The 72,089-nt window shown below is 41.6% G+C and overlaps 2 protein-coding genes across 2 annotated transcripts; both read right to left on the reverse strand.

Moving 5' to 3' along the window:
- Nucleotides 1-2,350: 2,350 nt before the first annotated feature.
- Nucleotides 2,351-12,333, reverse strand: LOC306703645 (organic cation/carnitine transporter 2-like; the record flags this gene model as incomplete). Its single annotated transcript, XM_079169659.1, has 11 exons — nucleotides 2,351-2,453; nucleotides 3,077-3,212; nucleotides 3,780-3,962; nucleotides 5,304-5,515; nucleotides 5,714-5,814; nucleotides 5,894-6,020; nucleotides 7,018-7,189; nucleotides 7,421-7,575; nucleotides 8,857-8,960; nucleotides 10,140-10,346; nucleotides 12,124-12,333. 11 exons carry the CDS (start codon nucleotides 12,331-12,333, stop codon nucleotides 2,351-2,353), a joined length of 1,710 nt encoding a protein of 569 aa, XP_079025785.1.
- An 8,482-nt stretch (nucleotides 12,334-20,815) lies between these two features.
- znf385b (zinc finger protein 385B) lies at nucleotides 20,816-57,968 on the reverse strand (the record flags this gene model as incomplete). Its single annotated transcript, XM_079169646.1, has 10 exons — nucleotides 20,816-21,082; nucleotides 21,432-21,527; nucleotides 22,553-22,737; nucleotides 23,049-23,432; nucleotides 23,533-23,704; nucleotides 26,870-26,980; nucleotides 27,309-27,445; nucleotides 46,842-46,958; nucleotides 47,657-47,800; nucleotides 57,833-57,968. 10 exons carry the CDS (start codon nucleotides 57,966-57,968, stop codon nucleotides 20,816-20,818), a joined length of 1,749 nt encoding a protein of 582 aa, XP_079025772.1.
- Between the last annotated feature and the right edge of the window lie 14,121 nt (nucleotides 57,969-72,089).

Below are 72,089 nucleotides of genomic sequence, written 5' to 3' on the forward strand. Positions count from 1 at the left end.
CCAAATAAAAGCCGCAGAGGAGCCGCAGAGGAACACGTTTTTAATAGAGAAGCTGGAGGACTGAATATCATGCATAATATCTAATGGGAGTTTTCAATTACATGTCTTATCCATATTTATATTTGTTCACAATTTGTTCGATTTCGTCTTGAATGATTTTTTTTTCTTCTTGTATATATTTATTATTATTTATTTCAATCCACAATGTTTGGTAAACCATTTTTAAAACGGTAACATTTTAAGTGAATGCATTAAGATGTTCTATGTTTGAGCTTGTGGACCAATACAATGTATTTTATTGTGGTTTTGCTTCTATTGTGCCAGATGTATGTGTTATATAATGTATATGCTTCTCTTTTGCGTGTGTCAATTAGTGTCTATGCAGTACTCATTTAGTCTGTATTTCGATTAACATTAATATCTCCCATTCTATTGCTTTGTGTGTCTCGCATTTGTCTTTTAACTAAATTACATGTTCTCTTTTATTTTTTACCTCAGAATATACCATAGTATATTCCTTTAGTTCATTTGTAAACATGCAGAATAAGGAAAAGAGAACACCAATATCAGAAAAAAAATAGCATGAAGGAGCATTGGCCTACTATTTTAAACATTTATTATAGTGACTCATAAGAGACATTCAAAGCAATGAAATGGGGGATATTAACTTACTTGTATAGGGCTGCGGAATCTCTGCAAATCTGTAATATCCAGTAGTGCAATATGTCAGCTATCCTACTGTTTTTAGGCCACAGCAAATATATATTTTCTATTTATAATATATATTTTTGTACTATATATTTTTTATTACTGTGTGGTGTGTGAATACACACATGGTGTCTGTTTAATAAACAAATAAATAAACAAACCAAGAATAAACAGTCACACTATAGCGGGCCTGTGTGGCTGCAGGGGTCTTTGAAAAGAAAGTCAAACTGTTGGACAAACCACAGTTTTGTTAAGATGTAGTTATTGACCTATTATGGCACCTGAAGAAAAGTAAAAATACCTTTAGGAACATATAAACAAATGTACTGCTAATGTTGTCTACCCTAATTCTTTACAGTATGTTAAAATATATACATTCTTTTTTCTATATATACATTCTTTTTTATTTTGTGTGCCTATTTACCTGGTTTCCGGTGTAACACCGTAGTTTAATGAAGCTGGAACCACATATCCGGGGCGGAGCCACAGCCAGACAGGCCACGCCCTATCCCGTTCAGACCACTGAGAAGTTCAGGTGCCCTCAGAAACTGCACTATCCGATCTATAGTATCCGATTTATGTTCAAATTAAAACAATAAACCCTATATATGAAAACATCAAGTCAACAAACATTACATTAATATAATAATTAATATAAAGGTTTTGAATGACTCTATTCATCACATTAAATACATATCCATATATTTCTTCATTGCAGCAATAGAAACCAAACAATACATTCTTTATATACAAAACTAAAATTTCAAGTTCATATTATATCTGAATGTTCTAATGTGGCATTGCTACTGCTGACACCACTGTGACTGCTGCTACAGGAGCAACATAGGCCTACTACTGACGAGCTCTAATCTGTTCAGATTACACATTCAAATTTCATGTTAAATTCAGTTTATGATCTATATTACTTTCCAGCTTCGTATCTATGCTGAGATTGATTGTCACATTCATGTCATGTCTATCATCTCAAGTGCCCCAATGTTTCAAACCATCAGTAGAAACATAGTAAACTAGGTCTAAAGCAAATGAAGCCAACAGCTATGTCAATTTTAAAGTCCATTTTAATGTTCTGCTGACTTAAAGGAACTGTGTGTACGCTTTGGGGGGTTTATGGGAAGAAATGTAATATAATATTCATAACTATGCTTTTATATATTTTTATTTTTCGTGTATTATGACCTGAAACTAAGAATTGCTGTGTTTTTTCGCTTAAAATGAACTGTTTATATCTTCACAGAGAGTGGGTCCTCTGCACCGAGTGTGCCATGTTGCACTGCCATGTGCCAACAGTAGCAGAGAAAAGACAAACCAAACGCTGGCTCTAGAAAGCCAGCGTTTGGTTACGTTACCCGAAGATCACCATATTCTCCGACATGCTGGAAAAGGGAGGGGTGAGCGGAGGAGTGTTGAGTTGGATGCAATCTGCAACTTCACCATTAGATGCCACACTGCACAGCAACATGTCCTTACTGTATGTGAACACAATAAACTGTTCATAAGGTGTAAGTGAATGTATCACTCCAAATGTTCACAAGTCTAAAATGCAGTTCATTAAATCTAACAGGTTTGGGTGGTTTTAGTTTCATCCATAGCTCTGTTTTTCTATCCATTTGTGTCCGGAGTCTTATAGGCGAGTTGTGCAGATGATCTCAGGTGCAGTAGTCGGGTCTTTAGCTGATTTCCCATCATCCTTTGGAGGAGGCGTGGAGGCCCATGGCCACTTGAACCTGTATGAGGAGAGCTACATTATTCAATCTGTTTTTTTTTTTTAAATTGCACATATTTTGTTTTAGATTTCTTTACACATTTTTATATTGGATTCGATATGGTAGATCTTCCTTTCACATGTATATCTTCTCTTTTTGGTTCTTCATGGCCAGCTGCTGTTTCTTATTGTGCCCATGCTATTTTGTTGTTGCATCCATTAAAAACTCAAACCTGCTGTTTCATTTTTTAATGCTGTTTTTGGAGAACTGAGCTGCAAAGATCTAAGCCACGCCAGCACAGTGTGAGTGTTCTTCTAAAAAGCAGCACTGTGGAGTAAAAGGTGTGGATGACCTGTTGGTGGTGTGGCTGTTTCTGCATGTATTATTGCTTCCTACAATCAAAACTGACCAGAATAAGCCCATATGTACATTTTTCTGTTTTACATTATGTCTTTTGATTTTTGTAATGTGTTTTTTGATAAACACCAAATCATCAAGACTCATCAATCCTATTTTTCTGATTTGTTGTTGTTTAGACTAGTATTCCGATAGTTTCAGTCACTTAATTTCAAAGATTCAGTCAGATTCGCAGACTATCATTTTTCCTATGATGATTGCATCACCACTCAAATGTGCAGACTGACCGCTGTGTGACCGGCATCTGCTGGATGGTGTCGGGCAGCGGCTGTCTGAAGGTCTCCGGCAGGAAGACGCAGATCACAACACTGAGCACCGATAGAGAACCCACAATGATCCACGGCAGGAACTGATTGAAAGCAGCTGGAGACAAAACCAGACCACATCAGTGAGTTCATACTATGCCCAATAAGGTCCTTTATTCAAATCTTTACCACATCTGTATCCCCAGATCAAACCGAGGGCAACTGAAAAAAAATCTTTTTTGTCATTTGGGTGAACTCACCCTTTAAAAACCAGAAGTGAATGCATCACAAGAGCAGCCTCACACCTACTATAGATGGATTACTGAACGGGCCGACAGGACACAGGCCCAGGGACCCAACAGGTTAGGGGGCCAGAGCTTCAGTTTGAAGCTACTGCTAACATTTCTTGTTGGGAAGTCACAAAGAGAAGCAAAACTAACACAGAAATGACGCCAAATGACTACAAAGGGATGTAAAACAACCCAAAATATGTCTCTTTGAATCTGTGGCTCTTGTTCTTATGGTGGAAGGGTGAGGCCCTTTACTGTGACCAGGGGCCCATTGTCTCTTAATCCGTCCATGGCTACTACTTGAGCTGGTACTGGCGGTACCACTACGACAACACATATTTTGTTGTAATAAGTTATTGTATATACTCTATAAACTCCACAGGATAATGTCTCACCCAGCTCCAGCAGGTATGGGGAAACAGAGGATCCCACTCTGGAGAACATGGCACAGGTAGACATTGCTGTGTTCCTGATGACTGTGGGAGACAGCTCACCGGTGTATATGTACAACATCCCCATGCCGCCCAGAATGCCAAATTTACCCACCAGCACCAGGATCAGGGTGAGAACTGGTTGACCTGCAGGAAGGAGGAGGAATGTAAGTAATTGATTGGGGGATACCAAACATTTCTGAAGCACTCCCCAAGACATGGGGATCGTACCATGACTAGGCACGGCAGGCCGGCCAAGCTTTGTATTTCTCAACAGGTGTGATACACATGGGGCTGTAATGAGAGAGGTATTTTGTGTATAAAGTGGTTGAAAGGTGACGTCTTGTTTTTTAGACTTTCCAAAACCACCAGAGCAAAATTGCAAGGAATAGTTTAAACCCTGTTTTTATCTACTCTAACATGAGTCGTTAACATGCGAGGCCACTAAGCTTACTGCATAATTTACAGTAGTCCCAAAGCCAAAGAGTAAAAGCTAACTACATTATTTTGTGGGATTATAGGTTACATTAGAAACATCCCTAATTACACTTTGGCCGGGGATAGACAACTTCTGTCCCAGTGTGTTAGCATTATATCATGTATGCAGCCTTCAAGTGCACATTTAAAGGTTCAACTTGATCCTTAGCAGAGCTATGGAGCTCTTACCTAACATTTGTTTTGCTGCGTAATCTCGTCCCCAAAAATAAGTCGTGCCGAGTGACTTCACAAAAATAGACAATTTGTGTCCCAGTACACAAAAAACAATAAACCAGTAATGGCAGTGAAGTAGACAAGCATGTAAACTATGCTGATTTAAAATACTTAAAAAATTTTACAATTCTTCCATGAACTGAAAACACACGGTGAAAGGGTTAAAGTTGTAAAACCAAAATACAGATGAATCCCAGAACGGACAATGCCGTGTTAGCAACCTGCCAATCACAAGGGAGCCTGCTTTACCCTGCGTTATCTTCCATTTTGCTTTTAATGGACCATAATTTACTAAATGAATATCATGCTGTATTGAAGAAGACTTGAAACTAGCAATTTAGACCATAAAGTAATGTTTACAATGTTTACTGAGGTACTAAATCAAGAGAGAAGTAGAGTCATTTTCTCACAAACTTCTATGCATTAAATTTTCTTTTTGCAACCAGAGGAGTCTCCACCTGATGGCCATTAGAAAGAATGCAAGATTAAGGCACTTTCAGATTGGCTGCACTTTTCAGAAGCCAATGCCGCCTGGTCCTGTCTCATTCTCAACCTCAGTCACATGAATGGCAGAAGTAAAACATCTCTGGATTCAGCTATTAGTGCATTTACAACTTTTAGGAGGTAATTGTTTAAACAAGGGTTATTCAAGTGTTACTCGCGTTGATTAACCAAAAACGCATCCCGAGAAGGACACGGAATTTGTAGCTACAGGGCTTGGCAACTATGTCAAATGTTTTTCAAAGTGCTGCACTCTTCCTGGCAGCTTTGTCTTACTTAGAGTGATCTGGATGAGCAGCAGCGCTAGCCCCCCCAGCAGTGTGAAGAAGATATATGACGGGCGGCGAGGAAGACTGCGTGCCGCCAGCCAGCTAGCAGTGTACGCTGGGAGCTCAACAGCCGACAACAGGAAGTAGTTCAGGAAGGGGTTGCCATAAAGACCAGACATGTTGAATGACAATCCAAAGTAACATACACTGATAGAAAACCTGCAGACAACAAGAGAACAACACTTTATCACAGTAAAAGTTGTGGAAAAGAACAAGTTGTTGAGATACTGTATCTTGCTCTGGATGGAAAAACAAAACAGCCTTACTATTGGTAGCGCTAGTAAAGGCTAGCAAAGAAAGAGGAAATATTCCAGATTTTCAGGTAAATTCTGGTGATGGAAAAGGGTCTTAACTCACCATATGAACCACAGAATAAGTGACATATGTCGAATGTTTGATGTCCTCAGCAGGTCCAGAATGCTGAGGGACTCTGCCTTCTCACTGGTTGCTTTTTCAACCTATGGAAAGACAGAAACTGCAGTACAAAGTCCATCGTCCTTAAGTTCTCGAAAAAAGGCTGAGGTTTGAGGTTCTTACATTGGCTGAGAGGAAGATGACATCTGGAGCTTCCACTCGGTTCTCCAGAGCCGCTGACCTCAGCAGGAGTTCTGCTTCCTGAATACGGCCACGAGACACCAACCAGCGCGGAGACTCTGGAATCAGCCTTTTGGACAGAAAATTGCAAATGTTTTGGTGAGAATTGGAGATGGAATCTAGATCACCCTGGTTCATCCATCTGTGTGCAATGCAGTCCATCAATGATCTGAGATTCATGGCGAAAAGTTACAAGACACTGGCTTAAATGTATTTTCTGAACAGGTGCAGGCGGTATGCTCAAGCTAAAACAGGGCGTGAAGTTGCACTTTCACAACACTTTCCAACCCCAACTCGTCACATATTGACGCTTTTTCAGGAGTAACTCAACAACACTTTGGGACATGAACACGGGCCTCGTATCCCGGCCTGGTTGAAAGTCCTGTATTTGTTTGACCCACCTGCCCAATGTTGGTATTTAGTTCTTAAAATACGTCATCACTCTCCCAGGGCATTTTCTCCGTGCGTCTAATAATGACACAGATTGTTATCGGATACTGAAGGGCGGAAAAAGCGTCAGTATTTGACTCCCAGGGAATGAAAATGGGCTAAATTTAAACATGCAGTAGGGAGTTCATTAAGTGGGGTGTTCCCAAGTGGCTGTGTGGACGGGGAAGGCCAGTTTGAGTGATGAATCCATGAGTCTTAAGCTTATCACTTAACACTGAACTGCAACCCTTCATGACACAATGATACAGGATTTTAGAACAGTGATACGTTATCACGACGACAATTCTTTTATCGTTTGGTAGAACATGGATATATATGGTGATCATGTAACAAAGTAATATACCATGGAATGTTCACATGCATGTATTTGACCGGGACAATGATGCATTACGTTGCAGCAAACACTGAGCCACTGCGCGTTTCTTACAGAAGCCCAACCTCAACAAGTGGTCCCATTCAGATGAAAGAAAGGCTTTCGGCTTTTCACGCAGTTCTTTTATCCGTCTGAACGTGGCATGAAGAAGTCTTTGACATTACAGAAAAAATAATCTGAAAACGAATGAATTGAATAGTAGCAAATGCAGATTGATCTTCATAGTGTACTGAGGTCATCTTACCACCAGAGAGGGATACAGGCCAGGCCTGGCACAGCCATCGCCAGAGACAGGTGTCTCCAGCTCCTGACCAGGTATGCAGTGCCAGGCAGCATCAATACACCTAACACGTAGGCCCAAGGCATGCACAGGCTGGAGAAGAGAACTCTGGTTGAACCCATCAGGATCTCTGAGCCTGTGAAGGAAACATTTTTTAAAAAGTGTCATGCAAAGCATCGGCTTTGAAAGTATACAAGGTCAAAACATACAGAAGAAGATTTCAAATGGTCCTCATCGGTATCAACATGGTCTCATTCTGTCCTCCAGTGAGACTCCATCGAGATCAACAACAATAACACAAGAGCACGCAACCGTGGAGTGAAGGACAAATGTCAGCAGTCACAGTATCGAAATGAAAAAGCCATACCCAGTACAAACAAAACTACGTAGCAGGTGAGCTGACCCAGGCCCATCATGAAGAAGAGCACGATGAAGACAGGCCAGGATGTAGCAAAGGCCAACGCGCTGCTGAAGATGCTCAGGGAGATGATGGCACCAAACATCACCGGCTTCCTGCCAAACCTGAAGTATAAACACAACAGAGTGGTATCAGCCACAACTGCAGCACAGATTTTCCTCTATTCAGATATTAATTAGAAAAATAGGATGGTATTGTTGGAAGATACCATGACGGTCGTCCAAGTCCGGGCAAACCATGTTTTTGAATGTTCAGGTTGAACATTAAGTATCTTTCAGCTAACCTGTGGCTACGGCTCGGGAGAGAGAGGGATCGTCCACCAATCGTACAATCAGCTGTGCGATCCCTAGCCCCTGCAGTCTACATGTCAAAGTGTCCTTGGGCAAGATACGGAACTCCAAATTGCTCGATTTATCCCTCCTTGGTAGCAGTTGGTACCTTGAATGGTAGCTTATGCACCAGTGTATGAACAGTGAACGCTGGCTTGTGTTGTAAAGAGCTTTGAGTCGTCGCTAAGACTAGAAGAGTGCAATATAGATACAGTCCGTCTAACGAAACCTCAAACATATGCTGTATGTCTAAGCTTAAGTTTTTACCATACACTTCCTTTTTTACATGACGTGTGGCATGTGTTTAGTCAATGCTTGGTTCGCTCACAGCTAACTACCAGACAGAGATGGGCAAAAATACATCAAAATGTATTTTGATACAAAATACAAAATACCCCCAAATAAATGTATAACAACAAAATACAAAATACTGGTGCCAGAAAATCTAACAAAATACATGTATTTTGTATTTAAAATATAGGAAATACTTTTTTCTGGATTTTCCGTTTTCTCACAATTTGGTATAGCAGAGCATTCAGGTTTATATAATGTACACAAAGCTCTGGTGAACCCCACAAAAAGGAAGAACAGTCACAGAATGTCAGTGTAACTAAGCAAAGCTATTGAAAGACAACAACTTGATTGATTAATGTATATATATATTTTTATTAATGGGACTTAACAGCCCATAACTGTTGGCTTTGTATCAAAAAGAAAATATTCATCACATATGAAATACAAGCTCCCAATCTCCCTCTTCCTATAGCTAGCTACTCGACTGATAAGTTAACTTGCTAAACACTGGCTATGCACTAGCCTAGACAGCATGCTAGCGTCATTAGCATGTTAGCATCGATCGCTTGATATTATAACCATCACCATGTATATAGCCAGACCCAGACATAAGTTATACATCAAGCTAGTTGACATCTGTCACACTCAGATACAATATTTAACTTGACCTGAAAATACGTATTTCAAATACAAGTAATAGAAATACTGCCCATCTCTGCTACCAGACATGCTTTGGCAAAACATTCTACATCTGAAAAGTACCGGTCAGAGATCTGTCCAGAGACGAAGCATCCGAACAATCCCCCCAGGAAGTAGACGAGGGAGGTCAGCGGCTGTTTCCATTGGTCGCTGCACACCAGGTTGAACTTAAAGACAAGGCACATGTGGGAATTCTGCAGCAGACATAAAAACTATAAAGTGGAATAATACTACGGACATAACACTGTATTGTATTGTATTGTATAACACTGGAATACAAAGCAAACATGGGAATGGAGGATTAACACAATAAACAGACATTAAAAGCATGAAGTGGTCACCAGCAGTCAGTCTTTTGACCAGCTGTGCTTGTTTTGCTGTTCTTCCTGTTCCTGTACTTCTTTATCCTGAGTCTAAATGCCCTGAGTCTCTTTTCATCTCATGCTTTTGCCCAAGTTTCTCAATCCCTGTTTTCTGCTTAAACCCACTGGTTCTTCCTCTGATCACGGTCCTCCAGCAACCAACTCCTTTGAGTCTGGTCTGCAGTGTTCAGCTTCTCATATTCTGGTCCTTCAGTATTCATATTCTTAGAAACTGTCTTCAATTATATTCTTTGTTAATCTCACAGTCTATCTCTTAAGTAAGTCTCAGTGAGCCTAAATATTTATTGTGTCAAACTCACAACAGAAAAAAGGACAAACAAACTGCAATACCTCTACAAACATGGAAACAAAAACTAGATCTGTATTCAAAATCCCTCTCTATATGTCATCAATAAACTATAAAGTATACTATTTAGTTACCGGCACTGTTTTGGCAGTTAAAAGATATACAGACGATGCTTTATTCATCCTCTTGGGGAAATTCAGGTGTCCAGTTTTCCTCAGTGAACTCAGAAGTCAAAACCCAGTCAGAAGTAGTTTGTAGTGTGTAAATGGGACGCAGGTTAGATTAGCGCAACAGAAATTGAAATACAGCTGCTCTTTTTTGTATTTGCACATAAAATAATCTGACTAAAAGTTCAATCCAGATTCAATAACAAACACAAACATAGGTTTAGTAGCTGCAGCTGTTGTGCAACAGAAGTTGTGGCATTACATCACACAGGTAGAGGAATTATGCGAGAGACACCAATCCAGTCATTTCAGTGTAATCACCTATAAGGCAACGAGTGGTGACCAGTGAGAGAAGTCATGAGCCCTTCAGACCAAGGTTTAAACAGGAATGAACAATAGATGGATGAAGGTTGTGGGTGACAAATGGAAACAGTAAAAATAAAATGTAGTGTATTAGTACTCGCAGAAGTAAATTCCATAGTAGCAACAGTAGCAGCAGTTGCTCAGTACCTCACTGACTACAGTAGACTGGTAGTGCTCAGTACTGTAGGTCCATCCATCTTTACAGTCCTCCTGTGTCAGGCTGGAGAGGAGGACCTCTGGACTTGACAGATTGTGGAGCAGATCCTGGCTGGGTCTGGTTCCCATGGCAGACAGGTTCTGCACCAGGTCCAGCTCGTACCGGCTACAACTGCTCCTCTCTGGCCGCCCGGCCACCTGCTGATCAGGAAAAACAACATCATCATTATTCAACTTGTGCTGCAACAACAGGAGGTAGACTGAAACCAAACAGACCGTATCCGATCAAACTAGACCAGTTCTAACCTGCACGAGGCTCGCTTCCTGGATCAGAGATGCGTAGTGAATTATTAGCTGACTGGATTTCACAGTATTTGAAAACCCATCAGCTGTGTGGTTTCTCAGTATTCATCCAGATGGATAGAAAAACATTCTATTTGGAAATGATTTACTGTATTACTGTCCTGTACACCGTAACATGAGCATTTGATGAAATATACAGTATGTAGTCTCTTTCTATACCTTGCTAGTTTGTATGATAAGCTTGAACAGAATTAACATGACCTGAAAATCACATTACTGGAAATGAACTTTACTTTCTGCTTTACACTTATATACTTGCTTTATACATTATTCTTATATATTACTCCTCTACAAGTCAGAAGTAAGTATTGCAGTACATCTATTTGACACCTATCATTACTCTTCTACTAATTTTTCATATCCATTTCTTGTAACAAGACAATAAAATATGATCAATTCTTATAGATTGAACTACCCAGTAGTTGTTAAAATGAGCTCAACCTAACCTTGAACAGTAAAATGCTTCTTACATTTGTATGCATCAGTACAGGTGATGAAATCATTTCAGATATAGTAATATAACACTGGCAGCAGCCATTTAGCAGCACAACAAGCACTTTCAATACTTAAAGTACATTTGACTGATTCTGTGCTTTTCTTGTTTAATAGTCTGAATGCATGTTGTACTGACTTTAACAATATCCAGTTGATCTTAGAGCCACTGGGGGGGCGAACGGGAGAACATGTTCGGACTCCAGTGAGTCTTTCTTTCGATCCGTTGATCCATTTAATCCATTTGCACATTGACACCATAACAGAACACCACAGTATACTTGACAGGATAATATAAGACATTGAATCTCTAAACTGACATGATGGCTGACACGACACGGTCAAAAATTGTCAGCCTCCCGTCCACACACACCTGATCCTCATTACCCTTACCTATATGCACTTTCTGCCAATGTGCCACCCTGTGTTCAATGTCCGAACTGCATATATAAATCCACCTTGTGTTACCCTCAAAGACAAAAGAAAACAACAAAACCACATTATGGCTCCAACACGTTAGTTTTTACTTGAGTATTTTTTGTATTGCTGTTTTTCTACTTTTAGTAAAAGGTCTGAATACTTCTGCAAAAATATAATTTTCAAAGCTTTGTGCACCACAAACAATATTGAATTCACCTCCATTGTAATGAGATGGGTGTTCAGGTGGCAGAACATAAAACTTGTTACGCAGCGGGGAGATAAATAATCCTAAAACTGTTAGGTCAAACCACGGACAAAGGAAAAGTGAGTGGGATTTCATACTTTCGGATTTAGGTGAGTTGACCTTTTCAATGTGAGTCATCAACTTTAATAGAAGTATTTTTGATGAAGTTCAATATTCACTCTCTTTTAACTCTGTTTTGGTCCCTACCAACTCCTGAGGGAAACATCTGGCTCTTTATCTGCCTAACGCTTCACTCGGTTCACCAGCTGGTTGCTAACTCTGTCTGTCTGCTGTTTGGTGGGGAGTAGGTAGTGTAGTGGGCTTGTGGATTAAAAAAAAGCTGCCCGCTACGACCGAAAATAACGATGAAATATCAGTGATGGTAAAACACTCCGTAGAGCCGAGGAGATTTTGTGGATCACTTGTGGAAGGCACAGACACAGGCGCAGTTCTGACCTGTACTGGGATGCTGGCCTGGATCCAGTCCTGGCTCAGGTTGCTGTGGTGGGGGATGGAGCAGTGGTGGGGGGGCGTAGCCAGCAGCAAGATGACGGACAGCAGGTTGTATCCACCTGGGATGGCGGTGAGACAGAGCAGGAAGAAGACTCTCTTCTGGAACGGGCCCCAGGTCCCCAAAAAAGACAGGGACTCCTCGTAGTCCTGCATTTTGCTGGACTGTACTTATACTCTATTCTGTTCGACTCTGTTGTTTGTCTGTTTTTGTACTGTGCACCTGCAGTCTATAATTTAATTCATTAAGAACTACTATAACCACTAAAGTAATTGACAATCAGGCTGACTATAAATGCTCAACAAATAGATACTTTTAGACGACAGTTAGAAATGTTACTCTGACAGGTGCAAAAACAATATGTAGGCTAGGCAATATACCAACAAGAAGAACAAATACAATTCTCCTAATAAAATATAAAAAATGATAAAAAAAAATTCTCTCTGAATAAAAATACTGCTAATGCACCTGTTGCAGCAGTTGTCAGCTTCTCAGTGAGGCTTCACACCTAGACAAGACACAAGAACTACACCTCTCCTCCTCCTCCTCTTTTCAAAAGGCTGTGCTCATAGCTCCACTACTTATGCAACTTCTCATGTTGGGAAGAAATCCCCACTCCATATCGGAAATAGGCAGAGAGAGAGAGAGAGAGAGAGAGAGAGAGAGAGAGAGAGAGAGAGAGAGAGAGAGGCAGGGATAAACATTGTGTCCCGATTGTGGTGTTGTTGTGACTAAATGACAAGATAAGGGAGCGAGTCAAGAGTCTGAAGACGTACAGTTTGATTAAATAAAGTTGAGACTATATGTTTTTATTGCTGTTGTTTTGTGCAAAAGTGTTTATTGAAATGTCTTTCATTTTCTATTTTTGATTCTTGACATTTGTTTTTTCAATGCTTGAAGTGTAAAACATAAAATGCCGATACACTACTGTTGTAGTGTATCGGCCGCTACCAGCAATCTCATGCTACTTATTTCTATTCATGGATTATTTCTTTAAGCATGTTATACTGTGTCAGTCACAATGAGTTGTAATCTTATTGTTATAATAATACACTTGGGCTATGCATCTTCTATAGTGGGCCTATAATACTCCAGCTGACACATTGTGGGGTGAAGGTGGTGGGTTTGTACATTTACCCATAGTGTAAATATTTAAAGTTCTTTCCTGCTTAATTTGTAGCCTATAGTATCACTCTATAATATATTCAGCACTCATATTACATATTATGCAGCAGTATAAAGAGGTATGGTCAGCAGCATAGTCGATGCCTTGTCTGTTCACAGTTCTAACTCTTGGACATGTCGGGCACCTTTTGCTCTCTGGAACGACACAGGACGGGTGAAAAAGGTGGGTGTGTGTCGGTTGTGTCGCACTGACTGTGCACAACAATCCTATTGTCATGCGAGATGAAGGCCCCTGAGGTGAGTCCTGAAGTCCTCGTCATCTTTTAACTTGACCGATCATTCATTTCCACAGGCCAGGAGATACTGGATGTAAATGATAAAACCAGTGTAGCCAGTCCAATCCAGTCGTCTCTCTCTATGACACTCCTGCCTGTCCTCAGTAATACCAGTTTGTTCAGCTACGTTAAGACTGACTCAGCGCTTTTTCTTTCTTTCTGCATTCAAAGACTTTTGGTGGTCAAACCTGCCACATTAAAATCATTTTGAGTTTCTTCGAGGCTGCACACATTGAATCTGGAGTCCTGAAATGAGATTAAGACCAAAACCAACAACACAGACTCTGTTACAAATGATCCTTTGACTGTCATTATCATAAACACAGCCTGCAGGCTCAACGTGATGCGTCGGTTCAGTGAAAAAGTTACTGTGTTTATTACAAATATGTCAGGGAGTTTTTTCTTTCTATTGAGGAGTAAAAAGTCAGAATCTGTAGTTTCCAGTTTGTTGGCCATTTTTGCTGCAGCTGTTACAATTTCTGCAGCTCTTTCCTGACATTGACTTCACACCGTCCGTGTTTCAGAGTCAAACCAGCGAGAGTAGCAGTTTTCTTATTAATGTCATTCATGAGTCAACATGCCCCTTCACGTGGACGTGGGTCATGTGCCCTCTAGTGGATATAGATATGACTTATTCTAGTAACATTGGAATCCTATTTCCAGCAGTTGTGGAAAAAGTAGTCAGATCACTTACTTAAGAAAAATTAGCAATAAAGTCCTGCATTTAAAACCTATATATGTAAGTATATATGTATTAGCAATAATGCAGAATGGCCCATTTCAGAATAATTTATTATATCACTGGATTGTAATAGATGATGCATTAAAGGTGCAATGTGGATTTGGGGATATCTAGTGGTGAGGTTTCAGATTGCAACCAACTGAAACTCCCATATGCCAATGGTGTAGAACAGGGGTCACCAATAGGTGGACTGCGGTCCGAGTCCAGACCCAGACGCCGTTGTATCTGGACCCTGGACCTAAAACCAATAGATCATTGAGAATTAAAGTCCCTGTACACAAACTTCTCTTATTAGAAGATGACAAGAATATAATATGTTTTCTTTTGGTTGACATCACTTCACACCTGAATGAACTGAATTTAAAGCTGCAGGGCAGTTCAGTTCAATACTTTATTTTAAGATGCTTTCTGTTATGTAATGTATTCTTAAATGCATCCCTTATTAATATTATGTTCCATTTCTGCCAATAGATCAAAATCAAATCATCTAATAGCTTTATTTAAAAAGAATGCAGGACGAATGTATGTTAAGCATTTTTTTAATGAAAACAAATAAAACAAAGTTACATAAATAAAATGGTAAGGAGAGAAATGTTACATATGCTCAACCTGACAAGTTTGCATTGCATATTTGCATTATAATCATCATAAAAAAACAAGCTCTGAAAATAAATACTGTACATATGAAGTGGACGGAGGTTCTCTGAAGCAGGAAGTGTCACATTTTAGGACGTATGAGTATGATTGAACGCTGCTGATCTGAGCCAAAGTCCAAAAGAAATATCAGTCTATTTTTAACTCTGAACTTTTTCTTGTTTCATTGTCAACATCTTGATGATTCAATTCAAGCAATTCACCTGTTTCTATTCAAAATAATATCTGAAAGGTTTAAAGGGTGAAGATGGGTTGAATTGAATCTTTGACTTTCCTTTTTATTATTGCGTCTCGAAAAAATGAACTTGATGTGTCAACACAGTTCAGACATATTAATAAAAAGTCTGTATGAATATTATTCTTTTTAAATACCGTAAGTGAAAAATGTCAAAAGAAAAAAAAATGGATTTACTGATTTAGGATCAAATTCAATAACCACTGGTGCAAATAGCTGTTCAACTAAACAATGTTACAGATGTGTTAAACACAACTCCTGTCTGACTCAGAGTGGAGCCCTGTCTGTAGCATTTTGGGTGAACTGCTCCTTTAAACACTTCAATTATTCACTGTTTGCACTTCCTCTTGGGTTAATAGAAAATGAGCTTTGGAAGTGATTAAATCCGATGGTTCATTCCAAGCACGGAGAGAATACACACAGTTGCTTTCCCATGACTTTTGTGGACATTTCATTGACTTGCATTCATTTCCTGGAGACTTACCCTAACCATAACCTAACCTAACCTAATCCTAACCTTTACCTTTACTAAACCTAAACCTAAACCAAACTTCAAACCAAGTCTTCACCCTAAAATGTAAAGATTTACAATATGGGGAAGTGCATTTTGTCCCCAAAAGGAAGGTGAGTCCCCACAATGTGACCGTGTGATCAAAACACGTCCCCACAAAGACAGGTAAAACACGCCCTCACACACACACACAAAGACAGACATTCATACATACTCAGGCAAAAACATTTCAATAGTTTAAACAGAAATGAAAAGTTTATATCCTGTCAACTCGGAAACAAATCAAACAGTGCAACCCTGTTTGTTTCATTTCAGTATTACAACCCCAGTATCAAGACTCTGGCTAGTATCAAGACTCTGGCTAGTATCAAGACTCGTACCAGTATCAAGACTCGGGCTAGTATCAAGACTCGTACCAGTATCAAGACTCGGGCTAGTATCAAGACTCAGGCCACTATCAAGACTCTCAGGCCTCCGTATTGCTGATAAAGAAGCGGAGCGAATAGAAAAGCAGCAGCTGATCTGTACATTATTGCATCTTGATGACATCATCGGACAGAGGAGGAAGTTTAGTTGACGAGTTCAGAGGTTCGTTTTACAAGCATCATCAACATTTGATTTGACACTTTGTCTTCTTTTTACAGTTTGCATGTTGATGAGATTGATTAACGTTACTGCCCCATGAGACCAAAATACTGCATAGATAAACACACACACACACACACACACACACACACACACACACACACACACACACACACACACACACACACACACACACACACACACACACATATTGTCCTTAAACCTGTTTGTTCATTATTGGAAGACTGAGATGCTTCAAGTTCTTCAGGAGGAGGCAGGAAGACAGACAGAAAACATCAACCATTTGAAACCATAGATAATAATCGCCACTCAATCCTAATGGATTGTTCTTATTCTGACAAGTTTGGCTGGTTTCAAACCCAAAATGTTTAGATGGGGACTTTGTTAACCAAACAACATTTCTTTTTGCATGTAAAAATAATAACTTTTGTGCACTCGAAACAGTGCTTCTTACTAAGTAAAACAGCTTAGAAATATGTTTTTGTACTTACAAAAACAGCAGCTGTGGAATGGCTGACATATTATGTATTCCTTTTATGTTGAGTCCCAATACAACACAAGTACATATTCTATCCAAGAGTTATTGGTCGCTAACTGTTCCTCCTGTCCATATTGGCTGTATAGAAACTGTGAACTTCTCCTTTAAGTCTACTCCAGCCACTTAGATTCAAGCCCTTTCAAAACACTTTCACACATTTCCTCAGTTTATTTTGAACTATCTGATTGCTGAGCGGAACAGGCGACTCTACCCCCAGGTGGTTCAGTTATTCAAATTGCTGATAGCCAATCAGAGAAGAGCCTTCAGACTGAAGGAGGAGCTTTTACACCTGGTCTTTAACTTAAAGATGTCACGTTTTCTATGGTTTCTCCTGGTTCTGGGAAGCCCTTTCACGACCTTCAAACAACCACCTGATCACTTTAAATTCACTACATAGAGGTCTAAAAATGCAAAAAGGAAGGTTCTGCTGGTGCCCCCTGCAGGCTGCTGTGTTCATTACACCCACAATATGAAATCGATGGCGAAGCAAAACAATATGCTGATGTTGAGCAGGGAGATTAAGTTTGTGTGACAAATAATCTCAACTCAAAGGTCCACTCAAGCTTTTTTTCTGAGCTTTCAACCACATCTACACTTCTTTAGTGATTGGATCTAGCTCAGGCCTCATCACATGACCTAAGTCTGATACATGATGAAGGATGATGAAAATCTCCTAATTTAAGACCAAAAGGGAACAGCCAAAACTTAAACAAAATACATGATTAGGATATAGAAAGTTATTGTTTCATTTATGAGCAAAAGAAAGGGCAGTGTGAGGAAAGTAGGGTAATCAAGATAACCACCCTCTCAGCAATGACAAAACCCATTTTGTTTAAAGTCTCACTGTTGGCTGCCTTTGAACTTGAGTATTTAGTTCAGTGCTTGGGAGGCCGTCTGAACAGACCAATAAATACTAAATACTAAAGAAGACCATCTGCCGTACATCCTGATATTTCTAGGTCTATTATCCAATTTTGTCCAGTGTGATTTCTATTTGGTCATTATTTTTGATCAATTAATGCTGTTTCGTTTGGTTATGACTCTATAATACATGTACCTTGACAATTATATCTATCTTTCCCTTCCATCATAAACTCACTATTTAAACATTTTCTTATTTGAGATATTTTTTAAATTTTATTTTTGCTTGTACTCGCAACATTGGAGCCATAAAAGCTGTCAAAGTAGTGACACACTTTAAGCCACTTACAGGTGACATTTTCTTTCATTGAGAAACTTCTTTCCAATCCTCAAACGTTTCACATTTATAGACAGCTTGGGTTGGTGATCAGGCATTTGAGCCCAAAGTCTGTCAGTGTCTGGATGCTGCATGCATTTACCCACCTACAGTAGTTAGTGGTTTTCTCTGCTCAGATGTCAACAGTCATAGGTGGTGAGTTTAGCCTATATATACTTGTATTGAGATGAGGTGTAAAAATACAAATACACCTCAGCTACAAGAGACTGAATGAACATAACATCATCTGTCTGGAAACACGGGATCAAAGCCAGTGACGGCATTGACTGGGAAGAGGTCAAAGGTCATCGCCAAGGAGTCAGTGGACGGCCGGAGAAAGATCAAGGTGGACTATCAACATCCGAAATCAGAGGCAGATGCAGTTGAAAGCTTAGAGTAAAGCTAGTAAGAGGAGGAATATTTTGTCACACATGTTCATTATTAGCTGTTCTTAGAGCCTTACTAGGAGCAGAGCTAAACGTGTGATGTGTATCCTGAGGGTGGCACTAGAGGAAAGGTAATGAGGCTCTGGACCAAAGTGTTGGATGGACGGAAAGATCACGCCGTTGTTTGAAAGTCGTGACAAAGCTTTGGGTTAATATTTACAACATACACTGTAAAAACTTATCAGAGCTCACAAAAAATCAACGGGAGAAATGTTTATATGTTGTGTTTCCTCGTGGAGAGTGAGTAAGCTTCATTAAGAAAAGGGTTCCTTTGTTGTGGCAGGCTGTGAAAAGTTCCAGTAATGTGTTAAAAGTCTTAAGACGTTCCTCAGGTTGAATAAAAGTTGCTGCTCAGACGCCCCAAAAAACTCCAGAAAGTTCTGGTCAGATTCAGTGACAGCAGGAAGGTGAAACCGACGGACTGTTCCTACCAGGCAACAGTCAGGACGAAAGGCCTCTTTCACTGTAAAACCAAGAAGTAGCCGGGTCCAGAGTGCAGAGTGAGTCTGTAACACGCTGGCAGTGGAGAGGACAGCAGGTACAAGCAGTAGTGTGGATATCAGCCGTCTATGTATCATTTGAAAGTCTGGTTCCAAACATACAGCAATTGAGTCAACGGTTGGCGAAAACAAACTGTCCTGGATTAACAATCCTGATGTTAATATTAAGGCTTATTGTTTGAGGGTTTTGGGGAGTTTAAATGGAAGGAGCGGACCTGCCAAAACTGATTTTTTTGCCTGGATTTTGTATTGCCATAGAACCAAAAGAGAGAGTTTAAGTAGTTGAGCCTCTTATTGCTGCTCCAGTAAAGGATAATTCCTCTATTCCACCTTGGTAGGGCTGTAGACACCGTTGAGGACAGGTGTTTGAGAAGGGTTACATGCCATCAATTACACACATAATACACATTTATAGTTTATGAAAGATGATTTTGTTTTGTTTTTCAGTCTAAATATATTTAAATGTAATTGTTTTTTGGCAAAAAACTGAATGAATTACAGTTGAAGGGAATTAGTTTTTTTCACTTTATATTTGGAAGATTTATGTCTTCAGTAGAAACCAGTGGGCTTGGAGCTTGGGCCACAGACATGAAGTCAGAAAAAACTGAGAGACAAATAAATCGTTCCGTTTGGTCTCTTCCTTTGTGGTCGTCAGACGTAGGAGGGTGGGGGAGGGCCACTTTACTCCCCAGGCCCTGATTTGCCATCGCCCCTGGTGTGATCCCATCCCAAAATGGTGTCCGGTTTAATTTCTCTTTCTCAACCTCGCAGTTTGTTCTCTCAAGACGCTGTATGTTAGGAACGAGTTGAGCATTAGCGCAGGGACGACTGAGGGAGGACATCTGTGGCATCACAGTCCAGTGTTTATATGACTTGACGACATCTGCCGCAGTATTCGTTCACGGTTAGCTCGTCCAGCAACAGGAAAAAAATATTTGTCTCCTCCAAACTCTGAGGACCCGACCCAAACAGACCTGAACTGAGTCCACACGTTCTTGTCTTTGTCTGCTTCTTTGTGGTTGGTCTCAACACAAGCTGCATCTTTAGCTTGTGAATCACAGCAATTTATCCAGGAGCGGGTTCCGAGGATTGTTGAGATATTTTTTCCTCTTCTGACTTCTTATTTCAATCAAACCAAAATATATTCTAAACAAACCCTAGCTTTGTTTTCAGTAGATTCCAGCTGCCACAAAGAGTCATTTGTCAAACATGATGAGGTACTTTGGGGTTCTTTTTAGTTATAACGTCAAAGAAAGAAACAAATATAAATATTCTCTATGTTTCCATGCAAATGTTGAATGTTTTACGTATTGGATGTGTTGAATGAGCTGAATCTGTATCATCAAAATGACAAAAAAGGATTTTATTCCAGGACCCCTTATTATTGCTTTTTAGAAATGTTGGGCTGATTCTCTAACTTTTCCATGACTGTGTTAAAGAGAAAATCCCTGGTTTTTCAGAACATGTGGAAAACTTTCAGTCTCTGTTCTGTTCTGGTTTGGATAAAATCACCATCGGTTGCTGGGATGTTTCAGACCCGAGGAGGAGATCCAGACAGGTGAGTGTTCTGTCCTCTCAAGTCTTCTTTTGAAGGAGGTTGCAGGTTTGAATCCCTGCAGACGTGATCGCAGAGCTGATGTCTCTCCAAAAAACTGGAGGTCAGAAGTGAAAGGTAGCCAGGTCCGACTCCCCCCCACCAACGCTGCCATCAGTAGGGTGTGAAGAGGATCGATCCTTGGCACGCTCTCATTGGTCCAGGAGCCGGACGCAGGAAGGAGGCGGTGAAGAGGGATGACGAGGTTGGAGGGCGAGGACAGAGAGAGAGGGTTGGGGTGAGGTGGGAGGAGGTGGGAGTGAGGAGGGAGGAGGAGAGAGGGGCGGGAGGAAGGGAGATGGTGGAAGCGAGGGAGCAGGGCGGAGGAGCAAAGGGATTGGACAGGAAGGGCGGAGAGAGGGAGGGCTTCACCAACTCCTTCTGGAGTCAAGGGGAGGAAACAAGGGGAGGAGAGGAGATAAAGGGAGGAGAGGAAATCAAGTGGCAACAAGGAGAGAATAGATTTTTTGAAAAATTTAGTAAATACAAAATCAAATAAAAGTATTAAACAATTAACCCAGGAGCAAATAAAAATGTCTCGTTAAATTGATTCTTACAGTCCTCAAGTATTGATTTATAGCAGCTTTTATCTATTTTATTGATCTGCACTATACTCTACTTAATTGTGGTTCATACCAATAAAGCATATGTGAATTTGAATGAGAGAGAGAGAGAGAGAGAGAGAGAGAGAGAGAGAGAGAGAGAGAGAGAGAGAGAGAGAGACACTTACTGTGAGCGAGCTGCGCTGCTGTTTGTTGTAAGGACTGTATTTCGGTTTGCTGGGTTTTCCTGCCACTCTGTCCTTGTGCCTCCTGCTGGAGATGTGCTGTAACAACAACAAACATTGATATTCTACTAATATATCACATTGCTAAACTATAGCTGTGTCCACAAATCACTTCCTCTTTACGGTAGCGCACCATATTTACTAAGACCTTTTATTTTAATATCCGAATTCTGAGTGTGTAAATATGTCTGCAGTATAAGTGCTCTCAAACATTTCACAATGGTAGCTACAATAAAGAGTAGTGTCCATGAAGTAACATGTAGCCTAGTTTACGCTAATCCCACAATGCATTTTACAGATGCAAAAACAACAGTCGACAATGCAAAATGATTGTGTGCCCGAAAATAACCCCTGACCCTGAGCAGCTAAATGGCATTCAGCCACCATTCATTTGATTATTTACACATGTGCTTTTCCTACTGTGACATGTCAAAAATGCATTCCGTGAAAAAGGCCGAAATCATTTTGACAATTAATGATTTGTTTTTTCTTAAATCACTGTATTCAATGTAGTAATGTCCGAACCATTTTTTCTCCAAATGATGACGTATTCTAACTAAACTACTACTCGAACAATTTATTTTGGCAAAACTCAACTTTTATGTTAATAAAGCTAATTTGGGAAAGAGAATGATGAGAGAAGACGCTAAGACAGTTTTCCAAAAAAATAAAACATTTAGAGAACAAGCTGAAATCAATAATCATTTAAAATCCCGTAAAGAATTCATCAAGTCAAATACAGAAAGATAACACGTTGCTGAAACGTCAGCTTATAGAGTAAAGGCTATGCTGCATATCTGGCAAACTACACTGCTGCTTCATTTTCAAGTTGTTTCACTTGTTTGCTGTCTAATGCAGTGGAACAATCGTCCCCTTAGCTCCACATGCTAGACAATAGAAATAAAGGCATTAACTAAAAGCTGAATATTAAGTTCAAGTTTCAGTGTTTTAAGCTGCTTTACCATGAGTCTGATCAGGAGGAGATTGTTTGTAGATCTGGAGAGCAACAGTGAAAGATTTGCGTCCGTATAAGGTAACGTTGAAAGTAAGAATGATGTTTCTACCTGTTTGAGTTGGATCTCGGAGTTGACATGGACGTCACAGATCTGGCAATGGAAGGTTTTGTTCTGCAGGCCGGAGCCCTTCAGTACAGAGCCGCTGACGTTCTTCAGCTTGGCTCCGGTTCGAGGGTAGGCCTTGATTGGCCCGGCACCGCTCCGAGCCTCCAGCATCGTCTTGTGCTTTGAACCTGCAAACAGGACACACAGAAACCAAAGTTCTAATAAACAGGAAACATGATGACAATCACAAACGCTGTGTACTTTACATTTTTGCTGCTCCTTTTCCAAATCATCCATCAGTTTTAAGATAGATTTTCTTCCTTCCAGCCCACTACGCTACAGAGAATTGAAATTTTCTGTAATAATCATTATCACGTGGTAACACAAGTGTTGAAAGCTCTCATGACGTGTATGAAGCATGTGGTTTAAACATCAATCAAGCTCCTACTGAAGAAATAATAAATGGTGTCAGATCAGATATCTTCTCGCTCCTCCTCACCTGCATTATGAGCCTCCAGCTGAGACAGAGAGTTGACGGCGACTTTGCACAGAGAGCAGTACAGCAGCTTCTTTGCCTTCTCCTCCTCCGACTCCACTGAGAGAGGCGCGTCCTGGGAGGAGGCCTGGGAAGGAGGAGGAGGAGCTGATGAAGAGGAGGTGACGGCAGCTGGAGGAATGGGAAGCTGAGAGGCTTTGGAAGACGGAGGAGAGGAGGAAGAAGTGGAGAAGAGGCCCGGGGCAGGGAGAGCGGTGGGGGGACTGGAGGGAGGAGGCTCGCTCCCTGGTCTGCTAGAGGAGGGTGAGGCGGAGGAACAAGGGGAGGAGGAGCAGGGGAGGCGGAATGGTTTGAGAGGAAAGGAGTCGGCCAGGCTGGATAAGAGACCTGGAGGGAGGAAAGAGAGGGGAAAGAAATGAAAACACCTTGCGATATACAAACCGTACTCAACATTAACAGTGTTTACATCTGTGTTATTAAAATCAACCTGCGTGCTGATTGGTGCTGCAGTTAGCTGAGACAGGAGGGGCGGGGCAAACAGGACTTGGGATGCTCCCATTGGTCTCTCCAGTGATCGTCTGCTTGGCCTTGGTCTTGTTCTCCTGAGACTTTATTTTCTTGGCGTGACGACTGCCTCTGTAATGAGCTTCTGCCTGAGACTGAAGCAAGAGACAGAAACGTTTTATATTTCAGTTTGTTTCTGCCAAGAAACAGAAGTCCTGATGTCACTTATTGTATAGCCACCCTTCTCCTAGCTTTAGAGACTTGGTACAATCTTGAGGGTTTTCTTTCACCAGTCTGCAGTCTGCAAAACTGCAATATGACCCATGAGTCATATTGCAGTTTTCAGAAAGACTGGTGAAATAAAACCCATTTATTTATAAAAGAGTATTCCATAAATGTAGCATTGCACACCTATAACTTTGTTGAACTCATGAAGGAAAGTTTTTTTTCTTCTCCTACATCACCCACAATGCAACTCAACCATCACAGGGCATTATGCTAGCAGCTGCTAATGTATAGCCTCGAGCAGAGATGAGGAGCGGGCTACAGAGGTCTGGTAACCTCACTTCTTTTTAACTCCACACCTCCCTAATTTGACATTTCATGTCTGCTGTCTAAACAAGAGTAAGAGCTATCAGCTCTGTGAGCTGTGCAATGCTTTAAACTAAATGCTAATGTCCACATGCTAACATGCTCACAGTGCTGACATACAAATATTAATTAATTAATTAAAAATTAATTTACCAGGTTTACCATCTTAATTTAGATAGCATCTTAGTCACCGTGACGTCACCCAAAATGTTACAATTAACTTTCATGAACTGAAAACATTTGTTGTAAGGGTTAAAGTTCTAAGACCAAAACACAAACAACTCCCTGACAGGTCGCTACAACACCTATTGTACTCTAAATGGACCATTATCTACTAAATTAACATCATGCTGTATTGAAGAAGACTTCAGAAGAATCGAGTGATAGAAAAGTAGGTTAATTTTCTTATAGACTTCTATACAATCAGACTTCTTCTCTAACCAGTGGAGTCGCCCCCTGATGGCCATTAGAAAGAATGCAAGTTTAAGCCACTTTCACATTGACTTCACTTTTCAGACATAGAGGTTGCTGCCTGTTTCTGTCATTATCCAGATAAGATATCCAAACACAGATAGCCTGCTAATATCAGGTGGAGTCTTTCATCTGTCTGCGAGCCCCTGTGTTGTATATGGACTTGAAATGTGAACCCTGAATTGTGTTTGTGTCAGCAGTTCAGATAAACAGAATAACTCTACACTGTTAAAACATCATCAGTCATGTTAAGTGCCACGCATTGTAACAATCCCAGAGTGACAGAGTCAGTACACTGAAACAAACCTCCTCATGTGACTGTCTGGAAGCTCTATGATTCAGCTTTTTATTCAGTTTATTAGACTGAGTTAATGCTGCCCTTTTACTCCTCTCCTTGTCTCCTCTCCTCAACAGTGATTCCTGTTTTCATGTTCACTCATGCTAATTTTAACAGCTCATAAATTAGTCACGTTTGACTGGCGTGTCACCAACGATGCAGTTTGCACCTCTTAGCAGTCACTGTGTGAATGAGCTGAGTGTCATTTAAACTGCACTGTAATATAATAGATGGCAGGGGTTACACCTGATTATACTAACCTGCTGTTTTGCAGGAATGCCTGACAGGATGATCCAGTATACAAAAACAAAAAAGCCTCAAAAATATCAGTCTCACCTAAATCAAGCATCATAAGGAAATCTTTATTTTCTTAGAAGTGCAAATAAAAATGTTCATCATGTCCTCAGGAAATCTCCTTAAAGGATGAGTCCAACATCAACTTCTGACAGTTAATCTGTGCATTTAGACAAGGAGGCTCATTAGCCTAGCTTAACAGAAACTGGTTGCAGGAGGAAACTGTTGTGAGAAAATACGCTGCAAGTTTTGGTCATTTAGAAAGCATTTACAGCTAGCTATGCTAATATTAGCTAAAAGGTAAATAATAATTTTCGAGCCCTACTAATTGTTATATTACATTCTTCTCTTCAATACCGTTTTTTCCCCCCAAAAACCACAGATTTAAGTTGCTAATGATATAACATTTATAAGTAAGTGATAACTTTATCTTTTAGCAAACATGTGAACTAAAGCAAACAAGCAACCAAGGAATATAGAGAAGCACCAGGAACCGGGAATCCCAGGAATTTCATTAAGGTATAACTTCAGCTTCAGTCAAAACGCAGTTTTAATAGCAGTACTAATTGGTTTATGCCTAGAACGTAACTAGTTTTTCCTGTTTTCATGATATCATATTTGTCGGGATGGACGTGTATTCCTGGGAATCCCGTTTAAACCCTAGTGTCCAGGTCCAGGTTGTATTTAAAGCTGAGCAAAAAGACTAGTAGCTGGGGAGAATTGCTTGTCTCTTGTTCTTTCAAAAGTAAAAACTATGAATTTGGTAATTTTCAACATCATAACACTTCTGTGAGGTCCTGGTGGGACTATCACACATGATCTCTTGCTATTTTCACAATAATGAAATAAAAGAATGAGGGCAACGTAACATAAGCTAGCAAGCTAATTTTGGAGCACACTTTATGTTCAACACTGTCTTCATTTCATTCAATCCTGCACTGAGTTTGGTTGCTAATGAGAGCTGAGGTTATCAGCTTGACATTTTATCAATCACCTTTCTGTATGTCTTCTGCTAATTTAGATGAGAAGATGGATATTAGCTTCATCTCAAAGCATCCAGTGCGAGATCCAGGATATTTAGCCTAGCTTAGCACAACTAGAAGCAGAGGGGACACTGCTAACCCTAACTTCAAATATGTCTGATTTACATGTAGTATGTTGTTTCATCAGCAGGTTTAGAAATAGAAATGTGAAGTTGTTGACCAACAACCACTGGGCGCAGTGACTGCATCTCAAAACTCCTGTCCATAGTTTGGAGTAGGCCGGACAACAGGATGTAAATCAGATAGCTTTGAATTACTCGTTGGAGATTGTAGATTTTTTGCTTCTCTCCCTTCCAGTCTTTGTGCTAAGAAAGGCTAAACAGGTCCTGGATGAAACAGCTGATGTTCTGATCTGACTCTGGGGAAGACAGAAAATAAGAGGATTTTCTAGACATGTCAGACTAGTCTTTTAAATGTGCTTCAGACATTTAGATCGCAGCATGACCAGAATGCAGATGTGCATGCAGCCATGACAGGGACATGATCATAGAAGCATACAGTAAACAAAATGACTGGAAGGATGTGAAGAATCAGATTTAGTAAACCGGTTAAACACACATAGAAAAACAAACATTGACACTTACATCAGAGTTAAACCTTAGCTGGCAGACGTTGCATGAGATGACCTGTTTCCTCTTGGGTACCAAACTAACGCCAAAGGTGTGGTTGATGACGGCCTTCTGTACCGGATCCATCTGCGGGGTTACACACAGAGGTCAGAGGTCAGCAGCCTGCTTGGCAGAACAGTGAAGACAGAGTGATGTTGACAGAGTGACAGGTCTCTTTATCACAATCAGTCTGTACCGCCTTCAGCTACAGCACCCTGTCACTGTTACTGTCTCTCACACACACACACACACACACGCACACACTGTACTTTTATCTCTGTCTTCTATCTTCTATCTCAGTGAGGACCGTCCAAGTCTGAACCATGAAACAGGCCTTTGCCAAAATGTCCTCACTTTCCAAAAACTCAAATTGGTCCTCATAAAGTCATATGTATCAGAACAAACACAGTCATACCGTGTTGAAGTTTGGAAAAAGACCGACTGGCGTCGTTGTCTCGACAGGAAACGTCAGGAATGGTTTCATCATCACCGAGGGACCAGTGGCGCCAATTAGCCCTGGCACAGCTCCGCCCACTGCACCACACCCACTTCCTGGAAACAAACAGAGAGAGTCTGAATAATGGATTTACAATAACTGATGACACCGTTATTGATTAGCGTGTTAGTTTTTGGCACATCACTGGAGGTGATTGGCGGTCCATTTAACCTCAAACAAAAAAGGTGATGTCATTTCAAAATGGCCCCACACAGAAATAGACAAGACATCTTTAATACTTTGGATGTTCTTACAGAGAGAATATTTATACTTTGTGATCTTACAGGTGTGTACTCTCTGGTGTAAATAATAACATTTTTGCCCAGGGTGAAACTAATATTTGAATATAACATTTCTACAAACTACACCACTCCGCTCTCGCCTTCTTCTTTAATGGAACGTACATATTGCATTTCAATGTGGGTTTCGCTTGAAGAAAACTTTTCATCATTCCAGGCAAGCTGGAGACACCTGTGAAATTATGAAAATACCTTTGAAGACACAACCCGTTCTGGATAACAAATAAAACTTTCCGATGTTACTTTTTCTCTAAGGTTTGAGTAGGAAGTCACAAACAAGACCAAATACAGGCTTTGATTTGAGAAAAAAAATAAAATAATTGATTCCCTTTTCAAGGCAAGACAAGGCAATTCAAATTGCTTTGCATAAAACATCAAAAGACAAAGTGCAAAAGAAACAGGACATTTAAATACAATTAAAAACAGTCATAATAAGACCAAAGCAATAATGTAATAAGGCAGGTGTAATGCAAGAATAAATGTTACAGTGCAGTACAAGGAATGTCTTAATAAAGAACCAAGGCAAACACAAAAGACTTCAGCCTTGATTAAAAAGAATTGCGGGTTGCAGCTGACCTGCAGTTTTCTGGGATATTGTTCCAGATATATGGCACATAAAAACTGAACTGCTTCTCCGTGTTTGGTTTTGGCTCCGGGGACAGAAAGTGGACCTGTTCCAGACAACCTGAGAGGCCTGGATGGTTCATAATTTGGCCCGAAACCATTCAGTGCTTTATACACCAACAGTAGAATTTTAAAGTCAATTATTTTACATAGAGGAAGCCAGTCAAAAGACCTTATAAGTGGACTGATGTGATCCATTTTCTTGGTCTTGAGGACTCAAGCAGCAGCGGGCTGAATCAGCCCCCATCTAACCCATTTTTAGGGAGACCTGTATGGACACCGTTACAGTAGAGAACAGAGTACAGAAGATAAATGCATGGCTTTTCCAAAACCTGATGAGACATACGTCCCTTAATCCTTGAAATATTATTCTTAAAGTGATAGGATTGAGTGAACGTCTCAATGTGGCTGCTGAGACTCAAGTCTGAGTCCAGAACTACATAGATTTCTGGCTTGGTCTGTAATTTATTACATTACTGTTGAAGTTGAGCACTGACTTTTAATCATTGCTCCTTGGCTCCAAAAAAAAACTACCGCAGTCTTGTCTTTGTTCAACTGAAAAAAACCATCTGACACATCCAGTTGATTTGTTCAATGGACTTACTCAGCGCTTGTATTGGACCATAGTCCCCTGGTGATAGGCAAATGTGTGAGTCATCTGCAAATGTACGGTAACTTCAATTCAATTCAATTCATTTTGTATAGCCCCAAATCACACATTTACCTCAGAGGGCTTTACAATCTGTACACATACGACATCCTCTGTCCCAGGACCCCAACAAAAACCTTAAGAAACTACAGGGAGAGCAACAGAGGAGGGATCCATCTAGTAGGATGGGCAGAAGTGCAATAGATGTCACGTGTACAGCATGAACAACATAACAGAGTTATGTTCAATGCACAAACATTCCATAATCAGTGGAAACATGAAGATGTTAAACAGAGGAGGCCCCAGAGTGGAGCCTTGGGGAACTCTGCATGTCATGTTTGCCCACACAGATATATGATCATGTCTAGACACAAAGTAGCCCAGTTTTCCAGTCGGTCTAGTAATGTGTTAATAAACTGTTGGACCAGTAACCATTCGTGTTAACGTAAGCAGGTCAGTAAATCTACCCTTCTTGGCAAAGAAGCACAACAGATATCCAACTCCCACTGATATTTATGTAATTTCAACCTGGAGATCTGAGCAGCTGATTTGCTCTACAGTAACAAGCATGAAGAACATATGGAGCTGCAGCTGCTGGAGGCAGACAGAGTTAATACAAAAAAAAGAGCAAGAAGGTGAATGTGTGGCTCACATAATGAGTCCATGTGCTTTGTTGCCACAGGGCCAGTAAGAGTTCATCTCCATTTAAAGAGGCAGAGGGTAGCTAAGAACATTACAATACACATTTAAAACCAAGACTCGTGCACCATCATTTTTGTAACATTCATGTGTGCGGTGGGCCGTTTGAGGAAAAGCAGTGCTGCATCTGACGGTGTGAATCCAAATGTAATATGAGGTGTTACATACACTGTATACATACACAAATACAAAAAGTAGATTGGATGAAGCAAAAGTTTATTTCTTCTATCTGTTTATGGTCACAGCTTGAAGAAGCCCTGCAGTGAATTCTTTCATAACAACATAGTGTGGGAGGAAACACTGAGAGCAACTGAATTAGCCCTGACAGAGGAGGAGGAGGAAGAGGAGGAGGAGAAGTTGGTTTTGTCCATCTGTCCAAGTTTAGTTAGGTAAACCCATTCTGTCCCATTTTAAATACAGTATAAACCCATCAAACCAAGTCTTTTTTGATCAGGTGTCAACTCTCCATCTCTCCGCTGTGAGCTCTCTGTGTGTGTAAGAGCAGCGAAACATGCATTATGTTATTTACCTAATTTATGTGCCCTCCTCATGTCAGTTCAGTGTCAGACCCTCTTGCATTCTGCTGTCATCTATACTGCATGGTGGTTCTCTGTGAACAGCACAGACAGCGGTGAAGAGTGAACCAAAGACAAACACACTCACCTCGCCACTGTGAGTGCAACAACAGCACCACGAGCAAAAGGCCAATAAGAGTAACTTCCGAATGTAATCCGCCCAAAGGATGTGCTGACAACAACAATAAACACTCAATAAAATACAGTTCATTCAAGTAACTCTGGCAGAGGCTGCACTGTAGCAACAGACACTGGAGGACACTTTTAAAAGGAGAGAAAAAAATCCCACGATTGCTGAGACGGTTTGTTACATGACCCACTCTAAATGTACTGTGGCCCATTTTAACCCATGCTAAATTAACTCTTACCCATTTTAACTTACTGTAAATGCCTTATAACCCATGCTAACCCAATATAAATGCCTTATAACCCGTTCTAATCCATGATAAATACAGTATAATCCATACTAAATGAAGTGTTACCCATGTCAACCCAGTCTAGATGCCTTATAATCCATTCTAACCCACTATAAATGCCTTATAACCCATTCTAACCCATTTAAAATGCCTTATAACCCATTTTAACCCATTATAAATGCACTATAATCCATTGTGACACGTTTTGAATCCAGTTATAAACCTTAAATGTTGATCTGAATAAACTGGATTGAGGGGTTTGGTTAGACCAGGCCAGGTCAGCTGTGGGCGTATTTTCCGACTGGCATTAAGATAGCTGTGGATTAGCAGTGTGCTGTGTTGCTGCTGTGTGAGTTTATCCTCATATAACAGAGCTGTGAGTCACTGTCTGTATTCATCACAACAGCTCATTATTAAGTTACGGCTAAGTCAGAACAGCATGACACAACACAGTGCTTCAATCAAATGTATGTAGTCTGACACAAAACAGCTCAGCTCACAGTCACTGTGCTGTTATTAGATGGGAGATTACTTAGATTGTAAATACAAATTAGTGTCTATTTAAAGATGGTGTAATGTGTCATTTTGGTGGACCTGCAAAAATAAAAGCTTAAACTTCAATAATGCAGCCACAATGAAGATGTAATGCTGGTAAACTAAATTCAAACTCCTGTAGACTGTCATTGCTAAAACACTTTATTTGATAGTGAAAGACAGACAGGAAAGAGAGAGGGAATGACATGCAGCAAAGGGCCCTGAGGTGGACTCCAGCCCAAGCCGCTGATGTAGACATTTTTACTATAGCAATATTGAGTAGTAGTTTCAAATGTCAGTTTGATGGACAGTTTGTATCATATCACGTTAGTACAAAACAGCACCGAACATGAATTTACTGTGTACTACCTACCGATATGAGTGCACTATCAGCATTAGTACATAGAGTTTACATAACAGTATAAAGGGTCTCAGAAGGGGGTAGGCTCTGTGACCCTCTAGGTGTCTGTGGGTGACAGTTTAGGGAAAGTCACGAAACTGATTTAGAGGATGTTTGAACAGATTCTCAATAACTAAACCATACCAATAATTTGTCAATCAGGTATTCTGCTCTCATGCTGGCAGAGGATGTCGAGGTAATCAGGAGAGTGACTAAGGACTAACTGAAGTACACCAAACCAGCTGTCATATTTTCATTGTTATTAACTTGTGACTTCTTCCTCCATGTTAAGCATTGCATTGTGGGACAGAGGAACCCCTGCAACCTCCTGAAAGACCACTGTAACCACCTCTATCATTAGACCTTAAAAGACCTCAGAACCTCCTGAAGGACCACTCACAGAAAACAAGATAAGATCAAGGAATTCTGAATCCATTGCAAGACCGCCTGAAACATCCAGGAGATCCATTGGCACTCCCTTGAGTAACCTTGGTGTTTCATCCAGAAAGACTTCACCATGACCTTTGGGCCCCCCCTATTTTGTGATCAGAGAGTTGTGGTGGGGGGTTATTACTAAACTGAAACCAACGCAAGGACCATTTGAACCACCTTAAAAAACCTTAGAAGGACATTTCAGGACATTCTAACTCAAAGAACACAAGAACCAACTGAACCACTGAAATCACTTCAGGAACCCCTCAAGGACCATCGGAGAGCAGCAGTCACCAATGTTGAATTCTGGGACAATGGAAGCATTACAATCTCTTCAAGGACCTCTGAAACTACCTCAAGGACTATTTGAACCTCCTTAAGGACCCATAGAATCTCCTCAAGGACAACGTAAACCGCAACAAGGACCCCTCGAACATCCTGAAGTGACTATTGAAGCCTTCTCCGGGACTCCTTCAGTCTTTACGTTTTTTTCCAGTATCATTTGTTTGGTGTCCATCAACACTGTACTCAAATATCCAGTGATTGATATTGTGCGCTTAATTTAGTCATTTTTACAATGTGAATGTATGACATACTGAAAACAGAGTCGTATTAAGAGTGCAGTCGGACAAGTTTTCCTGTATGATCAGTACGAATCAGAGTTATGTTTTAGTATGTGCGTGTGTGATAAATGGTGTGGTGACAGGGTCATTTTAATTCTGTCCTCCTGTCCTCTGAGATCTTGTTACAACACACACACACACACACACACGCACACACACACACACACACACACACACACACACACACACACACACACACACACACACACACACACACACACACACACACACACACACACACACACACACAGAGTAACCCTTCTGTCTTACAGTAAGTTGCTGATCTAAGAAGTTGCTATAAATACTGCCACACATCTGCTACTGCATTTGCATGGAGACGGTCGAAACCAGCATTGAAAACCGTCCAACAACAAAGTAACCCAGACAGTTTTATATCAGGCAGCTGGCGATTGGTCAGACGATCTGCGACACAAGCCAACACATGTAAACAAATGAACATTCTCAGTTTAGAGAGGTTTGAAACTGGAATTGAGCAGTTTAGTCTGATACAACCTAATAAATCAGATCACGTACAAGGAATCTGCCTCGGTGTTTTGGTGCATGACGATCACCATAAACATAGTAAGATCAAAGTAAAACATCAAAAGTCAGGATTATACATTATTTCATTCAATAAAGAGTGACTGAAGGGGGTAACAAGTTCTCAGAGCCGGCAAGCTAGATAGCTTGGTCGCTAAACAGACAATTAGTTCACACAATTTATTGTTCAACTCCTGTCACCAACTGTCCATAAACTATCCCTCTTTTGTGGAGCAGTTTAATACACCGACAGAGGTCAGTGGCCTTGCACACCAGTACTTATCCTGGCTAATGCAGCGATGAAGATGTGCAGAGCTAGCCTCTAACCATGCAGAATTTCAACATTTTAAATGCAGTACTTAAACTGTAAGTGATCAAAGTGTCTTTTACCGGTGTAGTTGTTTGCTGGCATCAGCAGCTGCTGAGATTAAATGGCCTGAATTCATTGTAAACCCTTTCTGATTCACCGTGTCCAGTTTCCTGCGGGTCAGTCCAGTTTTATCTGCTGCAGTAAAATTTATGATTGCGGCTAGGGTTATCTCTGGCATTCACACCTCACAAAGACACACATTTACACACACACACACACACACACACACACACACACACACACACACACACACACACACACACACACACACACACACACACACACACACACACACACACACATTGTCATATGATGAAGACGTAAGAAGGAAAATCGGCTGTAGGCTATCGTCAGCTGCAGACTGAGGCTCCTGTAACCGATCTGACCTGCAGAGCTCTATGTCATCTGTCACAAACCAACCCCATAATTTAGCCAATGGCAGTAGTTTCTAGGAAGTGTGTCTGATATTTAATTACTCACATCCCCCACTGGTTTATGAATCCAAATGGCACAAACGTCACATTTATTTACTCGTTGAACCTCCTCGAGGATCCCTTTTATTCAGCTATAATGCAAGAATGCAAGAATAAATGACCATAATGTTATGCTCTTACCCTTTGTGTGTGCTTGTGTTTGTCTTCTGGTTTGCTTTTCCACAAACAGATATAAGATTAAAAACAAGGTAAGTAGAGAGGAATAAACTTAGAAGCGAGACCTTTTCAGTTTTGTTTTAAAAACGGTACACCTCAAGCTATGAATGGACTAAGACACTGTGGTATATTTAAATTATAGTGATACTTTAGCAAACCAACTAGAGAAAATGACATCTTCCTTTAAAAAAAAAAAGAAAGACAGAAAAATTCACAGCAGCTTGGCATTTTTCAACTTAACAGCTTAATATGTTATGAACGTTACACAGCATGCTGCTGTTGCGCAGCCTGAACCTACTGTGAAAGGAAACGTAGCGACAGAACGACGTCTGTCACCATGAGCTGCATGCTGGTTTGAGCTCGGACAACAATTAAGGAAGGGAAAGAAACACACAGTGCCAGATAGACGTAATTAAAATAATACTTGCACATAGCAACCAGCTGCCCCCCCCCCCCAGCTAGCCGGCTGGGGGGGGGGGGGGGGGGGTAATGTTGTAAAGCAGATATCAAAGTGTCTCAGTCATACCAGTGCTTTTCTAAATGACAGAGATACTTTGATATCCTGCAGCAGTCATGCAGGCGTTAATCAACGTGGCTCTTTTGTTGTTTTCAGCTTTAACACATACAGAGGATTCACTTTAAATCCATGAAAAGATTTTTAAACATTAATAAGCCGAGTTGACAGAGCCGACCTTTGAGGGAATAAAGAGCATATAGTAGCTTATTTGCTGCGTTGCACCATCCAGTTTGATGTAAACTGCTCCACGGAAGAGGAATGATTATGAAACAGGAGTCCAACCAATACTTCTCTTGAATTTATTGTCCCCCTAGATAATAAGCTAATGAGCTTGCAAACTTACAGTTGACTAATATTTTGAAAGCTTACTAGCTCAAATACTTTACCTTTCACGTGGTAAAAAATATATAATATTATGCATTTCTTTATTGGATTATTATCCCTAATGCACAAAGTATAAGCAGAATTTTTATGTTGTAGTAGGTTGAGGTGGAGCAACTATTTCTATACTGCCGGATTTTAATGTATAATGTGTTTATTGTGTAACTTAAGCTACTAGTATTATGGATGTTGAAGAAATGTGTTGAGGTAAAAAGCACAATACAGGACTGTCTCAGAAAATTAGAATATTGTGATAATCCCCATACGTGTGATTTAGTTTACTGAACCAAGCTGAGTGTTTTTCAAGGCTCAGGAATCCCTTGCAGGTGTTTCGAGTTAATTAGACGATTCAAGTGATTAGTTGAATACCCTACTAGTTTACTTTTTCATGATATTCTAATATTTAGAGATAGGATATTTGAGTTTTCTTAAGATGTAAGCCATAATCAGCAATATTAAAAGAATAAAAGGCTTGCAATATTTCAGTTGATTTGTAATGAATCCAGAATGCATGACATTTTTGTTTTTTTAATTGCATTACACAAAATAAAGAACTTTATCACAATATTCTAATTTTCTGAGACAGTCCTGTATTAGTATCAGTATTAATACACTGTTAGTATTAGTATATCAACCTGTTATAGTTCAAGTGAACCTGTCTAACAACTGGTTGTGTCTATAAGGTATACGGTGTGTTATCTGAAAGAAGACTTAGAAACAGGCTATTTCTCACTGCACTGAGGACATTCGGACACAATTATAAACCATCAAGACTTGAGAAGGATTTTTTTCACAAAAATCAAATAAAATGCATCATAAATTAAAGGGTGATCATATTTAATACATGCAGCGGAGAGTGCAGATTCTAGGTTCAAAACATGACAATTCATCATGTTTTCTAAGTTCATCATATCCAACTACAACAGTAACACTTTATAAAAAAGTGCTATGCTATATATATATACATATATTGGTCTGGTTGCTACTTTTGCTAGTAATTGATCTGAGTACTTCTTCTGATACTGCTTTGCCTGCATAGAAAATCACAAAAACAAGAAATACAAAATATTATCAAAGAATTACCAAAGTATATACAAATCCACTGACATAACAACAAAATAAATAAAGTTATACAAAAATATAACAACAAAGGGTAATCAAGTTGGACAAGGAGGATCTGAATACGAGATCAAAAGGAAACCTAGTCAGAGTTACACCTTGCTGATGTTAAAAGAGAACTCCTTATCAATAGGGAATCATCAAATCCATCACTCATAGATTATACTGTATCGTATAAAAGTTTAATTTTCTTCTGTAGTGTTAGGAGAAAAGTCAATGCAAACAACAAATCTGGCATTCTTTCAACCTCATTTTTCAAAACACAGAGTGCTCAAATCTCGTCCACCTCTCGATATTAAACAACTTATTTCAGAGTTTGGTGAATAAAGGTGTGAATGGTGTGCTGGAGACGTGGTGTTTTCTGTGTAAGTGTCAGTGTATCATTATTACAGCTTCATTATATCATCATCCAACCGAGCATCTGGTGCAGTTAATCAGACTGTGAAGGGATGTGAACGGACGCAGTTAAAGTGAAACCGACAGCAGCGAGAGACATTTCTCACACACACAGAGGGAAGTGATGAAGCCTGAGGCTGAGGAAGAGGAGGACGGCGCCGAAGATGATGGCATTTATTTAAATGGAAGGTTCCTACCTGAACCAGACGCCCTTCTTTATCTCGATCCAGATTCACTTTTTCCTCCCCCCTCTGACCATATGTATTATACTCTTCTCCGTCCTACACTGTCCTCTGCTGTCCTCGGTTTCTGTTAATCTGTTCTCGTCTTTTTACCAACCAAAGAGCGAAAGACACGCACACCCACAACTCAGTGTGTGTGAGAGAGAGAGAGAGTGTGTATCAGGTGACTGGACTAAGAGTGGCATGTGTCATCGCTATCTGAATGCCCAAACCCTGAGCGTCAGGTGTGTGTGTGTGTGTGTGTGTGTGTGTGTTACTTCTTCTTAATCCTCTGCTGCCGTTTCTTCCACAGAGAAGAAACTCTATCCTTGGGGACGAGAGAGAGAGAGAGAGGGAGAGAGAGAGAGGGTGTGTGTGAGAGAGAAAGGGAGAGAGGGAAAAAGAGAGAGACAAAAAGGGAGACATAAACACTGAAGGAGAAAGAGTGCGTGAGTGTGTGAGTGTGTGATTGTGTGAGTGTGCAGTTGTTGTTGGTTCACACCGTCTCCCGTTACACAGAACACAAGTGTGTGTGAGAGAGAGAAATTGAGGCACACAAAACCAGCTGGTTCACCGTCAATAAATAACAAAGTATGATATCAGATGTTTCAGTTGTTCACTGTAACTGACTCCAGCCACAGACGGTAAAGGCGTCAGCATGCTTCAACAGAAGTGATTCTTGAAGTTTTACTTCAGTAAATAGTGAAAAATGCCTTCAGGAGACATCTTCAAAACAGAAAATATTCACATTTGAAAAGCTGGGACCTGAGAATTTGGGCAATTTTTCTTTAAAATGTTTGTATTAATATACATTATCTTTACAGAGTGCTGCATGAAAGAGTCCTAAAACAGGAGTCAGCCTTTTTTGCACTTCTGGTTCCCTCGGCTCAGAGTCAATGGTATTTTTAATGGGTTTTTGGTTCGATGCCTGAAATAATGTCTGTGGTTAACATAAGCTGAAAAGATTTTTGATGAAGTAGAACTGTTGATGTGTCTTAAATAAGGCGGTTGCTATCAAGTGGCTAAATGAGACTACAAAACGTTATCACGCCGACCAGTAGACTAGCTTAGTGGTGGTGACTTAAGGTCATGTGACCACAGCGTAGTTTGTTTATATCCTTTTTACTTCTGGTGAATGCATTCATGCTTCAAAAATCATAAAAGTTAGTTAATTTCTGGAGATTATCTTGCTGAATATAAATGTCAAGCATCATGAACATGTGTTTGCCACAGAGCTTATTTTCTGCAATAATCCTGAATCCAACGGAAAAGTCCCTTTGGCTTTTTGTCGAGGGAACCAGAGTGATGCTGACTTCCGGGGTTAGCTTACAAGAATACATCATCCCTGCAGCACTTTATTCCAGCACATAACACCTCCTTAAGCTACAAAATGTAATTTTTATATTCGTGTACCGGTTAAACAAACACGAGGCTATGCAACATGTTAATTGGCTAGGCTAACCCCATCCTTACTCCATCAAAAAGATGAGCAATGAAGAAATATCTCTCTAAGTACCTAACTGACTATTTGCTCCAAAGTGGTGAAGGTGGTACAAGTGTAGCTTTTAGGCCAGAGGGACAGGATCCCTCACTGGCTTCCCACTGCAGCTGAAGATGAAGCCTGGAAGAACTCTGGGTATTAATACGCCAGTGATCCTACTGGGAGGAGAACATGTCCCACTACCTTCATCTGCATCTTAAAAAGAATCCTTATCCACAGAGAGGGAGAGCGACATCGACTTCAAGTGCGCTTCTGCTGACGGCAGCATTAGACATCACACTGCATTATTATTATGCAGAGAATCACAGACATTAGCATAACAAGCCTGCATGTGTGTGTGTTTAAGTAGGTCACGTTCGGATCCTTCTTCATCCAAATTCACACACACACACACACACTCACACACACACACACACACACACACACACACACACACACACACACACACACACACATACAAAGACAAGCATGAACGCTCGCATCAGACCAGTCAGGAATATGAAAGCAGACAGGACAGCTCCAGTCTGAAACTCAGTGGAATAAAACCGCGGAATCATCTGATTAGAGCCAAGCTAACGTTGTATAAGTGTTGGACAGAACAAACAGCTCACTGATCATTTAGCTATTGTGAGATTCAGCCTTACCAGTAGTGGAGATAAAAATGACCTGTGGATTATGAAACAACTCTCGCTCTAGAACGTTTTGTATGGCAATGACAAACTACGTCCCACGTCGAGATGGGAAAAAATTGCAATGAATTTTGGGTAAATTAAAATAAAATAAAAATAAAACACTTTTAGCAGACTGAAAAACATGGCTGACCAGCAGTGAATCGCTCAGCTCTGTTCAATCCAGAAGAAAATGTCCACGGGGGAGAAATTCAAACAGCTACAAGGATATTTTAGTGAGCCAAGATTGTCAGAATGTAGCACGGGTGTCCCTGACTGTTACCATGGAAACACTGGACATCAGGTGTACCTGATTGTCACAAGAACCTTTCATTTTAGTTGGTTTTACAGGAAAACTACAAACTATTAAAAGAAACAGTGAGGGATGAAGCCCAGGTGTGTGTGTGTGTGTGTGTGTGTGTGTGTGTGTGTGTGTGCGTGTGTGTAATAGAGCCACACAGACACACACTGTGCTGTGATGATGAGCTGCAGTGTGTGGGTAATCACAACAGTCACGCTATCTATAATGAGAGGAATGTCAGACAGGAAGTCACAGATTCAGCGAACCAATCTCAGCCTCGTTTTTGCTTTGATCAAAAATATAGTTTCTTCCAGGAATCTTCCAGAAGTGTAAACTGGATCCATAATGTTCATTCAGCTAATGACAATCCTGGAAAACATCAGATTTCCATAATAGAGTGAGCATAAGAAGATCATCATCGTCATCACTGATGAGTGAGCAAATAAAGCAAGAGAAGCTGCAGAGCGTGTTGTTTGCAGCAGTAGAGACTTTCCACAGCAGCCACTTCTCCATCTGCACTTCATTGAGGTGGCAAAGTTGGCACACAGACAGAGAGAAAACAATAGCTGTTGGAAACAGATGAAGAAGAAATGTGGGTCTGTTGGTCGGTCCAACACTTTGTTCCAGGTCCCTCAAATATATTCAACAACTCTTGGGTGGATTGTGGTGAAACAGACATTCGTGGTGCTCAGAGGATGAATCACTGAATGTGGTGATCCTCTGACTTTTCATAGCACCACCATGAAGTTCACATTTGTTTTGTGAAATATCTCAACAACTGTTGGATGGATTGCCATGAAAATCTGTCAGGCTGGTCTCATTCAGCATATGTACAGTAGCTATTCCTACGAAAGGTAATGAGCCGGTACTTGTAGATATCCCATGAAACAAACACAGGTCCAACAAACACAGATCTTTCACTCAGTAGACTCCTGTTCAATTTCCCATGTGAAATGGGAGGTCAGCGTTGATTTCGTTGATTTATTTGACACGTAACTTGCATACTTCATTGACGGCACTTCCGTACTTATTCTAACCCAAACGACGACCTTTTGATCTTTTCCTGAACCTAACTAAGTAGTTATGTTGCTTGAACTCAACTGAGTTGTTTCCTGTGAAGACGGAGGTTGTGACTGTACTGTATGTGTGCACTGAGCAGAAATGTACACGTGTTGCTGGATGTAGTAGGAAAACGCAAGAAAAATGCCGAGTAACTTTTAGTGAGATCATTAATCATTCTTAACACTGATGTGAAACTATGGAGCCCAAATAAGAAAAGCATTATCTGACAACACAACGGGTCACCAGCATGTCAAATATTTTGGTTTATGGTTTATTAGCATCAACATCTAAGCATTGTCACTGGGAGCCTGTTAGCATTCTGATGTTAGCATATCTGAAGATTAAATTCAATCGACACAAAGCCAGAAAAATGTTTATCTTATCTGAAAGTTTACAAGTTCTTTCAATTACAATAATATGTAATTATATGTATATATATCTATTACAAATATCTAGTCTAGTAACATCATCCTTTGCAGTTTAAATCAGCTTCCATCATCTTTCATCTCATCTCCCTTTCAACAATAGCACAACTTTTACACCACAACCAAGAGAAAACACTGTTTAGAGACATTTTAGCTCCAAACTGAAGCAGGTTAATAGTAACGCTATGATATGAATAGTAACCATCATTTATCTTTACATTGCACCAAATATGGACACAAGAGAGATCGAGACTGTGTCAAGGCTTCATTGAGTCTGTGAACCACTTTCCAGAGCACTTGATCAGATTAACTGTCAGAACACTACAGCAAAGTACAAAACAGCCCCAAGAAAATGTGATGTGGAAATAATCGTCGTCATTACAATTATAATCCAGCGCTGATGAACAGCTGATTATGTCTGTAAGAAGATGAAAGTTTTCACATCTCGAGCAGAGAGACTGGAACCTCAGCATAGGGTTCGAGTCCAGGTCACGACCTGCGGGTCATGTAATCCTCACCAACCCCCAAAGAACAAACCTCACACATCGCAGGGTAAGAGAAAGACACAAACATTCCAAATCAAAATGGCTTAATGTGGAGCCCCGACACAAATAGACAGAAGAAGGATTTCCTACCTCGACTAAGGAAACTACTCCACATCATCGACAGGGAGACAGCCGTATCACCTCCTCCTCCTCCTCCTCCACCCCCCTCTCCCCTCTATCATCTGCTCCCCCGATAACAAAAAGCAAAGAAGAGAAAAAACCCAAACCACACTGCAGAGAATCGCCACCTGACTGTCTGTCTGTGTGAGCGCAGAGGGACACTTGTGTGGATCGAGGAGGGCGACCGACACGCTGCGAGGAAGAGACAGAGTGTACCGGGTATTTGAATCACTGAGGTGATGATATTCAGGGTGAGCGGGTTATGACAGCCATTCTGTCTCAGTGGAAATCCCTCTGTCTCTGCGCTGCTCGCGCGCTCTCAGCCAGTTCATTGCATCGTGAGAGGAGGAGAGGAGGACACAAGCTTTTAGTTCATTATTCTCAAGAACAAAATAGAGAATAAATACAGAATAGAATGAAGAAAAACCAAAGAAAACAGAAAATAAATAAACAAACAAATAATTGAACTAAAGAATCAATAGAGAAAAAAAGGGGGAAAGAGAAAAATAAAAAGAAGCAAGCAAGTTAACTGCCAAACGTAAAAATGAAAGTGAGAAAAATCAAACGACAAATAAACAGGACTAAAACAGCAAACAAGTCATCCTCTATCACTCCTCCAACCAGCTGTACTAATCTTCTAACCAGTCCTTTACAATCTATTTTCTATGTTTCATGCTGTACCATGACTCTTCTGCTAATACTAGACCTTGACTAGTTATACCTGCACTCTACTAGTTCCACTAGCCCTACCAGATGTCTACATAACCTAGTCCTTAGCCTAATTCCCAGTCCCTTTCCTAGTTTACTAGACGTAGACTTCCTCAATAAGTTGTTGACTAGTTCTGCTAGAATTACCAGTTTTCTACCACACTAGTCCAACCAGCATTGTAGCCTACTAGCTCCACTAGTCCTACTGGTTTTCTCTACTTAACCATGACTAGTCTTACCAGTCCCCAATCCCCAGTATCATTTATTTTACTAGTTCCCACTGGTATTACCAGTTTTCTACCTGACCATGACTTGTCCTTCAAATGCCTTAGACCTTGACTACCAGTTGTCTACTAGTTCTACTAGTATTACCAGTTATATACTAGACCTTGGCGAGTCTTACCAGCCATCTAATAGCTACACTAGTCCTACCAGTTTTATACATATCCTTGACTAGTCCTAACAGTCCCAGATCCCCAGACCTTGTACTGGCTCCACTAGTATTACCAGTTTTCAACAAGACCTTTAATAGTTCCTCTAGTGTCTTTACTAGACCTTGACAAGTCCTATAAGTTGTTTATTAACTGTTAGTATTACTAGTTTTCTTCTTAACTTTGACTAGTCCTTACAGTCCCCAAGCCTGTACCAATCCTTCAACTAGTACAACTGGTATTGCCAGTTTCTACTTGACCTTCAAATAGTACCTTTACGAGACCTTGACTTGTTCGATCAGTCGTAAAACTAATCTTGCTAGTCCTACCAGTTTTCTAGTAGACCTTGACCAGTCATACTACCAATCACTTTACCTGTCTAAGTTGTCTTCTAGTCTTCTATCAATCTAGTCATCCCTCTAATATTTTCTCGTCCTTCCAAAGCCTTTACTAGATTTAGTCCTTCTAGTTATCTTCTACATTTTGACAAATTCTACCAGTTTTCTACTGAACCTTGACTAGTCCTAGTCCCCAATCCCCAGTACCAAACCATTAACTAGATCCATTGGTATTAGTTTTCAACCAGGCCTTGATTAGTCCCTCCGATGCCTTCACTAGCCTTTGACGTGTCCTATCCCTTCTCTACTAGTTCTGCCAGCCCTCATAGACACATTTTGTATTACAAGTTGTCAACTGGTGGTCACAGATGTGGGTCATGTGGTCAAAACATCACAGGTTCAAATCTGGTCATATGCAGCCCCCCCCCCCCCCGCTCCCTTCCTCCCCCCTCTGATCCTATTGTCAGACCTGTACAGCACTATGAGTGTGTGAATCTGTCAGCAGGGTCTATTCATAAACAGCTGAATGCATCAATGCAAAACCACACATCAACACCTGCTCAGTCTCTCCATCTCTCACACAAACACACACACAACAATGTGTCTATTAATAACGTATATTTCTCATTATGTATGAGGTCATCAGCCGGACAACATGCTGACCTCTATCAGCCCAGGGAAGCTAATTAGAGCTAGCTTGCACACACACACTTTCACATGAACAGCAAAGGCAGTCAAAGCACATTGGTGTTATTGTCTTCAGTATTCAGCAACAACTCTGCAAATTAAAAGAAGAGAGATGCTTCAATTTGGTAAACGTTGTTAGTCTCATGTGACTTGATCTCTTCATTTGTACTGATGCGGATCATGGGACTTCACTTCTTTCATGAGTGACTGGATGTGTGCATGAGTGTGTGGTTAAGAGTGTAAATGCTGTCGCCTAGTGGTCACTAACTGCCACTGAGGAGAAAACGCAACGATGAGTGTGATTGATGAAGCACTCTATACAGCAGATCCCCACTATTCAGTATGAGTAGTAATGGTTCTCTCAGCTCCTCAGTCGGAGAAAACCATGATTTTCATTTGTGTGCTTGTGTGTTTGAAATGTAGTATTTTTTACAGTCATTCATTAGTTGTAAATGTGTGTGTGTTTTCACTTTTGTACATTATGTATGTGGCTGGCAGCAGTGGTGGATCTTAACTAAGCACGTTTAATCAGCACTGTGTTTGATTACAATTTGAGGTACGTTTCAGATGAACATTCTGTTGCTAGTATCTTGTTGGAACATTATCTTTAGGTATTCATTTATTACAGCTGTTTTCAAATGGCTTTCGTACCCAATGAGTCCTTTTACTTTTGATACTGTAAAGACATATTTTGCTGGAGTATTTCTATACTGTCGTATTGATACTTTTACTTACGTAAAGTATCTGAGTACTTATTCTATCCTGGTGATATTTATAAAAATACTAACAGTGTGTGGAATTTATATTGTTCATGAAAGAAGAAAAAGAAGAGAATAAAAAAATGAAAATTGGAAACGTAACTTGACTTTACACAATTGTAAAGACGATATTAAAAAGCAGATTCCAGCAGTTTTGTAAGAACGACTGTAACCATGTTTGTATTGGCTGTGATGTCATCTGACCTAACTGCTGATAGGCTGCTCAGCCAGCCAGGTCACTGTCTCACACACACACCCAGCCTGGCCTGGAGGAGCCGAGTTCAGGCCAAAGAGCTTTTCATGGTCGAGCGAGCATCACGTAATGGACAGAGAGAGGGCGAGAGAGAGAGAGAGAGAGGGGGGGGAGAGAGAGAGAGAGAGAAAGAGAGAGGGGGGAGAAAGACGTTACCATTCAGGCTGAGTGGTGTGTTTGCGTGTGTGTGAGTGTGTGTGTCCAGTAGAGAGAGATTTAATCTTTAATCAGTGTTATTGTAGCCTGTACACTGATATGGAGACATAGTATGTAATTACAACTGCTGCACACACACCTGTATATGTGTGTGTGTGAGATTGTGAATCGGTTTCCTGTCTCTCTTGACATCATTCTGCTATGTCCTGTAATTAGGTGTATGCGTGTGTGTATGGTTGTTTTGTTTTTGAGGATTTTGGAACTTATTTATCTTCTGTTACTATATTATACAAGTGATGTTGTCTCTTTCTAGTCTAAGCTGGAAGTCAGATCCACTCAGGGCTAAAACGACAGATTTCTAGTAGACGTTTTGCATTGTGCTTTAGATCACGAAAACAAGTACAACAAACTGGAACACTGTATTGTAAGGTGATTCCCAAAAAGGTGTCATCATGACAGATTTTTGTGGAGACAGACACATTAGCGCCAAAGATAATGTGATGATGAGAATCAATGCAAGCAATGTCTTTGAGAAATGTCAGTGCGGAGCAGTGCTATGTCCCAGTTTAATGACCCGCTGCTGTCTGCTCCACTTTGACTCCTTTGCATCACACAGCACACGCTCACTCTGTTGACCAGCAGTTTGACTTTAAAAACTGGGTCTGAATTGCTAAAGACGTTTGGAACCATTCCACTCACAGCCGATCACAAAACCAAAGAGAGTCAAGCAATGTGAAAAGCTTCAACTGTAATTCCAGCAGCAGAGGGTGCTGGAAGCACTTAGAAACCTGCTGCAATGATTAAACCATGAGAATAATGAAAATACTGAAGCTCATTAAACTAAACAGTAATATCAGAACATAATTTCAGAACCAACACAATAAGACACAAACTTGTATAGTGTTTCATTGTCCAATAGCCACTGATAAGAAGATATATTATCTTCTTTTGTTAGAAGAATATCTTGACATTCTGGGAAATAAGATTACAGATTTAGAGGAAAATGGTGATGCCATCTCATGCCTCAGTTTAGCAGTTAACCAGGCAGCAACCTCCAATCCTGAAAAGGGTGTCTTAAACTTGTACTCTCTACTGGCCATCAGGGGGCGACTCCTCTGGTTGCTAAATTAAATCTGATTGTATAGAAGTCTATGAGAAAATGACTCACCGAGACTCACCGAATTCAATGCTTCACAACGTCAGTCCATAAACCAATGGGTGACGCCACGACGACTACGTCCACTTCTTATATACAGTCTATGCAGTTAATTAATCTTAGCATTAAGGCAGGAAGCAGATGGAAACAGCTACACTTTATGAAGTTGTAACTGCACAAAAATTGGCTTCTACTGATGGGAAGGAAACAGCTAGCCTGACTCCGTTCAAACCAAACAAAATCCACCTCCCAGCAACTTTAAAGCGCACACATTGCCCGCTACATTGTTTAATCTGAGGGTTTCAAGTGTAGAGTGTGTGTGTTGAGACGAGGGCTGGTTTTTCTGGGGTATTTTGCTGGACTATTTCTTGGCTGGGATCAGTGACGTTGACCAAGTGTCAGCTAAGAAATAATCAAGCGCCATGTGTGACTTTCAAGGTCATTTTTAAACATCTCTGAGTATCATTTCATCCTCCAAACACAACAGATATAGATTCACATTCCATATTATATTTCAGCTTGTCAACAGGTGTTTAAGTGGAGCTAACAATACCCATACAGAGATAAAACTGCAGTGATGATCTGACTTAATGCAGGGTCAGTTCAGTCTTTCAGGGATCCAACTGAGAACCAACACACACACACACTACCGCCACTCTCTGACCTCTCCCAGATGGCAGCAGCTGTTGATGAATGAGCCAAAGTAACTCTCACTCAGCAGACAGACAGTCAGACAATGTGTTTCCTCTCATGCAGGTAAAGCATTTAATACATGTCAGCTGTAGTCTTTGCGGTGTATTCAATTGGGGGGGGGCGGTGACACAAAATGTTTGATGAATCAGTCATTGTCAGCGCAGTACACCAGTAGTAGTAGAAGCGGTAGAAGCACTGGTCCTACCTGCCGTTGTGCTAGGTGGAGCGCTGAGGCCTGGACTGAGGCCTGGGGTCGGAGTTAGTCCTGTAGGCTGGGAGCTGAGCCCTGTGGCCTGGGGAAGAGACCTCAACTGAGCCCCTGCTGGAATCAAAGACATCAAGACCCATCATATTATACAAGGAGCTGACAATAATAAACTACTGCTGCTACTACTGTAACTACTGCTGCTAATACTACGACTACTGCTGCTACTACTACTGCTGCTGCTACTAATAGCACAGCTCCTGCTCATACCATTGCTGCAGCTACCACTACTACTACTACTACTACTACTACTACTGCCATTACTACTCCTACAAGTGATTCGGCTACTACTACTGCAGTCCCTTGCTACTATTGTGCTACTACTACTACTGCTACATACTAAACTGCAGCTACTATAACTACTGCTGCTTGGAGTTGTTAACTATCACGTGAGATGAATATAAGTCTTCAGGTTCAGGTCAGATTCTAAATGGTTTGATTATTTTCAAAAATAAATTCTCTTTTGATCTTACTGTGCCAATCAGCTGTATCTATGCATGTCATATGTGGTAAGAAGAAAGACATTGCCCAGTGGTAAAAGGAAGTGAGGTGTAGTGTCGCTCATGTTTTAGCCAAGCAAGGTAATGATAGGCAATAGTTGCTTCAGCTTCAGTTGGGTTGGGTTGGGTTCTCAAATCTGACGGTCGCAGTCATTTCAATAATGTTTATTATTGCCTCAAAAGCTGATTGTTAAAAACTACTCATGCATATACTTCTACTACTACAATCACATGACAGTAGTGGTTGTAGTGTACCTGCTGCCTGTTGTCCTGTCTCTCTAGCCTGGAGCTGTCTCACTCTCCGGAGGTGAGACCTGCCATTGTAGTGCAGCTGGGCCTGAGCAGAAGAAGTCAGCTGCAGGTTACACACCTCACACAGTGAGTAGGCCCCGCCCTGACCTGGGAGGAAACAACAGAGACAAGAGTCAGACTGTAAGAGAAAACCACAAGGATTAGTCAGACAGGAAACTACAAAGACGAGTCAGACTGTAGGAGAAAACTACAAAGACGAGTCAGACTGTAGGAGAAAACAACAAAGACGAGTCTGACTGTAGGAGACAACAACAAAGACGAGTCAGACTGTAGGAGACAACAACAAAGACGAGTCAGACTGTAGGAGAAAACTACAAAGACGAGAGACTGTAGGAGAAAACTACAAAGACGAGTCAGACTGTAGGAGAAAACTACAAAGACGAGTCAGACTGGAGGAGACAACAACAAAGACGAGTCAGACTGGAGGAGAAAACTACAAAGAAGAGTCAGACTGCAGGAGAAAACAACAAAGACGAGTCAGACTGGAGGAGACAACAACAAAGACGAGTCAGACTGTAGGAGAAAACTACAAAGACGAGTCAGACTGGAGGAGACAACAACAAAGACGAGTCAGACTGTAGGAGAAAACTACAAAGACGAGTCAGACTGTAGGAGAAAACTACAAAGACGAGTCAGACTGGAGGAGACAACAACAAAGACGAGTCAGACTGGAGGAGAACACTACAAAGAAGAGTCAGACTGCAGGAGAAAACAACAAAGACGAGTCAGACTGGAGGAGACAACAACAAAGACGAGTCAGACTGTAGGAGAAAACTAGAAAATTTCGCAAGAAATTTTGACAGTGTGGCTTCTACTGCCCGAAGACGTCGCAATATATAGCTACACAGGCCGATGTTACCGGTAGTATCGTTGCGGTTCGATTGAGATATCGCTTCTCTCTTTTCTGCATTTAAGATCCATACTCTTGAATTTAATCTTGTATAACGCTTACGCTCCCATCATTTCTCTATTTGAGATAAATACATTTGTTTGAGAAGCCTTTGGAAATGATGGGAGCTAACGCTCCCATCATTTCTGTACAAACCTCATTCTGAGCTTCATGTTAAGATACAGTTAATCTATGGGGCTTTTATTTTGAAAGGATGGGACTGGGTGGGTGAGAGAGGGGGAGAGGAGACATATTCATAATGTTTGACATAAACACAAAGGTTATTAAATGACAGGCTTCATCACAAGTATTCCAGTTAGGATTCACTCTGTGGGCCTTTTATTTTGAAATGGGAGGGGGGGGGGGGAGACAGAAAGATAGAGAGAGACAGAGTGAGAGAAGGACAGACAGAGAGAGACAGACAGTGTGTGGAGAGAGACAGAGAGAGAGAGTGAGACAGGCAGACAGACAGACAGAGAGAGAGAGGGACAGACAGAGAGAGACAGACAGTGTGTGGAGAGAGACAGAGAGAGAGTGAGACAGGCAGACAGACAGACAGAGAGAGAGAGGGACAGAGAGAGACAGACAGTGTGTGGAGAGAGACAGAGAGAGAGAGTGAGACAGGCAGACAGACAGACAGAGAGAGAGAAGGACAGACAGAGAGAGACAGACAGTGTGTGGAGAGAGACAGAGAGAGAGAGTGAGACAGGCAGACAGACAGACAGAGAGAGAGGACAGACAGAGAGAGACAGACAGTGTGTGGAGAGAGACAGAGAGAGAGAGTGAGACAGGCAGACAGACAGACAGAGAGAGAGAGGGACAGACAGAGAGAGACAGACAGTGTGTGGAGAGAGACAGAGAGAGAGAGTGAGACAGGCAGACAGACAGACAGAGAGAGAGAAGGACAGACAGAGAGAGACAGACAGTGTGTGGAGAGAGACAGAGAGAGAGAGTGAGACAGGCAGACAGACAGACAGACAGAGAGAGAGAAGGACAGACAGAGAGAGACAGACAGTGTGTGGAGAGAGACAGAGAGAGAGAGTAACCAATACCTGGCTGTAAGGCATCAGTGCTAATCACCAATGGTGGTAGAAATAGACGGAAAGCGGTTCGACAACCTTGCTCTTCTAATAAGGTATCTGCAACTTGTTGCGTTCCAGCTTCTGTCTGACTAACCTGGTTTGATTTGTGCTGAAATGGAGTAGTTGTTCTCCATCTGTGCTGAAATAGAGTAGTTGTTCTCCATTAGGTTGAGCACGGTAGCCGGAGTCCTCCACCCTATCAGGGACCGTGCCCACCCCAGCAGGGACAGACTGTTTTCCTGCAAGTGCTCCAGACGGACAGTGGATCGGCGGGAGATCAACTTTGCTGTTCTCTACATGAGCTAGCTGCAACTTGTTGCTTTCCAGCTTCTGCCTGACTAACCTGGTTTTAGCTGTGCTGAAATAGGGAAGTTTTTCTCCAGTAAATTGATCACAGTAACTGGAGTCCTCCACTCTGCCCAAACCAGCAGGGACAGAGTGTTTTCCTGCAAGTGCTCCCTTTGTAGAAATAGACGGTAAGCGGGTCGGCAAGAGATCAACCTTGCTGTTCTCTACATAAGGTATCTGCACCTTGTTGCTTTCCAGCTTCTGCCTGACTAACCTGGTTTTAGCTGTGCTGAAATAGGGAAGTTTTTCTCCAGTAAATTGATCACAGTAACTGGAGTCCTCCACTCTGCCCACCCCAGCAGGGACAGAGTGTTTTCCTGCAAGTGCTCCCTTTGTAGAAATAGACGGTAAGCGGGTCGGCAAGAGATCAACCTTGCTGTTCTCTACATAAGGTATCTGCACCTTGTTGATTTCCAGCTTCTGCCTGACTAACCTGGTTTTAGCTGTGCTGAAATAGGGAAGTTTTTCTCCAGTAAATTGATCACAGTAACTGGAGTCCTCCACTCTGCCCACCCCAGCAGGGACAGAGTGTTTTCCTGCAAGTGTTCCCTTTGTAGAAATAGACGGTAAGCGGGTCGGCAAGAGATCAACCTTGCTGTTCTCTACATAAGGTATCTGCACCTTGTTGATTTCCAGCTTCTGCCTGACTAACCTGGTTTTAGCTGTGCTGAAATGGGGAAGTTTTTCTCCAGTAAATTGATCACAGTAGCTGGAGTCCTCCAAGTACTCCTTTCCTGCAAGTGCTTCCTGTGTAGAAATATTGGTCCCTATATAAGTTGGCTGCAGCTTGTTCAGTTTTTTGGCTCCCTCTTGCCTTTGATTATTTTCAATACGGGGTGCACTGTTATATTTTGTGAGGCCGATATCTCTCACCGACATCTTTAAATTGCTTGCATCAACAGCGTCTTTTAGCGGTCCGGTTTGGTGTCGTTTGTCGTCCTTTGTGGCGTGTTGGATTGTCTTATGTGACATGTAGACGCTGTTAACAGGACGACTGCTCCTTTTTCCAGGGGTGCCTAGCGCCTTTTCGTCAAGAGGTTTTCTGTCGTCCTGGCAGAGCCCTCGGCCAGTTATTAAGAGGTTGGGGAGCTGTGCGTATTCTTTAAAGTGAGACATATCCTTGTGTTTTTGTTGTGTAACTTGCTCTGTCGTGTAACTTGCTCTGTTAAGTAACGTGCTCTGTCCAGTAGACATTGTGCTATGAAATGAAAGAACCAGACGCTGGTGACATCCCGGCATTCTTTGTGACATCACTGCCTTTGATGTCTTCAAAGCACATACACTATGCAAACATTCCCATGGCAACCGGATGACGTCACATCAGAGGGTCTGTGGCGGACATGTTTTTTCCCGAGGGTGGGGGCTTGGCTCGCGCACCACGGCAACCGGATGACGTCACATCAGAGGGTCTGTGGCGGACATGTTTTTGCCCGAGGGTGGGGGCTTGGCTCGCGCACCACGGCGGGGAAGGTGGTGAAACTCCGTGGACACGTTATAGTGACTCGCCGACCTGAAAACACGTTACAGTGAGTGCTATACCCGTTGTATTAAAGATAGTATTTCCCAAACAAAACGTATTTTGACAGAGGTGACGTTCGTTCGCCTGCCCTAACTCCGTCACGAGCGGATATATTGACACAGCCACAGCTGTTTAACTGTTGAACGCATACGTGTAATCAAGGAGTCTAAAACCTAATTTCAGACGTGCACGCCCGTTCCTTCGGCGACTTTAAGTATATTTCTAACTTAAACGTATCAGTGCGGTAATATTAGGGGGAACAAAAACTAAAGTGAAATCTCGTTGATAAAGGTGCGTTGGCCGCTTTCTGCGTTTGGCGCCAAATGTGTTATTGTTACCGCAGCCATTCTGAGCAGTGAGCAGCACTGAGACACGGACATTGCTTTGCTGTTGAACACGAGTCAACTGCCCGCCCACTTGTGACCAGACCATAGTGATGTCCTGCCCACCAGTGAACGAGCTCATGGACCTCTGGCCTGCTCTCCAAATAGAGTCTGAGGTAATATGGATCAGCTCTCTCTTTTTAAGTGAAAATTGTGATTTTTACTCATTTGGCCGCTATTTTATGCTTTATAAATGTGGCCTAGATTTTTCAAATTGAACTGTTTTTTTAAGTGTTGCTGTATTCTCCTCCTGTTATTTCAATGTAGTTGTATGCAGAGTTCCAGCGGATTATGAATCAGAACCTGCCCAACAGATTCTATGCTGAGCTTGACCGCCATCTTCCTCGACTGACGAACTTATTCAGACGGAAGGCATCAAAAACTGGGAAGACAGCAGATGCTCTGGCTGACATTTTAAAAATCCACGATGAACAGGTAAATAGATTATTACACACTTCATAGGTTGAACCGGTGGAACTTCGAACAGGTTCAAATTGAGCTTTGTGAATTTTGCAATTAGTCCACTTTGTGTTTGCCATTTGTCTGATTGCATTAAAGATGTGAACAGGTTATTTGTGGACATATTTTCTGATTGGACTGTTTAAAATCAGCTTTGCTCACACCACATAGATTCTCTGGTAATTTGACTGATTCGTGTGTGCAGAACATGGATCTTATGTTTTTCACCTCTTACAATGAGACCCAGGTCTCCCTTGTAAAAGAGGTATTGGTTTTCAATGGGACTTGGTTAAAGAAAGATAAATTATATGTCATCTGTTCTGTTCCATGTGTTAGTTTGTGATTAGTATCTCTTTTTCATTCATTCAGGATGAGTCTGATGAGCCAGAGCTTGATGGTGTTTCAGTGGGCCTCCTTACTGTCATCAGTGACCATGACACAAGTCCAGTTCACTACCACCCTGTGAGAATCTCTGTCGTCATTGAAAGTGATGCCATGGTCAGCCTCCCCAGACTTGGCGATGCCTTCCTGGTAATATTTGGGCTGATTTATGCACTTTATACACCTCAGCTACCCCAAAGCACTGACCAACACTTTTGAATTCACTCAAAAGATTTTACTTGGTCTAGAAAGTGGTAAACTGTCACCCAGGTTGCAGACTGTCAAGAATGACGATGATGTAGAAACTCATCTGAAAGAAGGCTGCAGGGTAAAGCATTATAAAAGGCTAGTTCAAAGTTTTAAGTGAAAATGTTCTTAAACAGTCTATAGATTTTTTTGTAATTTCATCAAAATTTGGAGAGACGGCGAGTGCGCTTTCATGGCACTGGCAAGTTCCTGACGGTCAGTCGGTCGTCAGACAGTACCTGTCTGTGACATGTTAGTCTAAATGTATTTTGCCGTCACTGATTGACACTTTATGAAATTACATGTGCAATTGTTGATTAAAGAATAAACATTTCCTGGCAACACCCATTGTTGTTACGACAGGTCAGCTGCCGTAAATCATACACTCACACACACACACACACACACACACACACACACACACACACACACACACACACACACACACACACACACACACACACACACACACACACACTCCTCCGCGAACCGCCACCTTAACGCGGTGGACGAGTTTGAGTGGCTCAGTGATCCTGGGAGCTATGTTGTCCGGGGACCCTGGTAGGGTCTCCCGAGGCAAACAGGTCTCAGGGGAGCGCCCAGACTAAGAGCGGTTCAAAAATGATTGCATAATAATAATAGCAGCCCACAGACTTCAGCCACCTCGCCCGGACCAGGGAAACCGGGGCACCCTCCTGGAGCCAGACCCAGGAGGGGAGCTCGTCAGCGAGTGTCTGGTGGCCGGACCTTCGCCCATGGGGCCCGGTCGGGCTCAGCCCGAAGAAACATCATGGAGCAGTCACCCACCAGCCGCAGGGACAAGCATCGGGGTCGGGTGCAATGTACTTTTTCTTTTAATAGCCTAATCTATTACAAATGTAGCCTACATTTTTTGGTCTATTATGTGTAAGAGAGCACATCAGCTGAACGCGTGAACGCCGCTCTGGGCATGCGCGCTCCCGAGAGGTGGAGGTTTGGCATCTAACGAGGCGCGGCTGTCACAGCGGCACACAGACAGAGGGGAAAGGTAAACTCCCGACTCAAGCAAAGGTAATAAAACGACCAACAGGGACTTTTCACCAGTGGTGGGCCGTCAGGGCCTGCAAGGCCTTCTCTGCTGGCCTTAACAGAATCACAAAGTTATATTTATTTTATAATTTCATAATTTTTCTTAAATACACTACATGTATTATAATTTATAAAAATATTTTTCCCATTATTTTATTTTCTCATTGCACAGCTACTGTGTTCCTCAGTTGCTCTGCTTCCAGTGCAGCTTGTTTTAAGTGGAGCTTTTATCCAATCAGATTTCACCTCTGTGTCTCTAGTAAGAAGAGAGGCCCGAGGCCTGCAGACTCACCAGTGCCTCCATGTGCAGTTTAAGTGAATGGAGACGATATTGTTGATTGTCATAGTCTTCAACCAATCAGATCTTTAGTTTGGCATGTTGGGTGTATTCATTGACGTGCCAGAGCCTGCTAGCTGGCCTAGCCATTCGTGATTGGTGTCGTAGAATATTTCTATGTTAATCGGGAGGAGAGAGTGTTATTCGCAAATCAAAATAATACAAGTCTTCAAATCATTCAAAGTTGTCTCGTTCCATTTAATTTCTCTTGCAAGAGGGAGAATACCCAACACAGCTCTTCACAGAGTCTGCTGGAAGCATTCTTCAACATCAGTTCAAATCTTCACATACTATATACTAAAGCAGAAACAGTCTCCGCCTTTAGATAGGTCAAGGATGTCTTACGCTGGCTTATCAGTCTTCCATTTTCCCTTGATCTCATTGCCAGATACATTTACGTGACCCTAAACATCCCCAGAATAGGAAGAACCCCCTGTGTGAACCCTTGCTGACCTTCCTTTGTCTGTCTTCATGGCCCTCTAAAGTGAAACAGTAACACTCAGTATATGGTCTGTTTCTAAACCATGTTTACACAGAACTATCTGTTCTTAACCCATGTTTGGACAGAGCTAAATGTCTAACTCTGTTCTTCTAAGCCGTAAAATGTTTCTAAGCCATTTCATGATACTGATATATATTTTTTACCATTACATTGGTCAGTGGGCTAGCGTGACATGATGGGCGGTGACAATCCCAAAATCGAGAAGCTCTGTGGAGCAGACATTTTGAGCCCTCAAACGCATTAAAACATATAATATATATATATATATATATGTGTGTGTATCCTCTTCTGTGTTATGTTCATTGCATTGTCTTATTTTTATTGTATTGTTAAGCACCTTGTAATTCGATTCGATTGTAATTTGATGCTTAAAAGCATTCCAACAATAAGCCCGCAGGATTACAGTCAGTGTGCTTTGGCACAGGCAGTTCTACTGCCTTTGTGCCACAAAGCCACACTGAACTAGAAAATGCATTTCCTGCTGAAAATGCGTTGGAATGCTGAAAGCTGAAATTAATTGCAAAAACATTGCTGAAAATAGATATCCAATTAAAAAAAAATTGCAAAAAGCTTAATAATTCAAAAAGTTTAAAGATTACAAATGGCTGAAAATACAGAAATGGGAGACTACCTGTCTGAAAAATGTTGTAGCCTGAAAGCATTTAAACTGCACTGCTGAAAACCCTTCTAGTTGAAATGTTTAACTATGGCGTCTGTAGCTGAAAGTATGAGAAAGAAGAAGGCTTTGAAAGTTGAAGAAGTTTAAGAGGATTTGAAGATTTTCTCCAGATATCCAATTAAAAAAAGATTGCAAAAAGCTGAATAATTCAAAGTTTAAAGCTTACAAATATGAAAAGTCATATCACTCCTCTCCTGAAAGAGCTGAACATTTTAATATTTGAATGGTTTCTGTGGCTTAAAAAATGTCAGCAGTAGCGATATTTGTTTTAGTAGTAGTAGAAGTTGTAGTTCTAGTAGAAGTATTATAAGTAGTAGAAGTATTAGTAGCATTAGAATAAGTGTGTGTGTGGGGGGTCCTCTAAAAGTATCCAAGACCTGAATGACTGAATGAGAGACACAGAGAGAGTTAAGAGAGAGAAGTGTATGTGCGCGTGTGTCTGTGAGTCTGTGTGTTTATCAACATTGCTGATTACCTTAATCACGAACACCTGTGTGCCAGCAGCCTGTTCATGGAGAACAGACAGGCAGACAGACAGTTACATGGACTGAGTGAGTGTGAGAGAGAGAGAGACAGACAGGCAGACAGTTAGATGACTGAGTGAGTGTGAGAGAGAGACAGACAGGCAGGCAGACAGACAGATGACTGAGTGAGTGTGAGAGAGAGACAGACAGGCAGACAGACAGTTAGATGACTGAGTGAGTGTGAGAGAGAGACAGGCAGACAGATATATGTACTGACTGAGTAAGTGAGACAGGCAGACGGACAGTTATATGTACTGAGTGAGTGAGACAGACCGACAGACAGACAGACAGACAGACTCAGACCGTTAGATGGACTGAGTGAGTGAGACAGGCAGACAGACAGTTATATGTACTGACAGAGTGAGTGAGACAGAGAGGCAGACAGACAGACAGGAGGTCTAAAAATGCCTTTGACTGAATATCTCCAAGTCGTGTGTGTGTGTAGAGAGAGAGCCTGCGTGCGTGCGTGTGTGTAACTGGTTGCCATGGTGAGGACGCACCTGGTGTTTATAAACATCCCTAATTAGAAACACCTGTGTGCCAGCAGCCTGTTCATGGAGAACAGACAGGGAAACACCTCTCAAACAAATCCTCAAAAACCTCATAACCGTAGCTCCTATTGCTCCGATATCATTACATGAGCGGAAGGATGGGTTGAACAACAGATCCTGTGAAAATTGTGTCTGTAGTGTAAAAAATGTGGCTAAACTGGCGATGTAGAAATGGGGTACCGAGTTCTGTGGAAGATGTTTTTGCAGCAAGATTTAACATTGGTCTCTATGGAGCAGAAAGTTGGTTTTTCCTCTCAATTAAGTCATTTTCTGCCAAATGTGTAAATCTGTGGGATTCCACAATCACTTTTTAATGAGAAGACAGGATTAGCTACTGTATGAACTAAAAAATATATATGAAGAGTGTAAATTGTGGAGTCGAAGGCAAAAGACAAATATTTTTTTCACAAGAATCTGAAGCTGCTCTTCACTCTAGCGGTGACATCACGCACTCTAAGCTGCGCAATACACACCCATTATAAAGGCAGAAGAGGACTGAAAAAATCATAAAAGTTAAAATGGGACAGTTCAAAAAGTATAAAAGATATTAAAAAGATTATAACATACAATAATAGCTTAAGATTTTCTCTGTATTTTAAAGTTGAAATGGTGTCTGTAGCTGAAAGTATGAGGAAGTTGAAGGATTTGAAAGTTGAAGAATTATTTGAATTATTTGAAATATTTGAAAATATTCTCCATAGAAACCCATTAAAAAAAAAAGTTGCAAAAAGCTTAATAATTCAAAAAGTTTAAAGATTAGAAATATTAAAAGCATAAAGGTCCTTAAAGAGCTGAACATTTTGATAGTTGAACGGTTTCTGTAGCTTAAAATATGAAGGAGCCTTAGCAGCGTACGGAAGAAATATAAAAAGAAGAATAAAGAAGTGGATAACAATACTTGGAATGCTTAAAAGCATTCCAACAATAAGCCCGCAGGATTACAGTCAGTGTGCTTTGGCACAGGCAGTTCTACTGCCTTTGTGCCACAAAGCCACACTGAACTACAAAGACGAGTCAGACTGGAGGAGAAAACCACAAAGAAGAGTCAGACTGGAGGAGACAACAACGAGGATGATTCAAACTATAGCATAAAAATATGGATTGGAAACAGCAGATAATACAGAGCATTGGTGCTGGAACATGTCAATCACCTGGGGATGGATTCTGCTGGACAGAGAGACTGATGGTTGTAGGTGTTGGGGGGTCCATCAGCTCTTGACACATCCCTCCAAAGGCAAATATTTGCCCCCGCTCCAGGAGCTGAGAGGGGCTGAGGGGAGTCTTCATCCTAAGGTTAGCTAAGGAGGAAGAACAAGAAAAAGAAATCAAAGAAGAGAATGAATGGTGATCACTAATGTTAAATATAGCTTATATAAACTAGAGGAAAAACCTCTAAAAACAGCACCTGAAATGCCAACACATAATGAAGGATACTTCATTAAAATAAAGTGATCCATAGTGGGTAACACTTTAAACATCCAAGTTTAGAACTATAATGGGACTATAATGATTTATAAAATGGTTTATGATAGCATACAATGTAGTTGTAAGGACATTATAATATCAATAATAAACTGTATTTGTCAACAATTAAAACTAATCATATGAAGTCTTACTACGTTGTCATACATTATCAGCTCCAGCCTCCACTTATGAGCGCCCACAGGGGGAGTTATGGTTATTGAAATGACATTAATAAACTTTAAAAAAGTGTATTTAATATTTATATTGTGCTTATATTGAATAGGAAGAGTTAAAGTATTGTGTTACCAATACTGTCAAATGTGGCATTAAGGTCCAAGAGAACTCACGACCCGTTCACACCAGCACTAAACTGACTCATCTCTAAGTTTAAACGATTATTTTGCAATGGAGTTGCCACAATTAGTGGATTTGTTAGAAAGAGCAAAGCATGTCAGTGCAAATAATTTCGTGTTAAGATGCGACACAGAAATTTGTAACATTGACTGACAGCAAGCTGTTGACAGTGCTGACCTTTGAGGGAATTAAGAGGCAGAAATGGAGGAGGCTAGCAAAGCTTACTGTCGCACCTTCCACCTTTATTTCGTTTCCTCCGTGGGAATATAAACTGCTCCACAAAAGAGTGATGGTTTTCAAACAGTCATGAGATGTCTTTTTAAATAAACTGCGAACTTATTGTCCAGTTAACAAAACGGCTAACAACGAGGTAGCTCAACAAGGTAGCTCCCTGAGAGCATTTTCTCCTTCTTCAATAACACTTTAATGAAGAAGAAGAAATGAAATAAAGAACGATCCAAAAGACTAAATGCCAGCTCAGTAAACTGCCCAGTACAGGAAAAAAACTGGGAAGAAGCTCAGAGACCTAACTGTGACTGATACTGCCAGCATGTTGACGGATGCCTGGTCTGTTAAGGTTACCTTGCCAGCTACAGTAATGCGGATGAATTTCATTTTTGTGCAGCTAAAAACAGCTCATTCAAAAATCCATGTTATGACAAAGTCTAAAATACAAAAAAGGAAATTTCCTGTTGAATGTTTTTTCTTCTTCTCCATGTCATTAGGGAATAGAGATTTAGGGAAACCTCTCCAGATGTAAGACAACGGTGATCCAACACCGCAGCTATGAATACAGAGCTGATCCACAACGAGCAATGACCCTGAAACTCATTCACTGCGAGACGGGCAGGTGGACGGACAGACGGACGGACTGGAGCGAGGCCTGAATGACACCGGATGCAGAGTGAGAAGCATCAAACGCTCACAGGGAGAGTGATGAAGTAATGAGTAAGAGGAGAGGAGCGAGGCAGGACGACATATGTGTGTGTGTCCAGTGTACAGTGCGTGTGTGTGTGCACGCGTGTGTGTAGGTCAGTCCATGACTGTGTCCATCTGTTATCCTGTCAGCACTGCCAAGTCACATGACATCTGACAGGATACACACACACTCGTTTATTTTTTTTCTATAGTCAGTTATCTATATTGCAATGACCTACATACATTACCACATTCCTTTAAACGGACTTAGAGATTTGGATCAGAGTTGGATCAACTCATTAAGGCTGCAATGGCAGAGAAGACACAGAGTGGTATAGCAGCTCCTGGTGCCCACAAGGTCTCCAGCTTCAACATCCACACACCAGCTGGACCAGCAACGCTCACTGGCTAACATTAAAACCCTCTTGGCCAAATACGTTTTCTATATAAACAAAATTGACTTGAGCTGACTTTACATTAAGACTTTCAGGAAGCCGCTGCTGTTATTCCATGACCAGGGGTCCGGCTGTGGGATATACTGAGAAACCGTACAGCAGCTACAGCTGTACATGTTTCCTCTCTGATTACAGTGACAAAGTGTTCTGAATATGCCAGAACGCTACGAGTCATCTTCACAGAGTTGGGAAGTTATTTCACGTCCCATTCATTTTTGCCCGTGGACAATGTTACACGAACGAATAGGCATTAATCTCTCGTGAGTGAATCGTCGGTACAAGAGATTAACTGCATTACAAAATATCTGGCTCTTGTGAAAGGTACATAAAAACATGAAGTGAAAAGTTAACTTCAACTCCCAAGGTGCATTTTGGCAAGAGATATCTAATTACAGTCACATGCACTGCCAGTGAGAGCCGAATGATAGTGTTGAGAAAAACGATTTTACAATCTGCTGCTCAAATGAATTTACTTCGGGAGTCTGTGTCAATGTGGGCTGAAGTCAGTAACTACCGTGCTGTGTTTTGAATTTGCTACCACCCTGATTCACACCTTCGACTGGCTTTTTGAGTTATTTGCCGTGTTACAGAAATCATGAACTGCATTGTCCATTGTGTCGTTGTAATTGAGTATTGAGTGCATAACATTAAACAATCAACAACAATCAAAATAAAACAACAACAAACACTTGTGCTTTGTGCTAATAATCCCACAATGCAACGAGACCCTTCAGTGATGATGCAAAGTGTTGCATTGGATCTTTGTTTACTGCTCACTGTGAAGTAAATGAGTAGTGAATGAGGGAACAAGGGAGACCTTTTGGAAATCGCTGTTTTGAACTTGGCTATTATTCCACAAAACTAAATAAATAAAAATGTATTGTCAGTTAAGAATGTGAAACATTTCTAACTGATGGTCATGAGATAGATCTTTAGCAAACCTATACTCCACACTCTCTCTCTCTCTCTCTCTCTCTCTCTCTCTCTCTCTCTCTCTCTCTCTCTCTCTCTCTCTCTCTCTCTCTCTCTCTCTCTCTTCCAGCTGGTTGTTAGTCGTTGACTTTATGTTCTGCAGACAGCTGGTTAATCTGCCACTGTGATGAATTAGCAACAAAATGCACACACACGCGCGCACACGCGCGCACACACACACACACACACACACACACACACACACACACACATGCACAGAGCCAGCTGATGCTGACATCAGCTTTAGCAAGGGAAGGATTAAATATATCTGCTCTATTGAGCTGGGAATTACACACTACACAAACACAGGTAAATACATACACACACAAACACACATTTGCACACACACACAGACACACACACAGTAACACACACATAAAGTAAGACGCAGAAAAAGAAAGTCAGTGAACTGAACATTCAGCATTAAAATGAAATGAAATATGTGTGTTTACCTTTTATGTTGTAATATGTGTGTGAGTCTAATCCGGGCTGACCAGGCAGTCAGTAATCAGAGAGGCCAGCTGTGGGTTATAATCCCACGCAGACACACACACACACACACACACACACAGCAGTCAAGCAACAATGTGAGGAAAAGCAGAAATATTTTCTTCAGCGTGAGTGCTTCACAACAACCTGAATTTCTTCTACTTCTTCTTCCGACTTCAAAGAGACTCAATGGAGCGCAAAGAAACACCTGGCTGAGTTTCAGTCTCATCTCCAAGTCTTTAATATCAATACATAGTGGAACAGCACTGTGCTGCTGTTTATGGATCTTTCTGACAGCCTTTTTTGACCCCTGCATGTTATTTATACGCAGTATTGTTTTGGATGTTTTTGCTCAGAACTGGTGTCATACATATTCGTTTGCTAGAACACATGCAATTTGTACAGATGTTCTCAAAACAACCTCCCTTGAGATAAATAAGGGAGTACCACATGGTTCTGTGCTGGTTCCTTTACTTTTTACACTCCACATAAATAATATTATCACTCAAACACAGATGTATGATATCCATTTTTACGCGGATGACATAGTCTTTTATGCATGTGAGTCCTCTTTAACTCAAGAAAACAACCTTCCTTTAACATTCTTCAGACAATATCGTGTCTCGGTGTTTGCCCATTTCCAGTGGTATGCTAAGATGAGCTAACCGTCCCCTGAACCTTTGTATTAAGCTGACATATAATTATGGAATCCATTTTCTAATCATCTTTTCTTGGCTAGAAAGGGAAAACAAGCATATTTAACCAAATGCTGAACTCTGATAGTTGTGAAAGGCTGTTGTATGCATTAGGAAAAACTCAAATGTAATTCTATTTTATACTTTTGGTAACTGATTCTTATATTTGTTTAACCTCAAAAGCATAGAAAAAAACATCTCATTAACAAGAAAAATCAGCTATCTTATCTTTTCTTGTTTTTAATGTCAGCAAGTGAACAAACGAGAACTCGTCTGATTGGTCCAAAGCTCTGAACCCTGCTGGGTGTAAAAGACAAAGAGAGGAGGACACAAATGTATGTCCCTGTTCCCTGAAAGAGAGCGTACGACATACACAGACACAGAGAGTGACCTGAGGGTACGCCAACGACTGGACAATGAAACTAATGGAGATGTGAAAAGACGAGAGAGATGTCTTAGAGTGGCTGTCTCTCACCCTGAGGCCAGTAGCTGGTAATGACAGTGGTCAAAGACACAGACACGCACACACACACACACACACACACACACACACACACACACACACACACACACACACACACACACACACACACACACACACACACAGTAAGCAGAGAAGTGGCCAGCGGCAGCAGAGATGCTGAAACAAACTGCTACATACAGTTTGATGTTTGCATGTTCGTCCCTCCAGGAATCTGAGATCTTACAAATCAGAAGAAACTGGAGAAAACTCAAACCGTTGCCTCAAACACAGCTCGAAGAAAAAAAAACATACCTCACATCGACAAATCATTTACCATTTTTCTCCAATAGCACTCCCTCTAAGAACCAGCGATATGAATCCAGGTCAAATTAAATCGAACCTACAAATGCATGGTTATCTATATCATTGTGTTTTTTTCAAGATGTCCGCTCAGGCAGAGCTTCCTCCCAGGCTGTGTACGACCTCCAACGGGCTCCACGAGTTCAAACCTCCGCAAATTCATTTCCAACCCTCTTTGTGGGTATACTGCAGAAAAACTATGATATATTGATTTATTGTTTGTCTGATCCCTGGAACAGACAAACTTGTTGTTGTTTCTAATTGTTCTTTAATTCTTTTAATTTGTAATGTATGGTCTGTATGGTGGCCCCTCAATGCAATTCAACAAAACACAATCAAACTAGAAAAGGGTCGGTAGAGGGCAGATCCACACAAGGTTTGTCTCCCCTCCCAAACAGAGAACAGTTGAATCTGACTCAATTGTCCCTCCCCAGCTCCCTTACAGTGAAGATGGCGGCGAAGACAACACAAATTGGAGATAAAAGTTAGCTGAATTTCAGGAGCAGGACCACACCTCAGCCACTCCCCCACTTCCGGCCACACTCCTATAAATACCCACCCACTCTAAACCTCGGCTTGCTCACGCCTTCCCTCCCTCTCATTAAACCATTACACTCAAAGATCATCTTCCCCCAGAGTCACCATCCTCCCGTTCCACATGGAGACCGGAGGTCTGCAAGGCCCGGGAGCCGCAGTGGATCCTCAACCCAGCCTTTCCCCAAACCGCTTCATCCAGGCTAATCTCCACCAACCTTTCTCCAACGCACCAAACAACCGACGAAGGCTCGCACTGGCTGAGGTGGGGCCCTAGATAGTGAATGTGGATTTATTCATTTGCCGTGTTTAAACTTAAGTGGGTGTCAGGTTTTGAGCCACAACAAACGTCAGAATGTGGCCTCAAATGGACAAGGGGAAGGCTTGTTTTTAACCTATAAGCTGAGTGCCAGAAATGCCTTTTGCTAATGAAGCACTTGTTGATCACATGCAGCCTCTACCGGCCGGTTATGAGGAGCGATGAGTCAGCAGTCAATGACGGTGTAAAACAGTCAATAAATCCGGTTTTCAAAAATCACCACAACCCAGAGAGGTCCTGGTGCACACAGCAATAAATTAACACAAAAATATGGGTCCAGTAGTAGGATTAGCCGTGTACAGATATAAAGAGAAACACATTTAAATTTAATTCAAAATAATTAATTCTAAAAAATACTACTACTACTACTACTTTGTAAACATAAGGGGAGCTTTGTCATCATGGTGACATTAATAAACACTTTTAATGCCTTAAAAGGCTATAGAATTAAAAAAATGGTAGCAGCAGTTTGTTGCTCCGCAACGTCACCTGACTTCCTCCTGTAGTTTTTATTTTTGCTCTCCGTGCTAAAGAACGCATCTCTTTCTGTTATATTACGAATACTTGAACTGTCACCCCTCTTCTCCTGAGAGACGTAAACCGTTTCCATGAAACCACACAAGCTTCACAGCGACACTAACAACAACCAGCCGGTCTGACGAGAAGACGTCCATTAACGTTCTTACTGCAGTGAATCTGAAGACCTGCAGGAGGCCGTAACCTGAAGACACTCCTGAGGACACATAAGGTGCCTTCCATTCAGCTAATTATACTTCCTCCCTCCTCCAGACACAACCAGTCAGAAATCAATCCTGGTTCTCCATCATCGAGAACCACACGTGTATGATGTGCATGTTTTTATCCAGACGGCAACACCCTTTTGATAAGTTTGTGTTCATTAGCCAGCGGGCTGGGCTGCTATGGAAAAAACAATAAGAATGTTGTATGAATTACTTTAGATAATTAGTTATTGCATCACTGGACTACAGTGGGACAGGGGGAGGTTGGACAAACCCTTGGCATAAAAACGCCCACAGCGACTCTAACGTTTGTTTAACCAGAATCTCCAAACTCTTTGTCGACTTTTTCTTCACTTCCCGTTGCCAAAATGCATCATTCCTCGTTCAGGAAAAAGAGGTATCCTGTCCAAATATTTTTACCCAAACAGCTGCACAGTCATGGAAACGATGTGCAAAGGATCAGACTTACTGTACCTGCAGCTTTTCACAAACAACATATGTATTTTAATAAGAGTATTCAAAGCTGTTCTTATTGCTCCCTCACGACTGCTCTAACTCTTGGTGGTTGTATCAGCATTTATCAGACATAAGTTGGTCTTATAAACGGTTACTGAACTATTTCTGCACACCATAGGACAGTCAAGGGGCCTCCATCATGAGTATTTGTGGTCTCCTCAAAATGACACTGGAGGAGCTATAGACACGAGGGAAAGACGCAGATGAGGGAATGGAGGAGCCACGTTAGCTAAATGGAAAACCACCGAGTCAGACAGGTGGAACGACAGGTTTGCAGACGGTCCAGCTTCCTGTCTGTCTGTTTTTTTTGGTTGTCATAGAAGCTCTGTGTGTTAACACCACAACTGGTGATGTCATTGTGGTCGGTCGACTGGGAAACTATGACACGCACACACACACACACACACACACACACACACACAGACACACACAGACAGATGAAAGGTGAACTACAGTCTCTCTATTCTCCGTCCACATGCTCACTTTTTTTTGTGCAGGTGGTCAGCTGTCAAGCAGTGAGCTGGTTCTTCAGGTCAGCATGGCTGGATCAGGCACTCTTTGAATCTCAGCAGGTTTTAGGCTGCAACTAATAATATTTTATCGGCTATAACCTGCTACAGTCTATATGAATATAGATATAAGCCGAGCTCTGAATCCAGTCTCACTGTTTATTGTTCACTCTCCTACAGCCGGATCAGAGTTGTGTTGAGTTACTGTTTATACAACTGACACCATGTTGTATAGTTAACATACCGCAGCAGGGATCACACACACACACACACACAGACACACACACACACACACACACACACACACACACACACACACACACACACACACACACACACACACACACACAGAGCAGGTACAGTGAGGTTTCTCAGTCATTTCCAACCTTCACTCCAGGACACCGTGACTTCTGTTCCTTCTTTAAATAGCCGCTCTGCTCCATCAGGACCTGACACTTATACTGTTGGAGAATAAAAAAGCTTTCACGCTAATGGAGAGCCAGCACTGAACTCGTACCACTAACTGCTACCGCTAACAAAGGGTGCAGACCTGAGGGACCCCCGTCACCTGACACACCGTGCAAAAAAAAAAGAAATAATTTGGAAAGTGAATATTAATAAATGATTCTGTTTCCTGTTTGAACAGGAAGCCTCACAGTCACAGAGATAAACCAGATGTTCCTCTATTACAGACTGTCAAGGATTAACAAGCGCCCGCACACACACACACACACACACACAAACACATATACACACCACTGCATGTAGGTTACCCAGCAGGCTGTGCAGGATTTGGTGGGGCATGATTGGTTGAGCCAGAAGGGGATTGTGGGATTGGGATTATCATCCATAGATGAGTGTTTGTGTGTGTTTACGTGTGTGTGCGTGCATGCGTGCGTGCGCGTGCGTGCGCGTGCGTGTGTGCGTGCATGTGTGTATGTTGTATCTCAATCAGTATAATCTGTGCTCTAATAATAGAGATTACCACTCACACTCATCTGAACATCTACTGACAGTTGTGTGACTTTGCCCCCTCCCTGCTGAAGTGTCTCTCAGGACAACACTGAACTCTTCAACTTGGGACTCTGGGACTCAGTCTGTATTTGTGTGTGTGTGTGTGTGTGTCAGTGGGACACTGGGGTGAACAGTGTCAGTGTGCATAAGAATAAGATACACACTTTGAGCATGGAAGTTGGTTGTTGACCTTTGGGTCTAGTATACCTGACAGAATAATCTAAAATCAAAGGTTGACCTCATCTCATGGTCTCCATTCAGTAAATGGAACTGGCTCAGGTGTCATCAGCTGACTGAAGTTAAACACTTAACACACCTCATGTGCGGCTCCTCAAAAATGTAACTACATGTCGGCGCTATGGTGGCTACAGAGATAAGAACTGTGGTCGGTCGGTTTGGAACGCTCGTGTTTTCTCAGAGTTACTCCAAGTTTCTGATGCCGGTTGGAGAAAGCCATGAAGCAGGAAAAAGGGGCGCAACAAGATGACGGAAATGATGGAAATCCATCTTAAAAACACAATGGAAATATTACATTTATGTTTGTTTCATGTATCATGTGTCCCTGACACGCTAGAGGGGTACGTAGAGCGTCATTTGAAGCTCAGGAGCACTGGTGTGACAATGTGTACGACACCAACTCTTCATCAGCCAAGTCACAAATCACAGTAAGAGACGTCACCTGCAGTCCTTTTCTGCTCACTGTAGCGGTTTCTATTTGTACTGTTTACACCCTACAGTATTTAAAACTGATCTGTTGACCAAATAGTGCAAAATATGTGTCCACGTCTGTTAGATAACACCTGTTATTATCTAAGAATTGCACCCACACCCACCATTCTCCGGTTCGTATGTGAAGCCGAAACAGCAAAAAAGTGAGTGTCTGTTGTATTCACAGCAGAAGTTCAAGACTCGAAGCTGCTGCCGGAAAACAATAACCCGGCCCCGAAAGACGAGAGGACGCCTATGACATCACTTCCTTCTTAATATGCTGACTCATCAAACATTCAACAGCTGCTTCACTCAACTAATGGAAGAAGAAACACGAGACACACACAAAGAAACACACACCTTGGTGATCAGGTGGTTTAAGTCAGTACACACTCATTTGTTTTGACTCACCTTCACTTTAGGGACACTGTGACTTTGTGCGTTTGACTAGATTAGCTTTACTGAAATGTTCCTGCTGAATGATGTCTACACTAAGCCTGCAAAATCTGAAAACAGATCTTTCTGTTTTTGACCCTCCATCCAATAGTCCATGATAAAATGTTTCTTCCTGTTTGAGTAACATGTAGGGCTGTCCTCGCCCAAAGAAGTTCTTAGTCAAGTAACATTCATACTATTTTGTCAACTAATCGATTTGATCATTTAACCGACTGATCTTTCAAACTGAGATCCTCCACAAAGAATCAGACAAAAGCAACACTTTCAATCTTGTGTTTACCAGAGATGTGCTCATAAGTTTCTTGGAAATAAGTCACTCAACATGAAAAATAAATAAAATAATACTAATCGACTAAAGAAATCTTAGTCAACTAAGACCAAATTGACTGATAAGTCAAGTAACTGACTGAGAGGGGGCAGCCCAACAATTGCTAAAAACTACACAGTGTAAAAAAGGAAACTATATACGTGTGAGCTGTTTTATTAAGATGTACGTCTTCTGTAGAAACAAATGCCTCAGATTGATTAGGGAGGTCAAGTTTTCTCTGTGGTCACTCATTTCAAATGTGAATACAGCCAATGCACAATACAGTTATTGTCATTACATGGGAACTAATCTCATTTTCAGACTTCATACCTGTTGCTCCTGTGTTCTACCACGGTCCAAAAATACTCCCAAATCCAAAAGAAGTAGAGTGCTAAAACTGAAATATGTGATGTCATCAAGTATAAGGTATGAATTGTGACAGATGTTATCAGTGACACTGGATGAACTGAGGACAGTATGATAGAATGAAGCTCATTCGGGCATAAAAAAAGAAAACAAACATGATGGGTCTCCCATTCATCGTCTATGGAGCAGCTCCAGACTTTATACGTATAATAAGTCTGAGATTCATTTCTCTGGTTTCTGGCTTTGCGAGAGAATAGCACAAGGACACAAATATCGACTTCCCGAGGCCATGGAAAGTCCAAAGGTCACGCTAGAACCAACTTTCCAACTTGCCGATTGCAGCAATAGACACGAACCATTCGAAGCCTTTCATCAGTATTTTGCAAATAGAACATGCCTAGATTTTCTTTTACCTATTCGTGCACTTTAAACACATTCTACCATCAGCCCAGTGCTCTCATATGAACCCCAACAATTCAAAGACCTTCAATCAACCCCAACAACCAAGTCAGTGGATGTAATTGACAAGACAGCAAGTCTGTTCTCATGCGTCCCTTTGGATTTAACAATCTTTATGCTAAGCTAAGCTAACTGGCCTATACCTGCACATTTAAATGACAGGAATGAGAGTGGTGTCAATCTTCTCCAGTAACCAAAAGACAATGAGGCTGAAGATTTCCATTTTCCTCTTGTTTCAGTGTGGACTGAGATCTTTATGAGAACAACCTGGTTCAGGTGGATGAGTGAGGACGTGGTCCGGCTGTCTGTCTGTTTCAGAGGTTAAACTCCATGACACCTTGCAACCTGAAGCCCCCCCCCTAAACTGGTGACACAGTGTGTACGTGTGTGTATGTGTGTCAGTGTGACCTTCACATCTTCAGAGAGAGAGTGTGTGTGTGCGTGTGTGTGCGTGTGTGTGTGTGTAATAACCTTAGAGACACAAGTCACGAGGAAACACTTCATCACTGCCGTCCTATTTACACACACACTTTATTTCACACACACACATTCAACTTTTCCTTTATACACTTTTTATAAACTATTTCCTAACCCCTCCCCCTCTCCTTCCACCTCTATCCCCCTCTCTCTCTCTCCCTCCCCCTCTCCCTCTCTCTCCCTCTCGCTCTCTCTCTCTCCCTCCCTCTCTCTCTCTCCCTCTCTCTCCCTCTCTCTCTCTCTCTCTCTCTCTCTCTCTCTCCCTCTCTCCCTCTCTCTCTCTCCCTCCCTCCCCCTCTCTCTCCCTCTCTCTCCCTCTCTCTCTCTCTCTCTCTCTCTCTCCATCTCTCTCCATCTCTCCCTCTCTCTCTCTCCCTCCCTCCCCCTCTCTCTCCCTCTCTCCCCCTCTCTCTCCCTCTCCCCCCCCTCTCTCTCTCTCTCTCTCACTCACTCACTCTCTCTCTCTCCCTCTCTCTCTCTCTCTCCCTCTCTCAGATTGCCTTCAGGCCACTAATTGCATTTTTGATGATAACCATCCAATCACATTTCATTACTGTCATCACTTCCTCTTCGTCACATGACGGGAAATTAATTAAAACTTCCTGAGACAACACGGGGAGCAGGTGCAGACACACACATACACACACAGGCAGGTAGGTCCATAAATCACAGAATGGGACAGAATGGGAGTAATGAGGTGGCTAGCTGTTAAGGCTCCGTAGGGTAGGCAGCACCTATAGCTACACACACATACACACACACACACACACACACACACACACACAGTACTCCACATCCTGCAATACTCTCAGTCTTACTGCTACAGTGACAGAAACACATCTCTGAGGAGAAACACAGCTGTTACACAACACAAGCAGTGCATGTGTGTGAATTTCACCACCATCAGAAGCACAAGCACAAAACTACTTTGAGCCCAGATTTAACAGAAACACTGATTTATGAGTTCAGAACAAGTTTTTGTTTAAAACCTTTTTAAAGTGATATGCTCTAAAGTGATCAGCTAACAAGCTTCATATTTAACATGCAAACATGAGAGTGCATCAATCTTCTCATATCACTGCAAGAAAGTAAATAAAAATTATAAATGTAATGTTGATCTTAATTGAATATTCATGCAATATTCATGTCTCTGTTGCTGTTACGATTATCTCATTAAAGCTGCTGTCAGTCCATACTCACTCACACACACACACACTCATGCACAAAGAGTGAGGTTAGGTTTAGTACAGAAACAACAGTTTGCTTGTGTGAGCTGTGTGTGTGTGCGTGTGCGTATGCGTGTGTGTGTGTGTGTGTGTGTGTGTGTGTGTGTGCTCTCTGCAGGTTTCCAAACTAATCTGTCCTGACGTAACAACATGCTGCTTCTCAATCTGCCCACTGCTGGAGTCCTGGCACACAAACAAACACACAAAAACGCAGAGTTTAGTGATGTTGTCATGTTCTATAAATAGGTAACAATTGATTTGTGTGGAGGAGAACAAGAGAGAGTGTGTTACAGTAGGATAAATGTACCTTTACTGCACTGGACAACTTGACAATGCAAACTAACAGGCTGTCAAAGCTACTCACAATCAGTTCAGGTTAAAATAATCTATGAGTCAGTTTGTATGGTCTATTGAAGGTTACGATATTGTAACCCTAGTTTTGTAAACACAGGCGGAGCCCTGGACTCTATGGGTAAAACGCTCCTCCAATAACGAGCACCAATTTGCCCACTGAAAATTTGCATTAGGGTAGCTGGCCAAACATGACTTGCCATCCAAAATACATGCTACATATTGTCCTACTACAGTATATAAGGCAGCCCACAACGCTGTAAACTATCCCACGCCTTCTGCAGCGAGTGGCGTAGTGGCAGCAGGGTGCTTATAGAACAAGGGTTACAATATCGTAACCTTTGTGTGTGACTTTACTGGACTCTATGGGTACAGTCTAAATGTTAGATGCTGCAGCTCCTACTCAGCCAAGCCTGGAAAGAACGTCCGGGATTAGGCAGTGAGCCTATTGCACCCATCTCCTGAGACAGGGGGAAAGGTCCAGGACTGGGGTGTCATAGTGGTTGTCATTTGTGCATACCGTGTATGCCGAGCTGCGACCTGGGGCCACCAGAATGACCGACAACTGCTACCCCGTCACTCTCTCCAACAGGGGAGGGATGAGATGGAGTGGAGGAAAGGCACAAAGCAGCTTTCTTGACCACGGCACGTGTGCAAAGGCGTCCACCCCCAGGTCTGGATTGTCCTGCTGTGTCAGGGAGAATCATAGCGGGCAGCGGGGGTTGCTTCGTTTGACAAACAAATTTACTTTAGCTTTACCGACCGGGGAATGTGGAGAGCCTTCAGTAACAACAGGTACTCTGAGGCCCTGAACCAACGTCTCTCCGCCATCCTCAACAGGGCACAGTGGACCGAACTCCGCCCTGCCTGTTGACGTAGGCCACCACGGTGCAGTGGTAGGTCCTTACCAACACGTGCCTCCCCAGTATCAGGTAGCTGAAGTGTTGAAGGACCAAGAACACTGCCTGTAGCTCGAGGCCGATGTGTCAGTCATCTGTCGGGGCCCCACATCACCTACAACTCTCCCCAGGCCGGACCCTCCCCACCCCGTCAAGGAGGAGGGAATGGTAACCAAGTGCCGCATGTGCAGGAACCCCAGCGGTACCACCGGCTGGGCCGCTGCCTCAAACCCCAGCGCCTGCTTGACAGTCAACAACATCACCGTTATACCGTTATATAGTTGCAGACTGCCTGCAGCCGCAGCCTACGACGCGAGTCGAGCATGGCCCACAAGATACTCCACCTTCGGGTGTGGT

This window comes from Pholis gunnellus (genome assembly GCF_910591455.1).
Source record: "Pholis gunnellus genome assembly, chromosome: 12".
In the NCBI taxonomy this organism is placed as follows: domain Eukaryota; kingdom Metazoa; phylum Chordata; class Actinopteri; order Perciformes; family Pholidae; genus Pholis; species Pholis gunnellus.